The sequence below is a fragment of the Diadema antillarum genome, unplaced genomic scaffold (genome assembly GCF_040938485.1).
Source record: "Diadema antillarum isolate AM-2024a unplaced genomic scaffold, OU_Dant_1.0 seq00000382_RagTag, whole genome shotgun sequence".
Taxonomy (NCBI): domain Eukaryota; kingdom Metazoa; phylum Echinodermata; class Echinoidea; order Diadematoida; family Diadematidae; genus Diadema; species Diadema antillarum.
In genome coordinates, this window is record NW_027271380.1 from 989,850 (window position 1) to 1,050,797 (window position 60,948).

The 60,948-nt window shown below is 37.4% G+C and overlaps 3 protein-coding genes across 3 annotated transcripts; 1 reads left to right on the forward strand and 2 right to left on the reverse strand.

Annotated features, from left to right (window-relative positions):
* The first annotated feature begins 4,256 nt into the window (after nt 1-4,256).
* Nucleotides 4,257-5,372, forward strand: LOC139731648 (kappa-type opioid receptor-like). The gene has a single exon (XM_071642539.1). It carries the CDS (start codon nt 4,257-4,259, stop codon nt 5,370-5,372), a length of 1,116 nt encoding a protein of 371 aa, XP_071498640.1.
* A 16,725-nt stretch (nt 5,373-22,097) lies between these two features.
* Nucleotides 22,098-37,316, reverse strand: LOC139731650 (extracellular serine proteinase-like). The gene is made up of 11 exons (XM_071642540.1): nt 37,209-37,316; nt 32,265-32,381; nt 31,543-31,779; nt 30,304-30,445; nt 28,830-29,014; nt 28,001-28,172; nt 26,874-27,080; nt 25,591-25,772; nt 24,267-24,444; nt 23,507-23,688; nt 22,098-22,250 (listed from the first exon to the last, which is right to left on the reverse strand). Exons 1-11 carry the CDS (start codon nt 37,314-37,316, stop codon nt 22,098-22,100), a joined length of 1,863 nt encoding a protein of 620 aa, XP_071498641.1.
* Nucleotides 37,317-44,073: 6,757 nt separating this feature from the next.
* On the reverse strand, nt 44,074-60,627 carry LOC139731651 (extracellular serine proteinase-like). Its single transcript, XM_071642541.1, has 11 exons — nt 60,520-60,627; nt 58,660-58,776; nt 56,505-56,741; nt 54,927-55,068; nt 52,083-52,267; nt 51,167-51,338; nt 50,756-50,968; nt 49,542-49,723; nt 48,537-48,714; nt 46,124-46,305; nt 44,074-44,226 (listed from the first exon to the last, which is right to left on the reverse strand). Exons 1-11 carry the CDS (start codon nt 60,625-60,627, stop codon nt 44,074-44,076), a joined length of 1,869 nt encoding a protein of 622 aa, XP_071498642.1.
* Nucleotides 60,628-60,948: the final 321 nt, after the last annotated feature.

Below are 60,948 nucleotides of genomic sequence, written 5' to 3' on the forward strand. Positions count from 1 at the left end.
TGAAGCCACATTCCTCACGTTCATAGGGATAATCATCATTCTGTGTGTGATTAGCTTTGCATAAAAAGACGGAAAATGTTTGAGAAGGTCGAGCAGTACATAGCGATGGCGCTTGAGGGAATTCGCATGTTCACAATATCAGCAAACACGCCGGATACCCACATGCATACACATACAAGTTGAAAATACAGGATGTATTGTGTTAATATGATAAAACTGTCAGACACGCGTGCTCAGCTGATATACAAAAATAGTAATAATAATTGAAAATTTTCTAGAAATCACAAGGACGAGCAAATAGGTCCCGTCATACAACATTAAAACTATGAATCTGAGATGCAGCAAAGTTGAAAAAAAACCTCTAAAATATCAAAATTGTTAACCCCCCGCCCCTCCCCCCCCCCAAAAAAAAAAAAAAAGAAAAAAAACACCATATCAATGAGTAACGCTGAGAGCTATGAACACTTTGACCGTATGTAAGAAATTATAACACAATGAAGACAGTACAATTTTACGTTCACACACACATCCACGAGCAGTCACTCACAAACACGCTCTAAGATTTTTATAACATCATTATCTTAAGCTTACAGTATCTTTGTGTTCAGAGCAAAATAAGCTCTATATTACACATGATTATGGAAAGAAAGCGAATTTCACCTCCATTAAATGTTCTATCTCGCACCCTATGAAATGTGACCCTGCACCTCAAAACAAACAAAAAGTCGCCAGACATTAATTTTTAGTTAAGACCATATTCTGAAAGAGCAGACTTTAAGCTTTAAAATGATGTATAACTCAAGTCAAATGGACTCTCTTAACCTATCTAAATATTGGAAAGAAAGCACAAACTCAGGAAAAGTGTGAACTAAGAAAAGAGGCTCTGAAGTACAGTGTCTATTCAAGCGCTTAATCTTTACCAATGAATGGGACAAAAAACAGGAAGTAAACCACCAGAGTAACAACAATGAAGGGATTATCAGATTAAACTGAAATTAAGCATGCCTCATTAACATATTCTGTCCATAATTAATGCCAACTTTCACAGCAGTAGCACTATCCTTTCAAAAGTTATTAGAGTTGAAAGTGAAGAGTATGGACAAGGTTTTTCAGAAATGAAAAGGGGATTCTTAAGACACACCTAATCACACTATTCTGCCAAAAAAGTTCAAGATAAACTGCTAAAAAAACACACTTTCCTGCCCGTTTTATGATACCAAATTTTAGCATAATGTAAAAGAAGACCCGCTCTTTCAGAAAATATGAAAAAGTCAAGTTCGGCTAGGTTGACCCATTTCACTTATTTTCAGTCCTCACGCAACATCAGTGTGTGCGACTTTATGTTCGTTTTGAGTTGCACGGTCACAAATTGTATTTTCCTCATTATAATTATTCTTCCCCTTTTTTACTTCTTCTTATTTTGCTTAATATCATAATTGTGTTCCCCCACCCCCCCCCCCCTCTCTCTCTCATTCGGGAGGGGGGGGGGGGGGAGGATACATTGTGCATTATTCCCCAAACTTTGTTATCTCAACCCGTTCCATACTGAATTCTGAAATCCCCGTGAATTTAATACGCAGGCCATCAGGTTTCCGTAGAGAACGGGTTAATAAGCTCATTTCAGTGCTGACAGCCAAATAAGTTCAATATCTCACACCGTTCGAAAAACGAAAGTGAAAGATACACCATACGAACGTCTTATCTAATATCTTATCGAATTATATATTTTTTCTGCTTCATTATATCCCTTCCATCTTATTCATCATCATCTTCTCTTCTTCTTCTCCTTCTCCTCTTTCTTTTTCTTGTTACCGTAAATACTGTTTAGGATATGGGGAAAATAGAGTACAATGGTACTCCAAAAATAACGTAGGAAGACTTGCGAGTACCGCTGAGAGCAGAGAAAGAGACTATAGATTATCAAAAATATATCCATATACCCCTCCCCCCCAAAAAAAAAAAAAAAGAGAGAGAGAGAGAGAGAGGGAGAGAGAACGAGAGAAAGCGATAAGCAATCTTTTTTTTTTTGAGAATATGCGCACCGAGGAACTTTGTTACATTTTTTATCTTTTCATGACAACGAGCAAAATAGGGAAATAATCGATTTTTTTTTTTTTGTTTCGTTTTTCACGACCACATTTCTTCCGCACATCCGTAAGGGTAAACGGTTGGGCACTGCGATTCATTCACGAATGAAATGATATATGACAGTCATAGATTTCATTTTCTATGCAGTTAGCGAAGAACTGGACGGCTATAAGATGGAGCGCTAATGCGTTTCTTTGTACTCTTCTCTCTAAGGAAGATCGCTTAACAGTCAATGTATAATGGTGACACTTTCTTTGGAATGAAAGACGAATACAAAAGATTGGGTCCAGACTGCTTTCACAGAAAAGCTAAAGTTGGTTGAAGGTTGCATCACAGATTCCGTTCAATTTTTTTTTCATTACTTTCAGAGCGCACTCGCCAAAACAATCTGGCGATGTGCTTTCATATAAAAGTAGTATTGAAGTTTTTTGAAGTTTCACTTCGTCTTTCGTGACATTCACTGCGAGACAAACCTGATTTCAGCTATCTTCTTAATAAGGTAAGTGCAAATTAATCTTATACTAGTGCTATGATATGTAAAATAATTCACGTTAACATTTTTTTTTCTAGTAACGGTTAACATCATCAGCATGCGTTTTCCCCGGGAAATTCCAAATCAGGCCAAAAGTAAACTTTACAATTCTTGTCTTGCTCTTGTTTCTAGTTGATGCTTCCCTCAAAAATCGTAGCATCTGGCAGATTAAATTTCATGTATAGTGGTACAGAGCTTTGAAAATCAGAAAATCAACATAAATCTAAAACACATTCAAAACATTTTCCTTCTTTTTTTTAGCGGAAATTAACTCCACTTCTAACTACACTTGGAAGTGGTGACCTTTCATATAATCCATTATGATGGGAAGATTATAATTCGTTAGACACATACACACACACACACACACACACACACACACACACACACACACACACACACACCATATCATTTCTGCCAAAATATCGTCCTTTCAGTTCGGCAAAAGCCGAAACTTAAAGGAGACCTCCGAATGATTATCAGATTTTTACATTTGAACAACTATAAATTAGTTATACTGAGGAGAGAGTTTCATAATTTGTGATAATTGAGATGAAGAATAAGAATATTTTCAACATTTAGAACTACTTGCAATGAACAAGGAAGATGACATGGCAGAGTCACCATAAGAACGCATGAGTTGCGGCTTAAGGAAGCAGAACAAAAGAAGAAGGCATGCATAGATTATTCACAAGTGAACTCGCAAGCAAGCGGTATTGTAATGGAATTACACTGCTACATTTCTGAAATATGTGAACCTCCTATATCATCATCCTTGTTCAGTGTAATTTGTTTAAGGTTTTTCAAAGTATTGTTTCTCTGCTCAAAAACGACAATAAGTTCCACAAATCTATACATAGAGTTGTCGATTTATGTACTACATGATGTGAAATTATGAAAATCGTCTAGAAAATGTCCCTTTAATGTGATGTATGTATGTACATAGAGGTGTGACATGGGTTTCAAAATTTAATGCTCAGAAAGCTACGTTCTATCTAACAGGTTTTTGTCGTTCGGATGAAATGTTTAAAAAGGTTAACAATGGTTAATGGCATATAAAAAAAAAACATTTACAGTAACCTGCTGTTCCCATTTTTTCCACGATTTCATGTCAAACTTATTTTACTTTTTTTTTCATAAATCAACGCCAAAAAGAAGATCGAATGATTTCATATTTGTCATTGTCTTTATCTTTATCATCAGTCTGACGGTCTTGTCTCTTTTTCTTCGTGTGAAACATATCCGGGTATTTGTGTCTGCAACACAGAGTATTTTAACGAGACCAGAATGAGAGAATTATATCACTTGGACGTAGACGAACGTTATGATAGTAAAGATCCATAAGAGCGTATTCTTTGTTACTGGCGGTAAATAGGCCATGAAATAAATTATCTAAACAAACAAAAACGTCGACTTATAGAAGCAGAACGCAAACTTGTTTAAAGTCATGGTACTGTTAATGATAATAATGATAAAAAAGCGCCCCGGTCGGACAATGATTCTCTGTACGATATCATTAGAAATTTTTCAATGATGTAAAAGACTTGACATAACAATTCATATTTATGTTGTGTTTTGCTCTTCTTGTATCACTTGTACTATAGTGTCAGAGTACCATCAATCGATTATCAACGCAATGACTAGCACCCTTACAGCAATGTCGGCTAAACTGCATTCAGTTGTGGTGGTGACCGAAACGCTGACAGCCTCCTCCGAATCAGCCGCCGAGAAGCAATACGACAACTTTTCGTCCGTAGAAGAGCAAGTCCCGATCGCTTGGTCCTGGGAACTTATGACGTGGTCTTGGTATGTGATCTGCGAGTTTGTGATAGCAATTCTTGGGATCATCGGTAACGCTCTCGTCATCGCTGTCGTGTTCGGCCGTCGATCGAAGAGGCGCTCCACTGATATTCTTGTGGGAAATCTAGCGATTGCTGATTTCCTCACTTCCATACTTCTAGTTCCGTACGCAAAAGTCAAATCTATCCCCAATTCATGGGTGGGCGCATTGTTTTGTAAACTCATGGAAGGCGAATATTTGATGTGGACCGCGATTATGGCATCAATCTACAGCCTGGTGGCAGTGTCCTTCGATCGTTTCTTCGCTGTCGTTTATCCGATCCAATTTAAGCGCTTCGCCAGTCCCCGACTCGTGAATATCATCGTTTGTCTCATTTGGATGGGATCAAGTGTATTAATGGTTCGTATACTCTTGACCAACACCACGGACGTGACAAAGGGAAAGTGCCTGTATCAGAGACCGCCACGAGACGAGCAAATCATTTTTGGGATCTATGTTTTCGTTGTCAAACTCGTTCTCCCTACCTTCCTCATGTTTGTAACCCAGATAGCCATTGCACGCTCTCTCCGGCGGCAGGCCGCCCGCTTCGCGTCGAATGAGACCACAGCATCGTTCCATCAAATCGCCCGATCTCGAGTCCTCACACTAACACTGACGGTTGTCCTTATCTACGTCATCTGCTGGACCCCAGATCAGATAGCGTTCATCTCTTTCAACCTGGGGCTCCTCACTCCTTCCTTTTTGCGAAGTCCTTTTGCACGCGTAGTCACCGCACTAGCCATTTGTAATTCTTGTGTGAACCCAATACTGTACACCCTTCGTCACCCGCAATTCCGTGAAGCCGTGAAGGATTTCTTTAGAAACACAAGCAAAAGAAATGCACCAATATTTGAGGATGTGGAATTAACGTACCGATCTGATAAAACTCATGAAAACATCGTCAAGACTTAATACGCAAGCTTTGTTAACTTGCCGGCATGTCAAGATTGAAATCAACTATTTGAAACCACTTAAACAAAAAAGCAGACATCTATGGACACTAGATTATCATGAATATTGACAGTAGATACAATGCACCAGACTTATGTACACTCTATTTACTTTTCTTTCTGTTGTTACAGTAACTTTATGATACAAGTATAAGTTCAAACATGATATCTTAGTTCAGTTCAGTTCAATAGTGTATTTATTTCCATCATCAAAAAGAAAAGAAAAAGTTGACATAATCCAAAGTGATAACATTTTTTTATTTTTCTTACGCTCGTCTGATAAAGCATTTTTTTTAATACAATATAAAGTATATGCACGAATGATGTCATAAAATAGAAACACTGCACTTTGCCATGGCAACAAAAATAGTAAATAATCACAATGATGGAAAACAGTGTTCCACTAAGAAAGCCAGGCTTGTAAGACGTGGAACGCTGGAAGAAAACAACAACAGCACCAATTTGTTATACCAATAAAACATATTCATTTTAAATTCTTCTATGTACTATTGTACATTTACTCATTGATATATGATGCTGATACTATGGACAATACTTACTAGAATTTTAGAATGCAAACATATAAACTATGTAACATATCACATTTGTGGCACAGACACTATGGGGCCAGGTATGCCAGGAAAATTGAACGGAAAGGAAGATATGCAAGCGGCCACAAAAAAAAACACACATAACGACAACAACAACAACAACAATAGCAACACAAACACAGAAATAACAGAACTTGAGGAAATGCACTCAGACAGGTACTGACAACGACGAACGGGGAAAGAAGAGCAGGTAAGAATAGACAAGAAAAAGGAGAGGGAAAAGAGAGGGATGGAAAAGGTCTGTGGATACATTACAAAATCTCTGAGGAGAGTTTACAATTTATTTCAAACGCGAGTCGTATCCTTTGTAAACTAGTGGTAAGAAGAACGACTTACATGTATCATCACTGGCGTAGCCAGGGGGGGGGGGGGGGGGGGCGATGGGGGCGGTCGCCCCCCCCCCCCCCCCCCCCCCCCCCTAAGATTTGGACCGGGGATTTGGGAGGCGGAAAAAAAAATGCGTGTATATCTGTATGCATGCACATGAAGCGGGTCTCCTTTGCAACCTTTCATCAAATAAGATATCTTTTTTAATATTTCACTAAAAGTGTGCACCAGATCGTTGAATTTCAATTCAAAATATGCAAAATCTCTCGTGCTTGGGAGGGGGATACCCCCTCCCAAACCCTCCCCCTCTGTGCCTCTTTCCCTAGCTTAGTACACTTTTTAGATTTGCAAAAAAAAAATTATGAATAATTCTGAGTGCACAAGACTTATCACTTATATTCCGAAAACTCAAGGTTCCCTCATGTATAAGGGGAGTTTCCCCTTTTAATCGACCCTTTCCTCCCTCAGTCCCGCCCCCGCCCCCCATCAGTTGTTTTTTGTGTGTGTTTTTTTTTTTTTTTTGTGATTTCCCAAATGTTGATTCCATCAAATATGCGTATACGAGATATCTCAATTTCAACCTTAAAAAGGCAAAAGCTCCATCGGAAGGGAAGGGTGGAGATAACACTCGCCCTCGACCCTTTCCTCCCTCAGTCCCCCCCCCCCCCCCCATCAGTTGTTTTGTGTTGTTGTTTTTTGTGATTTCCCAAATGTTGATTCCATCAAATATGCGTATACGAGATATCTCAATTTCAACCTTAAAAAGGCAAAAGCTCCATCGGAAGGGAAGGGTGGAGATAACACTCGCCCACGCCTTCTCCCTGCTCGCCCGCCCCTCCCCCCCCCCCTTCCGCCATGCATAGAAGTAGACTGTGGCTACACCAAGATCGCTTTATTTCAATTCTAAAAACGCAAACGCTCCGCGAGCGGGAGGGGAAATCCCCCTTCCCCTAAGCTCTACCTCAGTAGACTTTATACATACACAGATGGTGCACATTCGGAATAAGAGCTAAATTCCGTGATTTTAACACTTCGATGAAAAAGTATTGCACCAAAAAATGTGCACCAGATTGCTGAATTACAGGTCTGAAAACGCAAAATCACGTTCGTGTGGGAGGGGATATGCCCCTATCTACACCCTCGTGTGCATGCTTTTTCTGTTTGATTGCTGAACAGACAGCGTTCATGATATTCAGTGTAAGAATTAATACAAGAAGATTATTTAAATGATACCATTTTATAGGCAAATTGTTCAATAATAATCTACACTAAAATATACTGCAACCTTAAACAAGTGGGACTGATTCACGTCGATAAAACGCGCAAAACATGAATCAAATTGCACCATTTGCAACATCAAAACGCAAAAAGTTCTTACCGTGGGAGGGGGGGACACCCCCTCCCACACCCTCCCTTCCCCCTTCGCTCGCTCCGCTTGTTCGGGTTCAGTCGCGTTCATGATATTCAGTGAAAAGAATTAATACAAGAAGATTATTTAAATGATACCATTTTATAGGCAAATTGTTCAATAATAATCTACATCAAAATACACCGCTACCAAACAAATGTTACTGTTTCACGTCGATAAAACGCGCAAAAACATGCATCAAATTGCACCATTTGCAACATCAAAATGCAAAAAGTTCTCCCACACCTTCCCCTCTCCCCTCGCTCGCTCCGCTCGTTCAGGTTCAGTCGCGTTCATGATATTCAGTGAAAAAAATTAATACAAGAAGTGTATTTAAATCATGCCATATTACAGGCAAATTGTTCAATGATAATCTACATCAAGATATACTGCAACCTTAAACAAGTGGGACTGTTTCAACTCGTTAAAACACGCAAAAACATGCATCAAATTGCACCATTTGCAACATCAAAATGCAAAAAGTTCCTAACGTGGGAGGGGGACACCCCCTCCCACACCCTCCCCTCCCCTTCGCTCGCTCCGTTCGCTCGGGTTCAGTCGCGTTCATGATATTCAGTGAAAAGAATTAGTACTAGAAGTGTATTTAAATGATACGATTTTATAGGCAAATTGTTCAATAATAATCTACACCGAAATATACTGCTACCTTAAACAAGTGGGACTGATTCACGTCGATAAAACGCGCAAAAACATGCATCAAATTGCACCATTTGCAACATCAAAATGCAAAAAGTTCTTACCGTGGGAGGGGGGACACCCCTCTCCCACACCCTCCCCTCCCCCGCGCTCGCTCCGTTCGCTCGGGTTCAGTCGCGTTCATGATATTCAGTGAAAAGAATTAATACAAGAAGTGTATTTAAATCATACCATATTATAGGCAAATTGTTCAATGATAATCTACAGTAAAGTATACTGCAACCTTAAACAAGTGGGACTGTTTCAACTCGTTGAAACACGCAAAAACATGCATCAAATTGCATCATTTGCAACATCAAAACGCAAAAAGTTCTTACCGTGGGAGGGGGACACCCCCTCCCACACCCTCCCCTCCCCCTTCGCTCGCTCCGGTCGCTCGGGTTCAGTCGCGTTCATGATATTCAGTGAAAAGAATTAATACAAGAAGTGTATTTAAATCATACCATATTATAGGCAAATTGTTCAATAATAATCTACAGTAAAGTATACTGCAACCTTAAAAAAGTGGGATTGTTTCAACTCGTTAAAACACGCAAAAACATGCATCAAATTGCATCATTTGCAACATCAAAACGCAAAAAGTTCTTACCGTGGGAGGGGGGACACCCCCTCCCACACCCTCCCCTCCCCCTTCGCTCGCTCCGGTCGCTCGGGTTCAGTCGCGTTCATGATATTCAGTGAAAAGAATTGATACTAGAGTGTATTTAAATGATACCATTTTATAGGCAAATTGTTCAATAATAATAATAATAATAATAATAATAATTGTTTTGGATATAAACTCCAAATTTTATTGTCCAAGAAAGGAAATTCTTTTTGCCCAATTGATCGTGAGCCCGGCAGCCACTGAGCAGCGCCAGATCGACGTTGCTCTAACCTTTTCAACTGTTGAACGGCAAACAAGGTAGCAGCAACTCCCATCTTTTAACGTCTTTTGGTATGACGCGGCCGGGGTTTGAACCCACGACCTCCCGATTGTGAGGGCAGCCGCTCTACTCACTGAGCCAACACATCGGTCCACACCGGTTAATCTACACTAAAATATACTGCTACCTTAAACAAGTGGGACTGTTTCACGTCGATAAAACGCGCAAAAACATGCATCAAATTGCACCATTTGCAACATCAAAATGCAAAAAGTTCTTACCGTGGGAGGGGGGACACCCTCCCCTCCCCCTCGCTCGCTCCGGTCGCTCGGGTTCAGTCGCGTTCATGATATTCAGTGAAAAGAATTGATACTAGAGTGTATTTAAATGATACCATTTTATAGGCAAATTGTTCAATAATAATCTACACTAGAATATACTGCTACCTTAAACAAGTGGGACTGTTTCACGTCGATAAAACGCGCAAAAACATGCATCAAATTGCACCATTTACAACATCAAAATGCAAAAAGTTCTTACCGTGGGAGGGGGGACACCCCCCTCCCACACCCTCCCCCCCCCCCCCCTCGCTCGCTCCGCTCGCTCGGGCTCGGTCGCTTCGCTCCCTCGCAGACTAACCGCCCCCCCCCCCTAAGATGAAATCCTGGCTACGCCGTTGTGTATCATCATGGGAAATATTTCATTGGTCAAACTGTTCCGAAGCCATTCTCTGAAAAAACAAAAAACAAAAACAAAAACAACGACCCATCAAGTTTTTTTTTTCCTTTTTGAAAAAAGACTTGTCAATGACGAAAAATGATGAAAACATGCAAGAATACAATATGTGGAGAATATTTCCGGAATAATAATTATTATAATGTTCATGATTAAACTCAAGGTACCAATGCTAAACAAAGTAGCAATTTCATCAACCAAATGCAGTCACCCGAGGTTGCCGAAAGAGGCATCATTGTGTATAATATATTTCAAGTGATAACAGCAATATAATTTAAGGTAGGATTTTAAAATATTGGCAAATTCATGTTATCTGGTTGGCTCATTCATTGTGTTTTGTGGATCTACATATAATTTTGCAAATATTAGTTTTTCACCATACTTGGGCACAGACGGAAATTATTCGCTATTAAAAGGAGGACACATGAAGCTTACCACTATAATCTGATAATTACAAGCAAGAACACGTCAGATCAAAAGAAAATGATGATTTTTTCGGTGTGTAATAAATAATTTACTAATCTACTTTCGCATACAATTATACCGGCTTATGCAGATATGTTGTATAATTTTCAAATAAAAGCATTGCATCAAAATCACAGGGAATGCTTCATAGTTCATTCACGAAAAGCAATATGAATATGAATTAAATCGGTTATTGGAAACTGTTGATGACTGTCATTGAGGGGATCGGTTCACGGTTCAAGGCAGTTTATTGTATAACCGGCAACATTACGGGCACACTCGTACCGATTAAACTGCCAGATATTAAGCTAACACATGCTAGAAAGTGGCCTTCCACTATTTCGAAGACTTTGTGGGTTTTCTTTTTTAGTATGTGTGTGTGCAATGATATAAATACGGGCTTTGAATAGGGGTCTAGGGCAATTACCCCCTGGACAATTACCCCGGACCTTCTCCTGGCCCTAATCCTAGTCCTGAACCTAATCCTAACCCTAACCCAAACTCCTAACCCTAAACCTAACCCTAACCCTAATCTTTACTCAAACCTTACCAGTAAACATTATTCAGCCGGGGTAATTACCCTCTGGGGGTAATTGCCCGGATGCGGTGCCGCAGCCAGCCCTGCTGTATCAGCATCATCCTGCTCAACGGCAACCCGGGGGGGGGGGGGGTGTTGGAAGATGATCGTCCCATCTTGGGATGGGACAGCTTGACAAAGTAAGTATACTTAATAGCTTCTTTCCAATTACTCACGTGAATTTGAACGAAATCGGTTGAGGGGAAGCGCCGCTCCATACAAACTCGATCTTCGCAACACATCCCGGCGTATGCTGCCTGCACAATCTAGAACTGAAGTTAGCTGTCTAATACATCAATGAGAACTTACCGCGAGAGCTAGAATTCATTGTGCAACGATTATAAAAAGCTAAATTTAAGTCGGTTATTGAGAAATGTCTGTGTGTGTGTGTGTGTGTGTGTTTGTGTGTTTGTGTGCGGGCGTGTGTGTGTGTGTGTGTGTGTGCCTGTCCGTCTGTCTTGTACTATCTGGGAACTGCATTTCTTATCCGACTTCATTCAACTGCCGACTTGTTTTCCTCTCAGCCCTCATTCTCGCATTTAGACAGCTAACTTCAATTTCATATTTTGCATGCAACGTACGTCGTAGGCTACGTCGCAATTGCTCGGGAAGGACGAGTTGTTTTGAGGGAAAATTGAGCGACGACATGAAAGTCAAATGGATATCGACGCTCCCCAAAGAAGGATATGCTACAAATTTACATGAATGATTTAGAATAAACAACACACGTTTGCATATCCTGTTATTATGGTGAAATTCGGGTTTCTGGAATTTTAAGATAGGCCCTATAAGCATATCTATCCACTTGGATAGTCCCTGTTGATTGTAATTTGTAAACTGTAACATAGACCTACACAGCGATTTTCAAGGACTATCTCTAACATTACACCTGTTTTACTGTGTGAGTGATACCGCGACTGGTATTTGAAATACAAAATTGTTTATTTTGTCATCTCAGTACATGGTAAATAGACGGATGATATCTGTATCTTCTCGTTGGGCTTCTTATTTTTTACGATGGTAGGCCTATCTGGAGTAAACATGGTTAGTCTCGAGTAGCTAACTATAGAGACAGAACTTTTCGTATTTATTGCCGTGTAGAACTAACTGGCCAAAACGCCCTAAAAAGAAAAAAAAAGGAAAAAAAAAGCTCTATTTGAACATATAAGCCTACCTAATTGATGTTTGGCTTACCAGTTGTATGATTATTCCGCAAAAAAAAAAAAAAAGTTTTTTCTTCTTCTTTCTTCTTGCACAGATCTTGCAGTTGCCTTCCAAAACACCGTTCAAATCAACTGCTTATTCAATCGACTCAAGAGTATGGGGGGGGGGGGGAAATTGAGCATAGGCTATGTGTAGGACCATGCACTGCGGCCACAGCAGCTGATTTGAACAGCCCTGTGTTTTGGAAGTCAGATGTGAGATCTGTGCAAGAAAAGAAAACAGGATTTTCTTTTCGGATTAATTCATAAAATCGGTAAGCTAAACACAGATTACGGATAAATTAGGCCTAGAAATTCCACTAGAGCTGATTCAGTGAAGATAAAATGGCCTTTTAAGGACGTCTTAGGTGACAATTTTACGAATCGGCGCTGATATGTACACGATAAAGCACGAGATACGAGAATTAAAGATCTCTCTACTATACTAACGTAGATCTAGGGCCTACTCGGCGCTGACCAAGGCTCTGTTACATCTACTAACGTTCGATGAGAATCCCAAAGAGTAGAAACAGATAGACCAAGACCATGTTTTATATAAGATAGAAACCACACGTAGGCCTCTGGTAAAGAGAAACAAACCTTGCATCTATGACATCAAACTTACGACGCGTTCTAATGAAGTTCACCCATGCCCTTGGCGTGAACCTCTCTGTCGAGACCGCGTGTGTTTTTTTTTTTTTAGACGGCACAGATTGGGGACCCTATCCCTAAACCTAACCCTAATCCTAATCCTAACCCTAACCATCAAACCCTAACCCTAACCCTAACCTTGACCCCAACCCTAACCCTAACCCTAACCCTCACCATAAACCCTAACCCAACGTTTTTCCCATAGGTTTAACACGCGCCATGCCCCAATCTGTGCCGTCTTTAAAAAAACGCGTCCCGACCAGCATCAGGTCGCCGCTTGGCTGTCAGTACTAACTGTACTTCGTTCAAATACTGACGTCATCCAAAGGCGAGCAGAAATCGTAACTGTCTTTTGCTCATGAAAGCAAAAAGAATACACCGTTTTGATTCCGTCGGATTATATTACAGTTAGCCTTCGGATATCTAAACTGACATATTGAGGTTGTTAATGCTCCTACATGTATGATTTGCCGTATTTCAGAAATTTTAACAGGTAGTCGCTTTAAGTATGCAATTTTGATGTCATGATTACGGCAAGCAACATAAGTTATGCGCGTATCTCTGAGCAGGGAGCTGTGAGTGATCGTCAGTACCGGTGGTACAGTACGCGGTCAACGGTAACGTATACCCCCTGGGCATGCTAGGCAAAAATTAAAGACTGGTCACGTGACTGCTCTCTGGTAATCATTTGATTATGATCCATATAATTAGATAACAAACGCGTACCCTCTACTGTCATAAAAAAATAGACTTAATACCTTCTGGCAGTCGCAAGGATAAACAGAATTATCACTTTGAGCAACATTACACAACTATATTATAGAACTAGGAACTGAATCTGAGACGTAATAAGGGGAATGAATTTTGAAATATTGAATAATAATGTCTCCATCAGCAACTGTCGTAGATCATTTTGATGAGAAGAAATCGTTGACTCACGTGGGGTGCCTTCGAGTTTCATTGAGAATTTGTGACATTCGGTGTTCACTCAAAAAGAACCTTGGCAACATTTTTTGGCACTTTGTTGTTATACATTGTTGAATGTGTTGCAAAGTGCCAAAAAATGTTGCCAAGTATGCCATGTAACTATTAACTCATGCTCAACTTATATTTAATATTGTGTTTATGACTTCAGATTTGTTATGCTCAAAAACATATATTTCGTTTCACGAACAGACATTAAAGCTGAGGAAGACCACGGTCGAAAGCTTCACAACTCTGCCGGTTTCATGCGACATCTTCTGTTATCTACATTGTCTCAACTATATATATATATATATATATATATATATATATATATATATATATATACATATATATATATATATATATATATATATATATATATATAAATGAAACAAGGAAGGGAAAACCGACCAGAAACAAATAATAATATAATGAGTGAAAACTTTGAGCAAAGGAAATGGGTTTTCATCGGGATTCGAACCCGAGACCTCGGGATTACTAGACCGGTGCTCCACCGACTGAGCTATTGAAAGCCCCAGATCGTTGTCCGTCCAAAACCCTTAATTCTCGGTAGACCACCGGTCTAGTAATCCGGATGTCTCGGGTTCGAATCCCGATGAAAACCCATTTCTTTGCTCAAAGTTCTCTCTCTCTCTCTCTCTCTCTCTACATATATATATATATATATATATATATATATATATATATAAGAAAATTGGTCTGCTCGGCATCTTGAAGATAATAAGTAAACGAATCAGTAGAAAAAGAACGCCGTAAAAAATAATAATAAATCCTAGATCTTGAAGATCTTAAAAACGGAGCATAGCTCTCAAATACTGAAAGGCAAGGTCACACTCTTCATCAGTGCCCATGGTGTGACAAAAGATCTTAATCAAATCCGTTTCTGAAACAGACATGAAAACACGTCTGATCATGGGCAGACGGATTTGAAACTCACCTTTCAAAGAAGTCACTGCGCTAAACAGATGGAGGTAGCGCGCACAGTGTCCATAGTGACGCATCCAATGACGCGTAGTCATGACTGCAAGATGACATGGCAAATCTCCGGCTCCAAAACAGTGAATCTGAAAAGGGCCTCATCGCCAACAGTCGGAAGAGTAGCAGAAAGTCCTCTCCTCTTCATTATTATGCTCTCCTTCTGGGCGTTTTTTCTGCTACTCTTCCGACTGTTGGCGATGAGGCCCTTTTCAGATTCACTGTTTTGGAGCCGGAGATTTGCCATGTCATCTTGCAGTCATGACTACGCGTCATTGGATGCGTCACTATGGACACTGTGCGCGCTACCTCCATCTGTTTAGCGCAGTGACTTCTTTGAAAGGTGAGTTTCAAAATCCGTCTGCCCATGATCAGACGTGTTTTCATGTCTGTTTCAGAAACGGATTTGATTAAGATCTTTTGTCACACCATGGGCACTGATGAAGAGTGTGACCTTGCCTTTCAGTATTTGAGAGCTATGCTCCGTTTTTAAGATCTTCAAGATCTAGGATTATTATTATTTTTTACGGCGTTCTTTTTCTACTGATTCGTTTACTTATATATATATATATATATATATATATATATATATATATGTCATAATAATACATCTGAGAAGTGTTCTCCGGCATTTCGCTCACATACCGGTAATTGCCCAAAAATTTCATACGGAAACAAAAGCAAAAACATGAACTTGAAAAAAAGAATAAGAAGGAACTACGGTGTTTGTTTGTGTGTGAGTTTGTTTATTTGTTTGTTTGTTTGTTTGTTTGTTTGTTTGTTTGTCTGTTTGTTTGTTTGTTTGTTTGTTTGTTTTTGTAACGGTGTCAATACCCTTATCACATAAACACGATGTAGTACCACTGCTCAAGACACACACACGCGTCTCGCGTCGTCTGAGTTTTCACTACGCTTTCTGGGCGTTCTTTTTCATAGATTGCGTCCTCGCGTAATCTAAAGGTATACTTTGTAACACAACGCCGGGAGAGAGGAAAACGGCCAACGCAATCACCGTCTTAAACGTCCTCGTCGAAAATCTAAAGCTCCCTACTGTTATAATATATCGAGTCCTCTCCTCTTCATTATTATGCTCTCCTTCTTTTTCCTTCTTCGATATACTCTCCATCTTTTTCCTGTTCTTTTTTTTTTCTATTTGGTAACATCATTGTTGTTCTAAATATGGAAAACAGGAACGGTACAGTTAGAGGGATGGTACAGTTTCGTGAGATGGGTTTCAGGTTTGTAACGGTTTGTTTGTTTTTGTTTGTTTGTTGTTTTTTTTTGATGATGATGATGATGACATTCGTTCTTTTGAGAAAATGAGAAAACTCTTACGGAACATGAAAGAGCATATAGATTTAAGAGGAAAACAAAATTTATTTGATAAAAATTGGTTTTGAAATGGCTGAGATAACCAAAAACAAAGCGATCCTAATAAAATGTGGATCCACCATTTATTAGGATCGCTGTGTTTTACTTTGTTTTTCGATATCTCAGCCATTTCAAACTGATTTTCACTAAATAAACTTTTAATCCCTCTTAGAATTGAATGATCTCTAACATTTCATAAAGTGGTTTCTAAGTATCTCATCAAAATGTTAAAAGCTGAATTCTCACTTTAACCAATACTATAAAATCCCTTTAAATTCCAGAGAGTACAATGGATATTTTTAACCGCCTAGGTGGAGTCACGGATCTGTCAGTAGAGGAAACGACTTCAAACCGCCTGAAATGTACCCCCCTCCAGAAAAAAAAAAAAAATATATATATATATACACACACATAATAATAACAAAAGTGTTGAGGTAACGAGACTCGCAAGCAACGATCAGTGGAGACAGCACGGATATAGAACAATAAGATCTGGCATTGACCTACCAGAAGGATTCATTTTTTTTTTTATCACGTATGACGGAGAAAGAGCCATCGGGAGAGAGAGAGAGAGAGAAAGGAAGAATGAGATGCATTCTTTACGTGAGTGAAAGCATCGAGGAACGCTTTCACACCATTGACCTTTTCGTGACAAAGAGAAAAAAAAACGAAATAATAGATTTCCGTATTCCTCGACAAAATTTTCATCGCACCACCATTAGCACAGGAAACTGCAATTCATGCGTTATTGATATGACTGTTGTATTTACAGCTTCTCTCTCCCTTATCTAACTCTAATATTGTTATTTGGAGGAGTTGAGTGTATTTCTATAGAAACTGCGTGATATAACTTTACCGTTACCGTTATCATTTTATAGGCAGATAGTCAAAAAAGTGCACACATTTGTTGTTGGTGTTGTTGTTGTTGTTGTTAGGGGGAGTTCTCGAGATAAAAATTGTCTATAGTAGTGACACTTTGTAAAGAATAATACTGAATTAAAAAAAAAAATCCCTAGACAACCTAAATATCTAACTTGTCTTAAATGTTATATCATAGGACTCCATTCAATTCTTTCTTACTTGTAAAATTCAATCACTTTTAGATCGAGTGCTCTCGCCTTTCGATCTCGCGATGTGCCTTCATATAAAAGTAATGTCGAAGTTGCCTTAAGTTTCACTGCGTCTTTTTTGACGTTCACTGGAAGACCAATCTGTTTTGAGCTGCCATCTGCATGAGGTAAGTGCGTGTTAAAAGTATGCTGTGACAAAATAATCCATTAAAAGAACAGCTTTCTTCTAGTTAACATCTTCAGAAAGCCTTTTTTACTAAAAATCCAAAATCCATTTTCGCGGAATGTGATATCTTTTCACTCTCGTTTCATATTACTGCGTGTACACACCATCTGAATTTTCTATCAAATGATTATTTTTGTCAAGCAAACCATATGCTAAAAGTTGATTATGTCGTTTAATTCTACATGTATCAATGAAATGTGGGTTGTTATTTTTTTTAATTACAAGTATATATATATATATATATATATATTCATGTAACTTTCGTCTATAAAGAACTGCAAAAATATATCGAAGACCAAAAAAAATATGTATCGAAGAGGAACGTGTTCAATGTACTCTTTGTTTGTTTTTAAGACATTTTTTAAATTGCCAATTGCAGAAAACAGCAAGTTCCATTTGTTTATTCCATTTGATGATTGTAGTGCAATTCATGAGATTGGTTTAATGGGTTGGTATCACCGATTATCATAGTTTTTCCTTTTTCGATCGAAAACATATCAGAGAGTACACATCTTTTGTCACATAGCACGTTTTGAAGCTATTAGAATTAGAAACCAATGCGATAATTATTATCATAATATTCTAGGCCTATTGCAATTTAATCTTGAAGATTTTTCCCACAAATGTTCTCATCATTGGCGATGAAATAATATAAAGTGCGTAGATAAAGGACGCAGATTGTCACCAAGTAACGAACTTAAGGTAATCATAATCATAGTTATTTATGCATGATAAAGACAACAAGTTTTTTTTTAATAAAACAATTGCCGGTAGCATTCATCAAGTAAGCGAATTTGCAGTGAACTGCATGGTCTTGATTTCAGATAATGCATAGTTAGGATTTAGTTTTGTACTTCTCATTCTACTTGCACTGTTGAACCACAGAATACAAGGAATCGATTGCCAACACAGTGACTACGACGATTACTGGAATGTCGGCAAATCTACCTTCGCATGTGGTAGTGACAGAAATGGAGACAACTGATTCCGAATTAGGAACAGAAAATCAATATTATGATGATTTTTCGTCCGAAGCTTGGCAAAGCCAGATCACGTGGTCTTGGGAAGGTATGACGTGGTCTTGGTATGTGATCTGCGAGCTCGTCATCGCAATTGTTGGGATCACCGGCAACGTTCTCGTCATTGCAGTAGTGTTCGGCCGTCGCTCGAAGAGCCACGTGAAAAGTCGCTCGATGGATATCTTGGTGGGAAATCTGGCAATAGCTGATTTCTTCACTTCGATCCTTCTGATTCCACACCCAAGAGTAAAATCTATCCCCAATTCTTGGACGGGCGCATTTTATTGTAAAGCTTTAGAAGGCGAATATTTGATGTGGATCACGATAACGACGTCGATCTACAGCCTGGTCGTAGTGTCCTTCGATCGCTTCTTCGCTGTTGTTTATCCCATTAAATTTAAGCGCTTTGCCAATCCACGACTGGTGAACATTATTGTTTGCCTTATTTGGGCGGGATCGTGTGTCTTAATGGTGCGAATCCTGTTGACAAACACTACGGACATGATAGTAGGAAAGTGCGTGTATCAGCGACCGCCGCAAAACGAGAAAAATCATCTACGGGACCTATATTTTCGTCGTCATACTCGTTCTCCCAACCGTCCTCATGCTGGTGACCCAGACAGCCATTGTGCGCTCGCTCCGACGGGAGGCCGCCCGCTTCGCGACGAATGAGTCGACGGCATCGTTCCACCAAATCGCACGATTTCGAGTCCTCACACTTACGCTAACGGTTGTCCTAATCTACGTCATCTGCTGGGCTCCAGACCAGATAGCATTTTTTGTTTTTAACCTGGGACTCGCTCCTTCGTTTTTGCGTAGCCCTTTGGCGCGCGTAGTCATTGCACTCGCCATTTGTAACTCCTGTGTTAACCCAATACTGTACACCCTTCGCCACCCAAAATTCCGTGAAGCCGTTAAAGATGTTTTCAGAAACACAAGCAAAGGAAATACAACAATATTTGAGGATGTGGAGTCACAATACAAACCTGAAAAGAAGTAATCCTAGGATGGAAATAGCTTAACGTACTCTATGTTTGCAATAGTCGGACGTGTTGTCACCTATTAGAAGAATGCCAAGATAAAGAGTTTCCTTTTTTACAAATCCAAGTGCACAATTGTAATTATCATAAGCATTATATAAAGCGCACATATGTTTGTTTGTTTGTTTGTTTGTTTCCTTTTAGGACACAATCACGAACGGTTAAACATTGATATTTTTTTTGGCAGTTTAGAATTTGTTTCATTGGTATGTTATTGTTACAGTCTGTAACTACGATAAAATATTTGCCCAGCTGGTTGCGGAACAAAATTGGTCAAACGTTTGAAAGCCATCCTATTTTATGACGAGGTCTACAGTTACCTGTAGCGAACACCTAGGTATAGAAAATGTGTGTGTTTTGCAATATGAAACAAACTTTCGGAGTAGTGAACCTTATTCCATTTTCGGATTAACAAATCTCCGGAATAATAAACGATCGAGCAAACTTTATTCTAAATGGTGCGAATTTTTGTTACGCTCTTAATTTGGCAAATCAGAAGAATCCTCTTGTGATTTGATACAGATCCAAATAATTCAACTAAATTTTAGTTTCATCTAATCTTTGTCCAATGTAAGGTATGCAGTAAAGTCCATCAGTGTCAGAAGTTTTATGGGCAAGACAATGAATTTCGGGGCAGAATTTTCTAAAGTCGTGAATGCTTGAAAGGAGATTATCAAGAACACAGAGATATGATTTTGCATCGTAATAACATGAACACATCACCAAATAGCCCTTCATATCTTTTATTCTTTGTTTGATTTTTTTAGTTCTAGTTTTTTTTTTCTTTAACCGAGGTACTAGTCTTTTGTAGTGCATTGATTATCCATTTAAAAAAATGTCAATTTGGAGAGTGACCACATGAATTAAGATGCCTCGACACCTATGCACTTCAACATCATATTTAAACCCGCTTCTTAGGCAGCATCTTTTAGAAATCGTGGAATGGAGAAAATCCGGATGCCGCTCTTGATCGACGGATAATTACAAAGCTACCCTATATTTTTGCATTTTTTTTTCATTTAAAAAGTGATTTACACAGATAGATAGTAGATGCCCTCTTTATCGTTTTATCTGAAGAATTCCAATATAGGAATCCAGTGAAAATGAAATGTTGCTAGAAAATACAATTCTTATTTAAGATCTTGTAGTATCGCACGCATGCAAAAAAATATATATATATATATCTTTCTCATGTTATTATGTGTGCCATTCCCGTCAACCTGATTTTATGAAATGTATGAATGTAAGTCATAAGGGTCCTTTACTTCGTCTTCGAATTAACAAACTCTTGGAATTACGTATCTTATTTTGATATTGGATTAAAGAACCTTTGGAATAATGAACCTTGTTGTAGTTTCCGATTAAAGAGCCGAAGCAATAATGAACTTATTTCATTTATGGATTAAAGAACATTCGGAATAACGTAGCTTTTTCGGATTTTTTTTTTTCGGATTAACGACCCTTTGAAATAACAAACTGCCAGCAATAAGATTGTACACCACATCAAAGACATCATGGTAAAATGCAGGTATCTGAAAACGTAAGTAGAATGGATTTATGATATTGATTTATAACATACTATTCATATTCCCTCCCAAGAATTAATACCATCTATTAAGAAGTCCCTGATTGTTGTATGATACCATTTCCGCTGATCACAAATTGTGGTAAATACACTATTTACCTTACCTAATAATGATAACTTAAAAAAAAAACACTCCCTCAAATATGACAGAAACAATTTCAATGCAATAATGCCTATGATTCCTCAACAAAATAACGATCCATGAGTTGGAATTATTGTGTCATTTTATGACGATAAAATATGTTATCTATGAAATCGTAAATAACTATGAAATAGTAAATCCTCTGCTGCTGAAAGTCGAGGAATAAAGCAGATACATGTTATAAGGGGAAAAAAGAGAAACGAATTAATATTTCACTAAAGTATGTGCCTGTATGTGTGTGTGCATGTGTGCCCATGGCTATGTGCATGCAAATTTGCATGTATTGTGTGCTTTTTTGTTTTATCATCATTGTGTTTTTATTGTTGCACGTTGATGTTGATGATGGTGGTTGTAGTGGTTGTTTGTGTGTGCAAATACAAAAATGAATGAAACGAAACACTGATTATGTATTCACTTTCTGTTTATTGTACTGATAAGGTAGCAAGACATCAAATGCAGACGCTTGTTGACTTTCCTACAGACAGCAATATTTCAGCTTCTGAAGAGAACACATGAGTTACAAAATTGAAGTTGTTGCAAAGTACGCAGGGAGATAGTTAATGTCCTTCTTGCCAGTGTAGTTGCTTTAGCTATTTATTGCTCAATCAAAAATCGTCAATCTGTGCCGTTGGTGTACAGAATATTTGTTTTTACTCGCCCGTGTCTGAACAACAGAAATACCAGCCGGAAAGAACAAATCCTTAAGCGTTCAACTATTGTTTGATATAGGAAGCCTCAAATCCACCACGGGTGACCGAACTGTCGCTCGTAAACTTGATGACCAATCCGTCATTGGTCGATGTGATTGGAGCCGGGACTGCTGAGCCACACACTCTTTGGAGGAGGTTACCATTGCCGTCCATGATCTGGAAGAGTTGCACAAAGAGACATTAATGGGTACGTGTGCCTATGCAACATTCATTTTTTTCCTTTCCCAATATTCATACTTATATACGATTTTTTCCTGTTTTCACACGTCGATGCACAATCATTTATGTATAAATGTTCAAAACAAGTATATAATAATATAAAAAACAATCATCCCATACTGTCAAAGAATACACTTATGGAATGTGAAAGGCATCTTTAAAATCACTAACATCGTATTATGAGAAACATACAACTGAAATATTTTCTATTCAGTCGATTTATATGTAGTTTTGGATTTCATTTTTTTTCCAAAAGGGGAATTTCCGGACCTTGGGATACCTAGTGAGGATGTAAAAGATGAGTAAAATTTTACGTCACAGCAACAGAAATTAGATGTTAGTCGATATGAATATACAAAATGATTGAACTGATTATGGCATCACCTCACAAATCCCCACCTGTATTTTTTGATAGAGCTAGTAAGTATGATAATATCATTCCTGTCAAGCTTCAAAGTGACGATCTGTCAAATAATATTCATCTTAGGATTTGATACTGGCTATTAAATTCGTAAAAAAAAAAACCTAAAATCGGTCAGAAAAATTTTCTGACTAATTTTAGTATCATTAATCACAAGTTTAAAGGCATAATTTACCATTTGCAGATGAAACAAAAATCCAGCATTAGTGTTTTAAGATAGTTCTAAAATGTGAGTTAGGGATAGAAACATCCAATGTAAAAAATTGCATCCATATAATCGATGTTAAGTATTTTGAAATACACAAAATGTGAACAATAGTTATAATAAAAATGTTAACAGACTAAACCGTCTACAGTTATGGTTTAATGTGAAAAATACTGATATCTCCTTATATTTTAGGTTCTATTGTGAAAATTTTATATGGTAGGGTAATTTGTGATACAACAGACCTACTTATATGCATCAAATGTGATATCTTGAACATTTTTAAAATACTGCTCCCAAAGGTTAAACCTAACTTTAAAGGCAATGACGTTATAAGCTCGCGATTCGCGTCATACTATTCATATTGAATTTCCAAGGACTGTTTCCTGATTTTTTTTTGTGTGCGTATGTGAAAAACTATTTCATAACTGCAAAGATTTTTGTCAGAGTTTATTTTTAAAAAAATTCACTGATGTGTATGTAATATATATTTTCCTCAGTGGAAAAAAAAAAATCTTTTAACTGGTCCGAAGTTCTTCCGCAAGAAAGGAGGAATGTGGACAGTACCTCGACAGCATCGTAGGCACACGAGGTGTGACTCTCCAGGTCAAAGGAGCCAAAGCTGAGTGTGACGGTCTCGCCAGCTTCAGCCTCGATGGTGAATGAGCACATCTCGTTGTTGCCATAGTTACTTGGAAAGTTTGGCGAGGTGAACTGTCCAGTCGCCTTAGTGAAAACATGACCGCATTCTGCAACCGGAACAGTCGCAAAAGGGATGTTTACAGTGATACCTTTCGCTAATTCTCGTGAGTAATTTCATACAAACCTACGGGATCTTCTATAATAAGACACTTAACTCGTACTGTTCGTCATTAGTGGTTACGATTATTGTTGCACTTAGATTGTTTTTTTTTTTATCTTTTATTAAGGGATATTGCCCATGCGTCACCTGTCTTGCAGAACAAATGTAGAATATGACATTCGGTAATGTTCGTATCTTCCTTCTTTTATCTGTCGATGGCAATAGCACCGGCCCGGTTTCTTAGCGTCAGAAAAAAAAAAGGAATAGAGTCAAGATATTTAAGGAAATATTATGCACCTATATATGAAACATTGCAACCTATGTGAGGTAGTCACATAACTTTTACACCCCGTCGATTCGGCAGACTTTCTCCCCAAACATTCCAGATATGGGACAAACTAATCACGAAAGGAGAATGGAATGAAAAGTGTTTTCGTAGATGTTGTAAGTTTGATTCATTTTTGTTGGGGGGGGGGGGGGGGGGGGAGTCGGGGTGGGAAATGGGATGGCTTTAAATTATCTCACCTCCAGTCTCGGGAGGTACTCCAGTAACGTAGGATGCGGAGAAGCCGGATGAGGTCACGGAAAAGTCGCTCTCGAATCGAATGAGCATCGACTGGCTGGCCCCGGCCACAACCCCGGGACTGTTGGTGCCGCACCACTGACCAAGGAGAGGGTCAGATACTGATGCTCCGTCGTAGATCTTAGAGGGATAAAGACAATGACTACAATCAAACAAATAACAATGATAACAGTAATCATACCTATTCCCATCATCACCATCGTTTTAAAAATGACATTAACATCAGTATCACTGTCTTTCCTAACACCTGGAGTCATTATCATAAACATTACTTACATAGTTCGTCAGGAAAGATGATTTTATATAATAATGAAACAATTAGGGCAGCAAATTCAATGCAATCGGGTATACGAGTTTATTTTTTCTCAAGATTTAGACTATCCGTGAACACTGGGGTTTTTTTATGCTTTCATATTTGTCAGTTTGTTGACGTTCTACTTTGGCCAAATTCATATCTCTCATCCTTATTGCACGAATAGGAAATGATGACATCAAATTAGATTTTTTTTTTTTTTTTGGGGGGGGGGGGTGAGAATTATTTAGAATGACAATTAGTGTAAGTAAATGGAAACGAAGGAAATTTAAATCATCAATAACGCCAACCCTAATAAATGCAAGAGTGATGGAAATAACATTGAATAGACAAAATCAAGAGTAGAGAAAGAGATAACGGCCTGTTTTTTTGGAAGTGGAACACTGGAAACTTGAACCAAATCAAATCATACCGAAAGGTGAATGCTTCGAAGCCTTGATTACTCTCTGGGTATATTTGATCTGCTGTCATCTTGTATTATCATCATAAGATGATATGATATTGTGAGTATGAAACACACATTGTTATGAATAAATTGCAGGATATCCTCTGTGCATGATAACGTGTGTGAGACGAGGTGAGGTAATACATTACACGAAGAGAAGGACACACACACACACACACACACACACACACAAGAAAAACTGAAATGCAGCAACTGATATATCCATTTATATTGGTTTCATTCATTCGGGATTGAAGCGAAGAAAATATCCGAAGTATAAATGATAATTTTAGTATCTTTACATCTTGTAATGTGACGAGTACAGTACTGCTGAGAAAAAAAAAAAACTCTCTTTGATGATGACTATGCTTCAGAAAATCTTTGAAAATCGCTGTTTTCCATCTATCTCTTCACATGTATGTACGTTTGTATGTACATTTTTTAAGTCTCTGTGTGTGTCATGTGTGTGTGTGTGAATGTGGTGTGTACTTGTGTGTTTAATACATACGGAAACTGAATCATAAGCACAGGTTGAAGAGCTTTCGAGGTTGAAATCGTCGAAAGTCACTGTAATGGCCTCTCCGTCACCGGCAACGACAAGGTAATCGCACGTCAGATCGTCGTCGTAGTCGCTTGGATAATTTGGGCTGGTGAAAGTACCCGATGACTCGTTGAAATATCCGCTGCATGCTACGAAACGAAAGTATATGGTCAAAACAATCACGGTTCTCATCTAAATTGACTCAATAATTGAGAGGTGAGATCGACGTGAATTATAATACTCTCTAAGCAGCATACTGACTATTAGTTATATCAAAATGATTTGATTTATATTTCACTCTGTGAAATGCACTTTAAGTAGTTACTTTAGTGTATCTTAAAATGATGAATATTAGGATGACTTTCTTTTTTTCTGCTTTCGTGTTGATTTTGATACCAAGCAATCTATCATGATAACATGCAGCAACCTACTCAAATTATTGTGAACACTAAACGCAAGATACTGTTGAGAAATATATGTTTCAATATCATTGAAAACAGAAGCGTAGAAGTAAAACTCGAACAGGATGAATTAAAGGAAAAGATAAGAAGAGGAAAGAAAGCAAAATGATAATCAACAAGGATGAAATTGTCGTTAGGCATACAAATTTGGTAATCTACACTAAGAAAAAAAAAACATTCCAATAGACCTAAAGTACGGTATATCCCAAGAAAATAAACAGTACATATCAGGTGTAGATTTCCAATATTATGAGCATGATATACAGTAAACTATAATAAAATCGAAAGGCACGGTTACATGCATTGATATAAAAGACAAATTATGGGAGGAAGTAGATTAAACCTTTTGATGTACACATAATCTTAAAATCAATACAAAAAAATGACAGTAGTATCATTTTGAGAGATAGTAGAAATGGGACCAGCCCATCACATAATAAACAAAACAGAATAAAAAAAAATAAGCTGGACTCTTTCCACAGGAGCTACCACGTGTCATAAGAATCTGGGAAATAACGATTCTCATTCTCAGACGTGGATGGAATATAGCTTCATCCTTGACTGCAAATGGACTTGTTATCCGCCCCATTCCCCGCCTACCCCCCCCCCCCCAACACACACACACAAACAAACACAGTTTCACACCGATATAAAGATAAACAAACTATGACAGACAAATCTACGCAGGACCAACGACAAAAAAAAAAAAAAACATATTACTATTAAAACAACCAACAAACGTACACTATTTGGCACTTATAAAAGTAACCTTGTTCAAACCATTCTTACTGGGATCGCTTGGGGGAATCACGGGGGCAGAGGGATCAGGGATGAACCCTCCCCCGGCGTTTCCCTCGCCAATATAGAGAAGGAGATCAGGAGAGCCGGCAGGCAGATCGGTGATTCCAGTATTGCCATTCGCCTTCAACTGCAGCTTCTCTCTCACCTCCTGTGGGGTCAACTCGGGTTCAGAGGCAAGAAGAACTGCAGCAGCACCTGTGGAGAAGAGGAATCGTTTTTTTTTTTCATTAAATGAATACATGAATGAGCAGGTGCGCCCTACTTTGGCAAAAGGAAGCAAGTGACATTTTTATGCTGATTAACTTTTTTGTTGATTTGGCATATTTGAGGCATGCTCTATTTAACTGAAAAATCCTAACGTTACAATTCTGACTCATGTTTTAGATATTCGGGCGGTAAAAGGAAGCAAGTGCACAAAATTGTATGAAAAGAAAATGGCAAAAGAAAGCAAGTAACAACCTCATGATATGATTGTCACTTGCTTCCCTTTGTCAAATCATTTATATTAAATACACAATATAAAATACTTTTGCAAAAGGGAGCAAGTAACATCCTTATGATAGGATTGTTACTTGCTTTCTTTTGCCATTTTTTAATGTTTGCTACAAATCAATAATATTTTGGCAAAAGGACGCAAGTAAAATTCTTATGATAATCGATTGCTATCCTGATACAATTGGATAGTTTTTTTTTTCTTTTATTCATACTTTATTTGCTGCATATCAAAATGAGGTGATGGGCATCATTATGACAGCATGATGGAACCGAGAACTGTAAAAATTAAGATTTGCCCTTACAAATCTATGACCAATGTTTCATGACTCAAGAAAAAAAAAAAACAGAATTGCATTCCTTGCCGCTAGTTTTCTCCCTGCTCTTTACTATTTGCCTTAACATAGCTTGCCAACGTTTTAACTTCAAGATTAACTTCCTAATTAAGGAAAGAAGAGTGAGTACCGAGCTTTTCCAATTGTTTGTTCGTTGGTGTGTTTTTGTTTTTGTTGTTTGTTTGTATGTTTGTTTGTTTTTTGAGGAAGAGGAAAAAAGAAGGTTTTGCATTTTTGTGTGTGTCATTTAAAAGCTAAGAGGTAACAAACAATTAAGGTTTGGCTAACCTGCCACGTGGGGGCATGCCATGGAGGTTCCACTGATGGTATTTGTAGCGGTATCCGACCGAATCCAGGCGGAAGTGATGGACACTCCGGGGGCGAAGATATCGACGCAAGTTCCGTAGTTTGAGAAGACGGCGCGCACGTCCTCTCGGTCTGTGGCGCCAACACTGATAGCCTATAGCAAAACAATACAGTTTGTATCATTGCATTATCTTACCTGAACAACACATATTATTTGTGAGCACTATAATCGTTCATTGAAAAAAAAAAGAATAATAGTCGAAAAGTTGTGTAATAAATCCATATAAAGTTTCTTAATGCATCCTGTCCTTTGTTTTGTTTTGTTTTTGCCTACATGCTTTAGTCAATTATGTGTAACACGTTCAATTAGTTGCATCCTCTTTAATACAGTGACCTAAACGTAACTAAAGTCACTCATGATATCCTTTGAATTCGAGAGGTATTGCAAAACGGGGATGGGCAAAGTTTAAATATTCAACTTTCTGAAGCTTGTACCAAAGAAGATTCAGGGGTTAACTGTAAACAATAAAGGTAGGGATAATATTACCAATGGCAACTAAATACATTTATTATCGTTGCCATTGTCACAAACATATATTATTCGATATTCATTTTATTAACTTCCTATTGCAGTATTTACATTTACATGTCTATGTCATAGCATTAGCGTGTTAATATCATCTTTACTTCTATCTACAATAATACCATTATCATTGCTATCATGGTCAAGAGTTTTATCATCAGTGTCATCTTAATTATCATTGTAATCTGTTTCACTAAAAAAAAAAAAAAAAAAAAAAAAAAAAATCACCGGTTCAGCTCTCGCCGGAGAGTATTCACAGGCATCGCTGTTGTCGTTGCCGGCTGCGACCACGACGCTGACTCCCGCGTCGACCATGTAGGCGATGGCGTCATCCATTGTCTGGCTAGCGCCACCACCGAGGGAGAGAGAGGCTACTGATGGTCCTACAAAGTTGTCCGCAACCCACTCACAGCCTATGAGAATATTGTGTGATATATCATTATTGTGTATATTGGAGGGATGTGAGAGAGAAATCATGAAAAATTTAATCATGTTTGATCATGGCGACAACAATGATGATGATAGTGTAGTAGTAATCACATTTACATTTAAAGATATTGAATTTGTAAGAGTACTCGTGGTACTACTAGTACTATAGTAGTTATTTCATTGATTTGCGTAATTACTGATTAACAACAATAATATTGTATTGATAATATTATCATTATGATGAAAAATATTATTGTTCATTTTATCATTGAAATTGTCATTAATTATCATAACAATAATTGATAATTGATCCTGTTTGCAAGCAGAAACATAAAGTAAATAGGTTTGCCAGGAGGCTATTGTTGAATTTGTACATCAGTGCATAAATACTTCATTGTAGTTTGCGACGATCAAATTTAGGTGTATTTGCCGGGATGACTTCAGATTCAAGGAGTGCACTTAGCTCATCAGTTGTGACTTGGCCTCAAAGGGGATAAGGAGGCATCCTAATAATCATTATGCTTTAATAAAGGCGATATTTGCAGAATTCATAACATCAACAATAAAAACACTCACTAATGACATCGACACAACCTTAATTAGATTACGTACATTTCTGGCCCCTTGGATGCCTAATCAGATTATCACGTTAGCAATTGAAGATTCCGTATATTTAAAATGGCCTATTGTTCCCCAGGGCCGGCGGAGCGTTTTCAAAAGTGTGGGGGCCCACTTTCGGGTTTCATGAGCTAACAAGTAAAAGAAAAAAAAAGTCCTCGACCAGCTCATCTCTCCCCTTCCACTTCCGACAAGCAAAAACAAAAACAAAAACAAAAACAAAAACAACAAAACCTTACGGCGCTCACACTTCAAGATCTCTATCTATAAATGTCACTTACGTACTTAGATAAAGTGTGGGGCCCAAAGTGATGACACCTCATGTACTCGTTCGTATGGTGCACAAAAATTGTGGAGGCCCGAGCCCCCACGGCCCCCACGGTTCCGCCGACCATGTTCCCTCGCAGGTACAGCAATAGGACTCTCATTTGGCATGTTTGGACAACTTTCGAAATATTCAAGACGGGTGGTTACTGACGGTTTAATTACTAATGAGATATACCCGCTAAAATTGCAGGATGGCCTACCCCCGAGTCTAGAATGGCAAGCAATGGCACAAAGCCTTCAACCGATAGACGAGAAACAAACAAAAACAATAAGCAAGCATAATGACTCTCATTTTTTTTAAAAGAAGAAGAATCAACTGTCAACTTACCCTCGACTACATCTGCAGTCGAGCCAGAGCCCAAGCAGCCCAGAACACGGACTCCAAAGATTCTGGTGCCAGCGGCAACACCGTAAGTAGTTCCACCCACAGTTCCGGCACAGTGGGTTCCATGTCCGTTGCAGTCGTCACCCTGCCCAAAGATTTTATATGATATATTTTATTGATTCTGTATTACCAGATGTGAGCGTTCTTTAGTAAGATCTAGAATGAGAGGGGAAAAAAAAAAAGCTTTTTCAAGAGATCAAAAATATATAAGAAATAAACACCAAAACAACACCATGCAGGTTCCCTGCAACATCTTCAATCAGTAGGGCCTCGAACATGAAAACATGCGAGTTACATTTATCATTGGGAATTATACCTTATGATGTAATGTCTGTTGTTAATCAAATTCAGTAGGCATACTTTACAAATGATTAACAGATGACACTCTTGACAGAATGGGGGGTGTGAGCGTGTCCAAGTAGTCTGAAGAAAAACAGTTGAACATTTTTGTAACATTTTTGGTATCAATATTGGTATTCATTTTGCCATGCCATGTAAATGATGTTGAGGGTGAGTCTTTAATCAACACAAGTCTACATGAATTTGCATGGCATAGGTACTCAAGTTAGAGATTAGCAGATAATGCTAAAACAGACATTTCTGATAAACACCTGCTAGATCTATTCATAGGACTAATCTTTTAATACTGTTTAATGATCCACCTTCTGGTTTGACACGGGCTTGACCATGCTTACTTCTAAAATACTCTTTATTTCTATGAATCATAGCGACATCCTCGCCTGTCTTAATCCCCTAATTATACAAATGGCTTGGATTGCTCTTTCATACGTGGACCCGAAACTTCCTCATATCTCTTCGACAAGGATCTTTAAAACGTTTTCTAATCTAATCTTAAACCCTGCCTCATCAAAACTTCTAATACTATTATACTTGTTATCGTGATCACTATCTTTACTGTTATCGTTATCATTCAATTCACTGCCAGTATCAGTATCGGTATCATTTTCATTATTAACTTTATAGAACAATAGCAGTCGAAGAGTCAAAGGAATGGATTTCTTTGGTACGTGATCATTTAATTAGATGTATGAATGGCTGCAATGTGCTTTTTCGCAGTGATAGAAGGATATTTGGAAGATATCTAATAAGATACTTATGGTCAATTGGGATGTGTCAGGCTAAATGCAGTTTTACTGTTGTTTTACTGTGCACAGTACTTACGTCTCCATCACGCGCGTCATATCCGATAAATCCTCGTCCACCGAAGTCCTGGTGGACAGCGTTGATTCCGGTGTCGATTACGTACACGTCGACGCCAGACCCATCGCCCATGGGATTGAACACGTCATCGAGAGGGAGCGAGACTTGGTCGACACGGTCGAGACCCCACGACGCGACCGCAGAGGCTCGCACGATGCCATCCTCTTCGATGTACTCCACGAGGCCGGAGCTTCGCAGCTGCTCAAAGATATTTTAACACGTTATCCGTCACACTTATGCTTTCAAGTATGATTTCATTCAGAAAACGTTGCGATTAAATTCACAAATCTAAACGCGGGAAACACAGTTAATTAGAACATGCTAGTACGCGCTATCATCATCTTTATGTTCGTTTTTTTAACTCCTCTCTTTTAATTCATAATAGCAATGTTTTCGGAATAATTACCACCTCCCCCCCCCCCCCCCCCCGTTGTTCATGGACAAACAATGCTATACGCTCTTCAAGCGTGCGCAAGATATTATGACAATCATCATCACTCAGCTGGTCTGAAAGAGATGAAAGAAAGTCTAAAAAAAAAAAAGGTTACCCAATGATTCCACTATAATGACATCAGAGATAAAGTCCTCATTATCGAAAAAAATACCTTATAGTGTTTACTGTGTTTTTGTAGACAAGGGCACTGTGCACGTTATTTTGCTTTCATTTGTTGTAATCTACTTACATGTGTAACCATGTCGTCAGTGAGTTCCGCTGCGAAGCCGTTAAACACAGTTCTGTACTTGTGTATTATTCTGACGTCACCGAGTGAAGCTATGGTAGACTCAAGGTTTCCCCCGGCCTGTCAGATACAATGTAAAGGAATCGACATTTAATACCACTGCGGTAGCACGAATGATCGAACTACCATCACCAAGAGGCACAATAATACCACGTTGATATGTTGTCAAATGTATACATTTTTTTCTTAAAATTCAAAAGTACAATCATACTCTATTAGAGTGCATTCAGTACGAAACTACATGATATGTTTTCTTACGTATGTATTTAACATAGTGCATGTTTATTTTGACCGAAAGATCGGTCTGTATCTGTCCGTCGGGGAATGTTCCGCGGAGACTGCGTCTGGCTTCACGGATCCCCTCCGTATACAGACCGAAGTCAATGATTGCGGCTCCTGTGTGGAGCAGTCGCGCACAGATCAAACGTTACGATAAACCAAATTTCAGACAGCTTTTTTACATTCAAACAAGTATGACATGACATGACACATTATGCAGCAATATTTGGGATAAATTTCTCACATTTTGCAATCGAAATACTCACATAACCTCGGTTATAATGCAGAAATTTTATCGATATCGCAACATCGCCGTTCGCGAGCAGTAAGTCGCCATTTTGAATCTGTAACAATTGCTAAGCCAATCACATGCGAGGTACGTGTTTTCGTAAAACAAACACGTAGAAACTACCTCGCATGTGATTGGCTAATAGATTCATAGTGTATGTTTCTGCAGTTTGAATGTGACGACGCGACAGGCTGTGTTTTACGTTGAAAATTCTCCTAAAATATTGGATTATTCATTAATCTGGTGAGTGTAACGTATTCTTCAAAAAATAATTTCACCATACAAGCTTAAATATGCCGACCTAGGGCCGTGAATTAGACGCAATCGAGAAGGGTGAGGTACCTCACCCAATTTTCCATAGAGACAGTGGTTAAGAACATCCACACAGCAATGGGTACTGCAACCTTCCGTCTGTCTACGGAGGACAACGTTAATGGCAACATATAAAAGAGTCCTCCGGACAGACGGATCTTTCTGTCTAATGTTTATTGTGCTTAATGTCATGCTAGCACTTTGTTACATTTTCTTACGATGTATTAATTTTGGAATACAGCCACAAAAAGAGAAGTTCTCGGAGCATAATAAGGTATTTTATATCTACGTTTATTAACACTGTCCACTGTCTACGGTAAAATCTGGGCATGGTAAACTCAGACGTTGTACCCTTAAAAGGCCGTCGTTTCTTCTTTCAGATATTTTTGGTTTGTTTGTTTATTCAATATAGTGACAGATACAATGCTGGCATGAATGATAGGACCATGATCATGCAGGGGAGATTACGACTTGAAACATCAATAACGTTTTATATCATTGGATAATACATTTAAGCACACAAGGGCTCGGGCTGACATGCGAGATAGGTGGAAGTATTAACATAGGGTCATCTCAAGACAATATTCTCAAGTAACTCAATGATCATTAGTTACAGGACTTAAGCCTTTCCAGTGATACTTCACCGGTCTCAAAGCACGGAGTTAAGGTGATAGAGCATATTCCATAATATTTTTTTTATGAGCAGGTGAAGTCACAATTATATGTGATTGTGCACCACAAGACGAACAAAAAGTCGCACACACTGATTTTGTGTGAGGACTGAAAATAGATGAAATGGGTCAACCTAACCGATCTTGACTTTTTCATATTTTCTGAAAGAGCAAGTCTTCTTCTACATTATGCTAAAATTTGGGATCATAAAACGGGTAGGAAAGTGTGTTTTCTTAGCGGTTTATCTGGAACTTTTTTTTTTTGGTAGAATAGTGTGATTAGATGTGTTTGTAGAGTCCCCTTCTAAACCGTGTACACACTCTTCACTTTCAACTCTAATATCTCTTGAATAGATAATGCTACTGCTTTGAAAGTTAGCATCAATTATGAACAGAATGTGTTAATAAGGCACACTTAATTTCAATTTAATCTGATAATTCCTTCATTGTTGTTACTCTGGTGGTTCATATCCTGTTTTTGTCCCATTCGTTGCACAGCCAGCGCGGCTTGGTTAAGATTTCTGAGTGTGTGTTTTCTTTCCAATATTTAGATAGGTTAGGAGAGCCCATTTAATTTGAGCCGTCATACATCATTTTAAAGCTTAAAATCTGCTCTTTTAGATTATGCTCTTAACTAAAATTTCATGTCTGGCGACTTTCTGTGCGTTTTGTGATGCAGGGTCACATATGTCAATTAAGTATGTCAAGTATGTCAATCAAAAAATAGGGTAAGCTCATTTTGCGATCATATTGTACAGTTCCTTTTCACTCTATTTGGATACGCTATTCTCGAGTTCATAACGGTGTAAGCTGTTATCTTTATTTAAACAAACGGAAAGCAAGCACAGTGTGCAACGGCGCACAATCCATAATGATATGAGACAATGTTTAACATTGCGGTAGGTTGATTTCATAAATATTGTCGAACTTCTTCATACCTAGTTTAATCATAGCTTCATATTAGGACTTTTTTAGGAAAATCTAGGTGTTGTTATGTATCATCGTCTCATGATACACTATTTCATCATCATTGTATTATCATGAAGATGTGTGATGCTGTTATCATGAACCCAGTGTCCTCGTAAAACAATCTTCATTTTAGTCCATAAGAGATATCAAATCGACTTAAAGTAATGAAAATGATATATTATGAAAATATGGGACATTTTCTCCTATCTTCCAGACTATTCCTTCTTATGCAGCAAGTAAGAATCATTGGAAAGGTGTTTTTTTTTTTTTTTTTTTGTTTTGTTTTTTGTTCGTTTTTTTGTTTGTTTGCTCTATGTAATGATGGACGTAAAGCAGAAATTTATAGAGAATCTAGAAATATGACAAGTTTGATATCTACGGAAAGCTAAGAAGCTAGTTAACAAAACTGGATATCTTTTAGACGATGTACCTTTACCCCCAAACTGTTTTTGAGATTGAAAAAACACCCAATTTCCATGACCACGTAGCTCCGTTCGCTACAAGAAACATCGGATTTGAGCGACGTCACCAAATGTGTATGAGCTGATTTGCCGTACGGCTATATGAGACCCGCTCTGGCAAAACCCGAAACTTCTCGGCAAATGTGATTTCGCGCTACACTCGAAAAAGGTCAAAAAATTACCTCAGGGACCAAATTGACATTTTGGTATCACGTTGTAGAGGAAATTTTCTAGTTTCTGATTGATATCAACAACATTTCGAAATACAACCTACAAAATGTGGAATTTTGAAGAGAAAAGTGGGATGTCAATCTCAAAAGTTGGCCAAAATCTTACGTCTAAAGACCAAATCGCCCTCGCTTACGGCGAAAATGACTGTTCTTTTGGCTATCGTGTCTTAGATATTCTGAGTTGAACCCTGACACATTTGGTACTTACAGAAAGCTGTACCTCTGCTTATTCCAAATATGGTCATGGCATGATGTCATGCTACTCACTTTCATTCATAAATTCGTCTGAAACATGCGTAATTTTATGCAAATCGTCTCCCAGACGCGTAAACAGCCTAGTTACCAAGACACTTGATCGAAATACATGCAACCTACATGTATAACATGTACTATGGGGATCGCTGCAGCAGCGGTGCATGTTTGCATGCAACACGTGTATCGTGACTGCTGCTCAGCACGGAAATGTTGCAGTTTCCCGCTTTGTTAGACTGGGTTTTTTTAGCAAGTTGAGGTAGAAATTAGAATTTAAACCAACACACAAGAGAAAAAGAAGGTCACATTTATCTAACAAACCTTCATCATGCCATTTCGAAGAAGAATCAACCTGAAATCACGGCATCAAGGAATACCTCTTCACTGCCGATTCTGCTGGTACTGTTGTGCGTACACCTGATCACAGCGATCGCGAATCTTGAGCTGATTACGGTAGGTTTTGTGAGTTTCAAACGTCGTATTTCCGTGAATTTAAGGGTGTAAAAATGATTTCCAATCAATTACAGTTCTTTGACTTAGTTATCATCCTTCATGAGTATGTAAGATTACCTCAGCTATACGCAATTCCCCCACAGTGATCGATTTGTTGTGTCAATAATAACAGCAAATTGTGGCTGTACGAAGGAACAGCTGATCACGGCGATCGTGAATCTTGAGCTGATTATGGCAGGTTTTGTGCTTTTCAAACATCGTATTTCCGTGAATTTATGGGTGTAAAAATGATTTCCAATCAATTACAGCTCTTTGACTTAGTTATCATCCTTCATGAGTATGTAAGATTACCTCAGCTATACGCAATTCCCCCACAGTGATCGATTTGTTGTGTCTATAATAACAGCAAATTGTGGCTGTACGAAGGAACAGCTGATCACGGCGATCGTGAATCTTGAGCTGATTACGGTAGGTTTTGTGCTTTTAAAATTTTGTTTTTCCGTAAATTTATGGGTGTAAAAAATGATTCAAATGAACACAAACAAACAAACAATTTCACGACGTAAATATATACTTTTAGCGGACGATTTATTCTAGATTGACAACAAATTACACGTCAATTTCCTGAAAAGTGCACACAGTTTGCCTATAGATACGTAAATCCCACTGGGTTGCATACATATTTGTTGACGTCGCAAATTTGGCATTTTCGTACTTTTGCGGACTTTTTCCAGTGCTCAAATCTGGTAAAAATAGAGATTCTTATATTAAAAGAAGAGACAACTTTATTGCATGATTTATGTAAGAAATTAATCCAAATAACATTAAATGATGGAAAACAGTCAATTTCTATGATATTATTTCCTTTAAATTTCTTCTTTAACTTTAAAATATCTGGATTTGGTGCTTTACCCATGTTGCTGCATCAAAGTGTTAAAAAAACAAAGATCCTACCGCCATAGTCCACTCACCTTGAGTTTGACCAAGTACCGTCCTGGAATGCGTTCCCTGTGGGTGTGTAGAGGAGCGAGTTCGGCCGTGGCCAAAGCGGCCAATAGGAGTATAATGAATCCTTTCATGTCTATATGAAGGAAAACATTATGAAAGGACTTATGAGCTTGGAAAAAAAAATGCAATGAAACTGTATGTTGGATGCATATTATGAACATTATTATATAAGCGTACATGCATGTTAAATGAGCAATTCTCGTATTGGTTGACATTTTTGTTGTTTTGTTTTGTGCTTTCTTGGCTGTGCTAATGTTCTATGTGAATTTTTACGTCAGGAAAATCCGCCTCATCGCAGGAAACCAATAATCTTACATAACTTTGTATTGCCAGCTACAGATCGCGCCAATCTTTGAGTTTTGTATATTAAGGGCAAATAAGGCAATTCTTATAAGAATCGTACCGGCTACCTATTTTGTTAAAAACAACAAACAAGCAAACAAGAAAAAAACAGACAACAACAAGAACAAACGTCCTCAATACCTGCGTAAAAGTATTGCTAGATCAACATGATCAATCGGTAGTAACACCCTGATTGGCAAGTTCCAACAACTACATAAAAGTGTTGATTTGATAGTGAATACATAATAGTGTTGGTTTAAGCACTTGTTATCCAAGTAAGATATGGGATAACAATAAGTAAACCAATTAAGTGAGTTGTAGAACAGATTTCACTGCAGTGTAATAAATTATTCAATAAGATTTTTTTTTTTCAAAGAACCGATTTGTTTGATACACACCGATTTCAACACAACGTAGAATACAAGTGACTATGACGAAAAAGAAAGATTGCAGTCAAAAGTTCAGTACATTATATAAAAATGATGATTAGAGCTAAAAGTAAGTCTCCAGATAATATCTGGGGATCAAAAACCTTATCATTTTGTCAATGTCGCAAATTGCCGCAATGTTGTATGTTGTCACTTTAACATTATCATATATGGCATTCTCAGGCTTGTTTCTTATCCGAACCCATCATATCGTTCAAACATGCTAAACCTGGGCTTTAGCACACTCTCTATCTCACAATGCCCCTTTCGACCTCTTTAATGCTCTTTCTCCGTAACCTTCTTCTTCAATTGTTATTCTCCGTTATCAAGTCTCCCTCACTCTATTTCTTTCCATTAGAATGTTGCAGTGAAAATAAACCATGCATTCACAACGAATCTCTTATTGAAATGGCAAACGTCGTACAGCAATAGCACGCTGATCATTGTGTCATCAAACGTATAGCTATAAAGAAAAAATGTGACGTTATAAATACAAGTCCTTCTTCAAAAGTCGTACGTAAGTGTCACTGGTCTTCTCTCTTGAAAGTTTTCTTTTATTATCTTTTTTAAAAATATTTTTTATTATTCGAATGTGACATGACTGACTACTTCACGAAATTACACTCTCAACAAAATATTTGGCTAAACCTAAGGACGATACCGTTGCAAATGGAAAGTTGAAAAGGTCTGAATTCGACAGGTGATAATTCTGAAAATAACATTTACTCCTTTTATATAACTCATTCCCGAAATCACACTATCTTGTTAGTTTGATTTTATATGCAGAGTAATACTCTCTTTATGCACTCTTTTGTTCATTTCATTGTTGTCAATGCTCAAGCAAAGACAATATTTCATCAACCGAGACCAGCGAAAGTCAAGTATTTTTTGAATTCATCCTAACTCTGTTTCCAGCATTTCGAGGAAAATATTCTTCAGGTTTCCGCCACTGTAAATTTACTGTGGCATTACAGAGAAAGTTTAGCCTGGGTTAAAGACTAATGCCTAAGAAGAACCAACGTGATCCCCTATATCTTTTCATACCGTAATCAACAAACAACTTCTTTGAACTCAGAAACGAACAGTTTTGCTGGTCTCTTGAAGTTTAAAAGTATACAGAACAGTTATTCCTCGGAAAACTGTTGATTTTGAAAATGAGCTACCAACCTTTTCTGGTGCCAATGAAACACTAATAACCCCAATTGAATATCATCCTTTCAAGCCTGAACTTCTTTTTAAGATGACAAAAAGGTAACATGAAAGGCTACAATAACTTACTTTGTATCAACAATGAAAAAGCAAATATTGTACACAAACATATGAAAACTTTGTACCGTACACACTGAAAAAAAAATATATATATACAATTAGAAACAAAAATCTAGGACTTATTTAGGTACCTTGGCATTTAAGCTTTATTCTTTTTACTTTGAAATTTACAGAACTGAAATATTTGTCGCCGGCTTACCTTGTCCTTTTGCTTGCCTGCCTACTGTGGTAGCTGCGTTATAGAATAAGCTAGACTCTGTTGAAAATGGACATCTTATACCAAATATTACATAACAGCTAACCAGTCCATTTCTCTAGTAATAAAAAAAGAAATACCATGTGGCTTGATTCTCACAGAGATTTCCTCTGCTTCTTAGTTCTTATCATCTTGGTCCCAGTTTTGTTAACGTATATCAATGCAAACAAGGAGACGTATTGTTTGAAGCAACAAGATAAGATTAACGCCTTGCAATGGTGCATGTATATAGGGATGGACTTGCCCAGCTCCGTGTTCTTCGAATTCTCAAGGAGCTTACGAAATGAATGACGTCAATCACATCACCATGCATATTGAAATATAATGTTGTTGCTAGACAAGTGCGCATGCGCTAACGTTCCGTCGACGACGGTGTCGAGGACTAATAGTGTCAAAACACTGGCAGACATAGCAAAGTCAGTGTACATCAGACCTCGTTCATAACCGGAAGGGGTCGGGCCACAAACTCTTCTCCAGTTTGAAATCTAATTTCAGACCATGCATGCTATGTACAGCTGCTTTGCTTTTATTAGATAACAGATGGTTGAGGTTTTGTCACAAACAAATTAATTGCATCATATATTCATATAATATGGAGAGAGAGAGAGAGAGAAAGAGAGAGAGAGAGAGAGAGAGAGATATGGCCTACATGTAGAGAGCCTATAATTTGAGTGCACATCATGCACGTTTTGAGTCACCTTCCCAAATTCGAAAAGGCGACGCTGTCATGTACAACACTTGCTCTGCAGGCCTATGAACGAATAACGTAATATACATCATTATGTATGTACGTATATGATTTTGAATGAAGTCATGCTATGATTCCGAAGATGTCACCAGTGATTTATCACACCGCACTGACACGTAGGACTGCATAGGTGGAAGTGTCCGTCTTGTTGTGTGTTGTCTGCAAGAGAGCTTTTTCTTAATTTACTGCTTCTGAATTCAACTCTCTCAATCAGTCTCGCAGTCAAATCCTTGTGATGATCTTACTACTACCCTCTTGAAGCATTGTAAGATTTGTTTGTTCTGTTTTGTTTGTATATTTTAACCACATTTCTTTTCTTTTTTTGTTTTTTGTTTTTGTTTTTGTTTTTGTTTTTGTTTTTTTGCTGTTTACACTCACTGAACCTTGTGGTGTCAATATTTCCCGATGATTTGTTTTTATTTCTTTGTTAACATTTCGTTGCATTGGCAGGAGCTGTGTGCCTGGAGCAGCATTTGGCAGTCCTTTGTTATCGCTCCATTGGCTGAACCATCCCTAATTTTGGACATTTGGCAGTCTCAGATGCAATATAGGAAGTCAGGAGGGTGATGACCGACCTGTGAAGGAATTTGAGAAAGAATTTGTTGACCTCCTCGAGTTTATAGTTCGTAATAATGCCATGGACAAGAAAAAAGATACTTCCATGTGGAATTTGATCGATTCTGTTGATCTGAAGAAAAATTTAGAGCAATAATGACAAAGGAGTAAAGAAATTAGGGCAAGATGTCATCAGACTTTAAACAAAGCAGCATCGGATTTGAAACCCCCATGAACTAATACCACGAACAGTGTTCCCACAGATCATGCATCCATATTCTCGGCTTCCAAGAGAAAAGATGAGAGAAGATCAGGGAATGTTAGCGGCAGACACCATCATCAGGGCAAAGCCGGGTGCGACCTTTGGACTCCGTCAAGGACATAGTGCTTGGAAAGCCACGTGAGACTGCCCTGCCTGTTACGTTCTCTCGTTCGGCCACTAAGACTCCATTACTTAAAACACATCCGCTTTTCATAATCGTTAATTAAACCAGCTATATGACGAAGAAAGAGATTATAGAAAACTGCATGGAGTTTAAAGGAACCGGAATGTTCATCGTGTTAGACTCACACGTTAAGAAAAAACGAAAAACAAAACAAAACAAAATAAAATTGTCACTGACCGGCATTACCCAAAACGTGAAATCAGCGTAGTTATCTGGTGACGGTTTTACCGCCCTTCTTGGCCCATCAGGTGGATTAGATAAACAAAAACAAAAAAATGATTCCCGTGAAGAAGATATTAGAGAATAAAGTAAACTCACCATGAACATCATTCATACACATGTAAGATTAGTTTGTGGCCAGTAAACAATTACCTCCTGCTATCTCATGAAAATTGTATGTCAATGTCTCAATCCAGCTCTTCATTAATATTTATTGTTCCCGTTCTACTGTTATACTTCATTTGCAATTTGCATTTGGATATTTAAAAGTCACAAGTAAATGTTTCAATGTCTACCATAATGTGCATAATATGTCTTTATCAGTTCCTTCTCTTACTCGTGAAGGAAAAAAAAAAAACTCTACCAAAGTTGTTGTTTTTTTAACCAATACAGAAAATCCGGTACAGAGAGTCGATGGCACAGGTCTGTTTTTCCACATATATTCATGTTATCCCGTCATTGGTAAGAGATTATTTAATTGTTATTAATGAACAACTTCAAAGTGTTCTTTTTATAATTTTTCAAAAAACTCGAACTCGTAAAAAGTAACAGGAGTTGTTTATCCCCCAACCATCTCTCTCTCTCTCTCTCTCTCTCTCTATATATATATATCTATATATATATATATATATATATACATACATACATACATACATTGCATATATTGCTATATTGAAGTTGTAAAATTCCGTTGAAAAAAATATTTATATCTAGTGGTATAAGTTATGTTGTTAAATCGCTTAATGCAACTGCTGGTCATTGAAAGTAATATTTCAAATATTGCCTCTTTGTAAGAATTTAACTAAGACTTGAAGTGAGTATTATTATAAAACTTTTGTTGAATTTTGATGATAAGTATAAATGACTATGGACTATGATGAACAACTTTTTGAATAAAGATATAAAGAAAGATAAGAAAATTGAAACATTGAAGATTGATAAGAATGTAACTAATGGGAAAGAAATTGAAAATACTAAAAGTTTTTGTTTGTATTGGCAATATTTTATTTATAGTACATCGATGTAATTAACCATCTTTTTCATGTTTGTTTCGGTTTTTGTTTTAGTTTTATGTTCATGTTAATCTTCTGTATAAAACTGATTTATGATCTCTGAAAATAACTTAGATTCCAATTTTACATAATTTTTTACAACGGTATACGCGCGCCTACAGGCCTTATTGGCTTTTTATGTGTACACGATTTTCCATGTTTTTACCTTTTGCCTGTTGTAATCTGTAACAACTTATGACTGTTATTTTGATGTCGTTGTTGTGATTTTTTTTTGTATGTAATTGTTTCATCTGTTACACTGGATGCTTAATGTTGTCTTTTGTGATTTGAAATGGAAACAAACGAATCGAATTGAAATGAATATATATATATATATATATATATATATATATATATGTATATATACATATAATCATATACATATATATAAATATATATTGCACCGCCGCGCCATGTTTTTGTTCAGTCCATTGCTGCTGCTATATATCTATATGTATATGTATATATATATATATATATATATATATATATATATACATAAGTGTGTGTATGTGTGTTCTCTAAACTCTCTCGCCAATGCAACCAATACACACATAATCCTATATTGTCAAAACCCACTCACTGTAATGATGTCTTTCACACAACTCAATGTAAATTCTTTATTAGATGTATTTTAGGGTGTGCTTTAGGGTGTGTTTTGGGGCGTGTTTTGGAGATTTGGAAAGTTAATTAATTCAAACGTCATTTTAGTAAAATCTGTGTATTGTGAAGAAGAAGAAACATAAGCGCTTGGTCTTTAATAAAGAACAAAAAACCAACAACATAGAAATTCGTATTAGTGAATCACGTCCACCGTTAATATAAAGGAAAGGGGTGCATGTGGGTTTCAAAATTTCGGTTGGATTTCACGCAGTGAAAGTTTGCGTGTGTGTGCGCGCACGCATGTATACATGTATGGGTGTTGTTATTGTTTCACTTCCTTGATCATGTTATCATTGTTGATGGTGGAGGTGATGGTACGTATCGTGGCTGATGCACGAATCTGTGCGTCTTTGTGTATTGGATTGAAAAGCGTATGTTTCTTCCCACTGAAAGAAGCACACAAACAACATTTTTCTAATTGTCCTAACATGGGGAAACGTTGTTTTTTAACCCGCAACTGTCTCCTATGAACACACTCGTTAAACACAAAAAATAAACAATAGAAAGACAAACAAAACTGTATAAAAAAACACAACAAGGAACTGATGATGCATTCACTTTCTGTTTATTGCACTGAAATGGATGTCAAGCACCAAAGGAAGAATTTCGCCAACTCTCCTAGAGACAACAGTATTTCAGGTTACTTCAATTTCAGTTAATGTATTTCAGTCGTTACCAAGTAAGCACAGAAAATTGCATGTCATGCCTTATGATTGCCTTTCTCTTGACTGCTCAATCAAAAATCATCATTATCAATTTAACGCCCTTGGTTGTCTGGAATATCTGTGTATGCTCACCCATGTTTGAGAAACAGAAACACGAGGGAAAAAAACAACAAGAAAGCATTCATCTACTGCTTGATATAGGAAGCTTCAAATCCGCCACGGGTGACCGAACTGTCGCTCGTAAACTCGACGAGCATTCCGTTATTGGTGGATATGATAGGATCCGGGACTTCTGAGCCACACACTTTTTGGAGGAGGTTACCGTTGCCGTCCTTGATCTGGAAGAGTTGCATGAAGAAAAATTGCCGGTAAGTGTGCATTTACAACAATGACAACCCTTCCCTCCCAATTATGACAATTTCACACGTGATAAACGTATGACTGAAATCTTTTTTTTTTTTCGAACACATGTCATGTAAGCAGAGTGAACAATATGTTACCGTGCATCACAAAACCAACAATAAGTCGTACGCCCTGATTTCATGCTGGGACCTAGACTAGTTGAACAGGTTTACCTAGTCTGAAAGACTAATTCTTCTTCTTCTTCTTCTTCTTCTTCTTCTTCTTCTTCTTCTTCTGCTTCTTCTCCTTCTGCTTCTTCTTCTCAAGTTTGGGATCATGAACCAAATAGAAAATTTTGTTTTAAGTATTTTTTTCTAGAAAACTTTTTTTTTTGCAGAATAGTGTGATTTAGGCAGGTATTACAGGCCCCTTTTCATCTACACATCACTCTTCACTTTCAACTCTAATAAATTTGAAAAGATCATGCTAATGCTTTGAAAATTGACAATAGCCATGGAAAGAAATGTTTTAATATATCAACCTCAGTTTCAGCTTATAATTTGATAACTACTTCATTGTTGTTTCTAAGGAGATTTACATCCTGATTTCTTGTCACCTTCATTGCACAAAGCACGGTTCTATAAGGTTACGCGCTTGAATATAGACCGTTCCCTTCAGAGGCTCTTTTCTCATTTTTTTTAATGCACTCTTTTTTACTAGCGTGAGTCTTTCCAATGTTTAGTTAGGTTTCTGAGAGTCTGCATGTCGTGAATTGAGTTATACAACATTTTCAAGCTTTAGGTCTGCTCTTTTAGAATCTCCACCTCACTAAAATCCATGTCTTGCAACTTTTTGTTGGTGTTGTGATGAAAGGTCATATATCAGAATATCACACACACACACACACACACACACACACACACACATACACATACTTGCAGATAAACATATGAACAAAGAAGGAACAAGAAAGTTGAAGGAAATGTTATTTACCCTGCCTTTAAAAAAAAGGTGTTAGGTCTCTTTCAATAAAACTAAAACATATACAATACCTTAATTTGTCCCTATATTTTTTGTATCGTTCTCCCACTGTGATATCATGAGTTGTTGTAATTTTCTTATCCAGCTGTTGAGGCACCAGAATTGTAAAGATTAATAACTCTTGACAGAGCTGTCCCATTTTCCTAAAACTTCACTAATGTGCTCTACTATACAATATCTTTGCCTTCATTCAATTGATGTGTGAATATTTGAAATCATTACTCTTAACCGGACATAGTAATACCTAGTCTGGATCAGGACGAGCAAAAGTTTATGTCAACAGCGGAAATTTGACTTAACTTTTTTCTTTTGAATAAAAGTTAGAGAACTGTAGATTCTGTAGAGTTGATACGGTACTTTTGGCAAAACAATTCTCAAGCAGTTAATACGATTATGCAGAATGACTATGCTAAGGATTCCATCACCCCACTCAAGATCTCCATCAGTCTTATATGATAAGAGAAAAAATAAACAAATGAAACTATTTCTCCATAAAATATAATGAAAATATTATTAACGGCATGCATAATCTTAAATTGACAATCTGTCAAAGTATATTCATCTCAGGATCTGATTCTGGGGCATTGAAAAAATAGAAAATTTCTCGAAGGATTTTAGCATAATCAATATGGCATGATTAAAAGCAATAATATCATCAATTTATTATTTGCATTTTCATTTTGAACTGTTTCATGAACGTTAGTCAAACTTTATAATTTCATGTCTGCAATGATTTCTATTATGGTTTGATAACAATTTTCCCTGCTATGCATGTAAGATTCATTTTTCTATTCCAAGACTTTTCACTGGTCCGGAAGTTCTTCCGAAAGAAAGGAGGAATGTGGACAGTACCTCGACAGCATCGTAGGCACACGAGGTGTGAACCTCCAGGTCAAAGGAGCCAAAGCTGAGTGTGACAGTCTCGCCAGCTCCAGCCTCAATTTCGAAAGAGCACATCTCGTTGTTGCCATAGTTATTTGGAAAGTTTGGCGAGGTAAACTGTCCAGTCTCCTTGGTGAAAACATGACCGCATTCTGCAACCGGAAAATCAGAAAAGTGATAAACGCACCATGTTTACAATGAGTCCTTTCGGTTATTTTGTTTGTTTTTAAGCGATGATGTAATACAAATGTTCGGCATCAAATATAGAATATGACACACCATTCATATCTAAGTCTTACCGTAAGCCTCGCCATTATTGCTCATTTTTAAATAAAAATATTGCCTATGCATCACCTCACTAGTAGGTCAAAATGTTAATGTAAGATATGTTATCTGGATTATCAGGATTGGTGGCGTATTCAACTATTACTCGGGTCCATTTTAACCGATTATGAAATCTAATCAACAGTAAGTTTACTTTTACGAAAAGACTTTGGCTTATGATTGGTTCACAGTTAGGACAGTTATCATTGATTTCCATGAGTTGTAATGAAAAAATAGTACATTTTGATAAAACTGGCCTTCATATTGTCCCTATCTTCCTTTGACTTGTTGATAACAATCGCATTGGTTTGTAAGCGTCAAAAAGAAATGTCAAAATGTTCATGACATCATAACGCAAGAACTGACATAAAATGAAACACGACGAAATCTCAACTCTTTAAGAACACATTGATCTGGCAGACTTTTTGACGAAAGCTTCACAGATGTGAAGCAAACTCAAAATGAAAGGAGGGAGAAGGGTACCTTTTTAAACAGTTTAAGTTAGGTTGAATCTGTAGACTGCATGTCACAGTAACGGTGTTTGTTTGTTTGTTTGTTTGTTTGTTTGTTTGTTTTTTATGGAGGGCAATATTGTTGTTCTAATTGTAGTAGTTGTAATACCGGAAGCAGTAGCAGTAGAATAGTAGCGATGAATATGTAATACCGAATAAAGAAACATGAACATACGCATATATATATATATATATATATATATATATATATATATAACATATATAATGCTATTTAAAGGCATAAGGGGAAATACAGAATAAATGATAATTTATGGAAAGTTTTGATGAAAGGCATAATAAATTTCGGAAAATGCAAAAACAGCCTGTCCTTTTTGATAAATATGCCATGACATAGGATTAATGCAGCATTGACTTGACAATAAGCTTATAATGCATTTTACACCACTATGTTCGTATGTTAAAGACATAGCACTCTTTTTTTCAAGTACATATACATCCAATATACACCCATTCTTGTTTGTTTTGTTTTGTTCGTTTTGTTTCGTTTTGTTTTGTTTTGCATAGCTGCCAATTTCCCCTAAATTGGATTGATGGTACAGTCCCAATTCTACACATACCATGCCATCTGTCTTCTACTGCGGAGTAGTCCTGAGATTACAGATAAGGCATTGAAAAACATTGTCAAAACCTTAAGGGGGTCGAAAATTTCCCCCTTTGGAAATAATTCCCCTTGAGATACCTCGTTTGCATACCTATATTCGCACTATGAACGCTTATACAGGGCGTATAAAAACGTTGCACTTTTGAAAATTTTCTAAATTATATTTCAAAATATTTCGAATATTTTTTTTTCATATTTATGGATACCCAATAGTCTCATTTTTCAAGTGAAATCAACAAAACAAATTTTTGTTCACGCTTGGCTGAACACTTACGCTCTTTGTCCAATCACAAATGATTGGTTGATTGATTGATTGATTGATTGATTGATTGATTGATTGATTGATTGATTGATTGATTGATTGATTGGATTTATTGTATTGATTGAATGATCTGAGGATGCATTAATTTTGTACTTTTCTTCTTGACTGAGTGACTGGCATGTGGGTTCGATATGTCTGTGCATGATTTGTGATACCTGTACTTAAAAGATCTTAAAGTTCTTAATCAACCTTCCATAACACAATGGAATCATTTAAAACGTTACAGAAAATCGTCAGAAAATTCCTAAATTATCATAACATAATCAAAACTATGAGCAAAAGAGCAATTTGTTTGAATGAGAACACTTATTTGGACTGCTGGCTGAATTTTCCATCTTCTTTCAATTTGGCGCAAGTAATTTTCACACTCTGGACAAAGGGCGTCAGTGTTCAGGCAAGCGTGAACAAAATTTTGTTTTGTGTATTGCACTTGATGGATGAGACTATTCGGCATCCATAAATATTTTTTAAAAAAAATCTTCCAAATATTTTGAAATGTGATTTAGAAAATTTTGTCCAAAGTGCAACTTTTTTATACGCCCTGTATATAAATATATGTATATCATTTACTTATTCATTCATTCATTTATTTGTTTATCTCACCTCCAGTCTCAGGAGGTTCTGTGATGACGTAGGATGCGGAGAAGCCGGATGAGGTCACGGAAACGTCGCTCTCGAATCGTATGAGCATCGACTGGCTGGCCCCGGCCACAACCCCGGGGCTATCCGTGCCGCACCACTGACCGAGGAGAGGGTAAGCTGATGAAGCTCCGTCGTAGATCTTTATATTGAGTACAATTTAACCGATAGCAATAATATCAGTAATTTTACCTATCACCAACATCATCACTGTGAAAATAGTTATCATTCTTTTAAAGTAACGGTTTCATCCGTATCAAAGTAAGAGAAGCTAGTGAGTTCGTCTTTTCTGACAGCTTTATAACAACATGCAAATCTTTTGTTCGAAGTATAAGTATTAACCACAGGAGGATAAATGTATGCAACTGTGCCGAGTACACAGAATACGTTAAGGTGAACGTTTGGTACAGTATTTGAATTATAAGGGCTAACAACCCTCAAATATCACAGAAATGTTATAGCTTTACAATAGTCTTGTCATTCTGGTGGCCAATATCATGTTCTCTGCTATTCGGGAAGTAATGCAAAAGGGAAGGCCCATCTTTAAGCTGCCGAAAAGGAAATGAAATATTCAAAGTATGATTTCATGTGATGGTTTTTATTATATTTCTTGTAATGTAACGAGTGCAGCATTGTCGAAAAAAAAATCTGTGTTTGGTGAAAACAATACTTCAGAAAATCTATGAAAATGGCGTTTACCACTTTTTGCAATAAATTTCTTCATAAAAACGAATATAAAAATTTACACACACACACATATATATATATATATATATATATATATGATATATATGATAAATATATATATGATATATATATATATATATATGATATATATATATATATGATATATATATATATATATGATATATATATATATATATATATATGATATATATATATATATATATATATATGATATATACTAAGAGAAAGAGAGAGTCGAATATGTATGTATTTGAGACATACGGAAACTGAATCAAATGAACAGGTTGAAGAGCTCTCGAGGCTGAAATCGTCGAAGGTGACTGTAATGGCCTCTCCGTCACCGGCAACGAAAAGGTAATCGCACGTCAGATCGTTGTCGTAGTTGCTTGGATAATTTGGGCTGGTAAAAGTGCCCGATGACTCGTTAAAATAACCTCCGCAACCTACGGAACAAAAGAACACGATCAAAACCACAACAGAGAAGATTGCATGTCAGGCCAAGTTAGTTAGTTAGTTAGTTAGTTAATTAGTTTGTTTGTTTGTTTGTTTGTTTGTTTGTTTGTTTGTTTGTTTGTTTGTTTGTTTGTTTTCGTGTTGTTATTATGCCAGCATGCAGAGAACCTGCTCTAATCAGTGTCAGCGCTACAGGCAAGATACTGTACAGAAATGTGTGTTTCAATATCATTCAAAGAAGAAGCGGGTAAGGAAACTCAAACAGGATGAATTAAAAGAAAATGATGAAATGAGTCGATAAATCAGGGATGAAGCCACGAGGAATGGGATGAAATGATTGCTCGGCATACCAATTTGACAGCCTACACTCTGATGGGAAAAAAATAACAAACCTTCCGAAAAAAAAAACTTTAACTCACTTTTAACGATAGGAAACAGCAATTAACAAGTGTAGATTTCTGATTCATGAATATGAACACGACAATAAATACTTATACACTATATCATTTGATCTACAGGCACACTTACATAACAAGGAACAAAATATGGGAGGTAGTAGACTAAACCCACGGTACCAGGTTAATATGATCTTACAAGAAAATGACATGAGTATGATTTTGAGTGGTAGTAGAAATAGTGCAATCCCATCAAATTAGCAAGAAAAATAAAGACAAAAAAAAAAATAAGCTGGACGCCTCTTTTAAAAGCAACCAACTAATATCATAAGAACATTGTTTTAATGTTCAATTTGAGTCTGCCAGATAAAGATTTTCATTCTCAGTTACGCGTTGATGGAATATCTCCCACCTTGAATGTTAGTGAAATTTGTCATGTGCGGCAACCCCCCCCCCCCCCCCATACACAAACAAAGACGGTTCCAAACTAATATACAGATAATAGAAGTGTGATAGACAAACCTACGCAAAACAAAACAACAACAACAACAACAACGTATATGCCCAACTAAAAGAAACAAACAAGTGTACACTATTTAGCACAGATTTTTTTTTTTTTGTTTCAACCATTCTTACTGGGATTGCTTGGGATCACGGGAGCATAGGGATCAGTGATAAACCCTCCCCCGGCGTTCCCCTCGCCGATGTACAGGAGGAGATCAGGAGAGCCGGCTTGCAAGTCACCGATTTCAGCGTTGCCATTCGCCTTTAACTGCAGCTTCTCTCTCACCTCCTGTGGGGTCAACTCGGGTTCAGAGGCAAGTAGAACTGCAGCAGCACCTGTGGAGAAAATTGATCAGTTTTTCATTGGATGAATACATAAATGAGCAGGTACCGTGATAAAATGGAATTTTAAAAATGGCATATTTTTGGCTGCTTATCAAAGTTACATGGGACATAATCGCTCTTTCACCGCTTTTGTGTAAGGTGCCAAATAGAGTATTGCTATGTTTATGCTAGGAGGTGACGAGCACTCACCTGCCACGTGGGGGCAAGCCATGGAGGTTCCACTGATGGTGTTGGTGGCGGTGTCGCCTCCGATCCAGGCGGAAGTGATGGAAACTCCGGGGGCGAAGATATCGACGCAAGTTCCGTAGTTTGAAAAATAGGCGCGCACGTCCGCATCGTCAGTGGCGCCAACACTGATGGCCTACAGCAAAAGGATACACTCTGTATCATTGCGTCATCTTACATAAATAACACCTGTTTGTAAGTACTCTTAAGCGTTCATTGGAAAATTATAGTAAGTCGAAAGGTTACGTAATAAATCGACATTTTTTCAGTATCTTAATCACTATCGTTTTCTAAGTGCATTTAAAGTTCTCAAAGCTTTGGCAAAAGCTTCCGGGGTGCATTGTACAAGAAAGCGTGTCCAAGGCGGAATCATCATTTAAATTATAGCGAAAAGTGTAATGGTATTGAATAGCATAATGATACCAGAGAATGTATTATTGTTGCCACTGTCACAAGTATATATACCATAGTATCTATCACTTTTCTACATCATTCGTATTTATATCATCATACCCCGTATCATACTGTCATAAGTGTGTTGATATAACCTTTACTTTTAATGTTGTTGTCAGTGATATCATATTTAACAATGCAATCGTCATACGCAATATCTTAATGAAACATATTTTTTTATTGTAGGTATATGCAGCTGTTATCTTTTGCTATAAAGTCATGGCCCGATAACATGAAGGCATAAAAAAATAGATAGACATAGAATTAGAGTCTGAAGGCAAATGGAATAACGTTGGAGTTAATTAAGCAAGCCGTAATGTGACCTTTTGGTACTGTCATTACACTGTTACCATTGTTATCATTGTTATCAGTGACATCATTATTATTGCCATTATTGCCAATGTAACTTCTGCTATCAAAAAGTCACCGATGCAGCTCTAGCCGGAGAGTATCCACAGGCATCGCTGTCGTCGTTGCCGGCTGCGACCACGACGCTGATTCCCGCGTCGACCATGTAGTCGATGGCATCGTCCGTAGTCTGGCTCGCCCCACCACCGAGGGAGAGAGAGGCTACCGATGTTCTTACATGGTTGTTTGCAACCCACTCACAGCCTGTGTGTGTGTGTGTGTGTGTGTGTGTGTGTGTGTGCGCGTGTGTGTGTGTTATGTTTGTGTATGTGGGAGCGAAAGAAATCATGAAAATGTTAGTCATAACGTTTGATTTATCTGTGATGACAGGAATGATAGTAGAAAATAGATAAAGTAATGGTTCGTAATGATACTGTACTGGTAAGAGTCCTACTGTTACTACTACTAGTACTTACTACGAATTGAATTGTCACTATAATGATCAACAAACATAATTGTAACAATAATGAAAAAATAATAATTTATACTCTAAGGATCATTGTTATTATTTTCATTATAACAAAGATAAAACATAGATAACAGATTTGAGTTTTGTGAGTAGTATCTGGAAAGAGGAGTGTTGACATAATTATGATGGGTTTATGATATGGGCTAATAGCTTTAATTTGTGGGTACTCAATTGTGGTCTGTGACGATCAAGTTTAGGTGTATCTGCTGGAATGAATCACTTCTTATAAGTGCCTCAGATTTTAGAATAGCACTATAAGCTCTTTAGTTGCGACGTGGACATAAAGGTTACCCTGCATCACAAAACCAACAAAAAGTCGTCTGTCATGAATATGCATTTATACAAAGGAGGTGTGGCCTGTTTGGCCCAGGAGAAAAGAAGATGGCTCAATTTCGAGTGACGCTGGAACCATGCCGTCCGAGGAATCCAGAGGGAGGAATAAAGTTGCTATAACTTTAAGTTTTCGTGTGATGGTGAATTATTCCGTGTCACGAATTTCCCTCATTCCGTAATACGTCAGACATGGAATTTTAGTTGAGGGCAGATTCTTAAAGAGCAGACTCTAAGCTTTAAAATGGTGTGTAACCCAATTCAAATTGACTCTCCTAACCTATCTTAATACTAGAAAGAAAGCACACACTCTGGAAAAGTGTGAACTGAGAAAAGAGGCTCTGAAGTACAAGGTCTATTCAAGCGCTTAATCTTTACCAAGCCTTGCTAGCTGTGCAGTGAACAATGGTGAAAGTGACAAAACACAGGATGTAAACTACCGAAGCAACATCAATGAAGGGATTATCAGATTAACCTGCAATTTGGCATGCCCAATTAACATATTCTGCCCATGATTAACGCCAACTTTCAAAGCAGTAGAATTATTCTTTCAAAAGTTATTAGAATTGAGAGTGAAGAGTGTGTAAAAGACCTCAAGAAAGGAAAAGGGGACTCTTATCTAAGACATACCTGATCATTCTATTCTCCTCAAAAATTGGTTGTAGAGAAACTGCTGAAAACACACTTTTTCATTAATGTTATGATCCCAAACTAAAGGATAATGTAGAAGAAGGATAGCTCTTTCACAAAATATGAAAAACTCAAGATTGACTCGGTTGACCCATTTCACCTTTTTTGAGACCTCATGTAAAATCAAGGGGTGCGACTTTTTGTTCGTTTTGTGATGCACGGTCACAAAGGGTACAAGGAAACATCCTACTCATGATAATGATAATAATGAAAGTTATAACAATATCTTTTGAGCGCCTTTTCCACGTGGCTACAAAGGGCTATGAGATGTCATCCATGGTCACCGTAGGAGAAAAGATAAATACACATTGCCAGGCAGTGACAGTACAAGGCCAGTGAATATTATGTGACCATAATTATATCACGAAACCAACAAAAAGTCGCCAGACACGGATTCTTAGGTACGAGCAGATTCTGAAAGAGCCAACTTTAAGCTTTAAAATGATTAATAATTCAACTCAAATGGACTCTCCTACCTGATCCTAACAATCAATATTGGCAAGAAAGCACATTCTCTGGAAAAGTGAACTGAGAAAAGAGGCTCTGGAGTATACAAACAAGGTCTATTGAAGTTTAATCTTTACCAAGCCGTGCTAGCTGTGCGATGAATGGAACAAAAAACAGGATGTTAACCTTCGGAGCAACAACAAAGACTGAGTGAAGGAATCCTCAGATTAAGCTGAAATTGAGCATGATTTATCAACACATTCTGGAAATGATTAATGCCAACTTTCAAAGTGGAAACAGTATTCTCTCTAAAGTCATTAGAGTTGAAAGTGAAGGGTATGGACAGGGTTTCTAAGAAATGAACAGAGGATTGTATGAGACACATCTAGTTACACTATTCTACCAAAAAGTGTTCTAAAAAAACTCACAAAAACACAATTTTCTGTTCGTGTTATGATCCCAAACTTTACGATTACGTAGAAGAAGACTTTTTATGAAAAAAAATGAATATGAAAAATTAAGATATGATGAGGATGATATTTCTGTGATATCAATGTGACGAACAAAATACATGGCGAGGAAACATGTAATTTATGCTGAGTCGAGGGGAAGGTGCATTCCAATGTCTTTTGTTAAACATTTCACTACTTTAGCAATGATTGACAGATGAGGTCATCTGAGGAATATTGGTTTGGAAGGATTTTTTTTTTTGTGGGCGTTCCAGAGTAATCTGAAGAAAAATAGAAGGAAAAGAAATCGTTAAAAATATATGGAATGTTTCTAGACATTCGTTTCACCGCAAAAGTGATGTTGAGGTTATCATAAATCAACACAAATCAACATGCATATGGATTTCAGGGACCCTTTAATGACTCAAAACAAATGATAATTATTTTGGACATATGATAAAGTCAACTGTCGACTAACCCGCGACTATATCTGCAGTTGAGCCAAAGCCCAAGCAGCCCAGAACGCGGACTCCGAAGATTCTGGTGCCAGCGGCAACACCGTACTCTGTTCCGCCGACAGTTCCGGAACAGTGGGTTCCATGTCCGTTGCAATCGACACCCTACACAAAGATTCAATTGATTTCTTTTATGGATTCTATACTATCCGCTGTGAGCATTCTTTAGTGAGATTTAGAAGAAGAAAAAAAAACTGTTACTAGAGAAAAAAAAAATATGACAACAACTTGCAGGTTTCCTGCAACGTCTTCCGTTAATGATTAGGGTCCAGTACATGAAATATGCAAGCTATGTTCATTATAGGAGAATGTGCGTAACAATGTCTGTTGTTAATCATTATACAGGGTGGCCCCAAAAGAACGGAACACCTAATATCTTTAATTTCAGTTACATTGTTGCAAATATGTCATTATTTTGCATGCTACTAAAAAGAACATTTTATTTTCAATGGAATGACACCAAGTTCTTTAATTTTGGTTAATGAGTTATGGTTTTAAGACCAGTTTTTGTCAACCCTTGCAATTTTAAAAATATGTTTGCGTTTGCACTCTCAGAGATACCGAAACCAGCGGGAATTTGGATTGCCATAGATCAATATCATTCACAATGTGTGGAATGTTGTCCGTTACCATAGTGAACACCGTGGTGAGTGAGACGACCTGTTGGGCTCACTGAGATGCTGAGTTTAGCCGGAAAATAGCGAAGTTTATTCAAAGGCATGACTGGCATTGACGTGAGTTCATGAGTGGTTTAGGAATAAAGGCCCGTGACCTTTCTATTACTACGCAAAATAATGACATATTTGCAACAATAATTATAGCTGAAATTCAAGATCTTAGGTGATAAGTTCTTTCTGGGCCGCCCTGTATCAAAAGTAGTTTACAAGTGATGGACAGATGAGACTATATTACCAAAATCTTTTTGTTTGTAAGGTTTTTGTTGACGCGTCCAAATGGTTGTCTGAAGAAAAATAGTTTATTATTAATATTTATTGTAAATTATCAAGTGCCTCGAACTTAAGTATTCGTTTTTCCTCATAAGCGATCACATAGGGGGGAATCATGAATCTACACATGTCAGTATGATTTTGCCTTGCATTACAAATACAGTAGCTGATAAATGCTGTAGCCTCTAATATACATTTCCGATAGACACTGTCAGGGTATCGTCGCGACTAGTCTTCAATAAGATCTTCTTCCTTGTCTACCGTGTTTGCCGCTGCTTATCAAGGCCTACTTTACGGATACCAGTAATTTCTATAATGAACCATCATGAAATCCTCACTTATATAGGCTCTATATATATTTATAATTTCCGAATAATACCGAGGACTCGGATTTCTCTTTCATACTTGGACCAAAGACTTTGGAGTGACCTCCTCATAATTATATACAAGACAACTACCTTTAATCCTACGTCTTTAACTTACAAATTTACTCTTTGCAAAACAAAAAAAAAGAAAAAAAAGAATGCATGATAACAATAATCGGTATTGTATTTTTTTCGTGCAATTTTTTGTCTTATGACACGTCCTACTTACGTCCCCACCAAGCGCGTCATATCCGATAAACCCTCGTTCACCGAAGTCAACGTGATCAGCGTTGATTCCGGTGTCGATTACGTACACGTCGACGCCAGACCCATCACCCATGGGATAGAACACGTCGTCGAGAGGGAGCGAGACTTGGTCGACACGGTCGAGACCCCACGACGCGACCGTAGAGGCTCGCACGATGCCATCCTCTTCGATGTACTCCACGAGGCCGGAGCTTCGCAGCTGCTCAAATATATTTTAACATGCCTTCAAGTTTGAATTTATAACATTCAGAACATGTGACTATTGAATTTACAAATATTTATTAGAACGTGGAAAATAAAAGCTTGATGTTCACATACACACACGCAAACGCACGTAAACTGTGTGAATATAGTCATCCAGTAACTATATTTCACAACGTTCACGCTACGTCGTTACTACGGTATTTTCAATAACTTAAAATTGCCTACAATTATGTTATGTAGGTCTGCATATATACCCGTAGATAACGAACAATAAACCAAATAACCTCTCTTATCAAGGAAGAAAATACATAAATTCGCTATATCTCAAAGTATACATTGTTGACTACCTTTCAGAACTGTGCATGAGAGATATACACACATAGCCAGAGAGAGACTGTGGGAGAGGGAGAGGAGAGCGCTGTATTGCGGGGTCTATTCTTTTTTTTTAATCAGACGAGTGATTATGTATGAGAAGATGCCTCCAAAAACAAAATTAAACTAAACAAACAGGAAAACTAAGAAACTGTTCGTATACACCATAACTGACGATTTGATCCAGGTCACAAGTTGTTAAAACTGCAATTTGTGTGTTCATAATAAGGCAAAAAAAAAATCGTTGTATTGGCGTAACCCGCCCGACCCTACAAAAAAAAAAAAAAAAAACCCGACCCTGAACTTTTCAACAACAACCCAAAAAAAAAAGGGGGAAATACATCGTTTTTACCGAGAGAGGGCGCGATATGGGTTTGCGAATTATCAAAAACAACAACAACAACAGCTGGTGTCAGGAAATGGCCGCGCAGTACAGCGTGTCGGCGACCGGCAAGTCCGGTTCGAAGATTTTATCTAATATTATTCGGAAAATCGATTTGTCAGTGGCGCTGGGTGAAATTAGCCCAGGAATTTGTTTGTTCGTATTCTGACCGGTATGTCGTGACGGCTTTTAAACCGGTGATATAACAAACTTTGGATGCAACAGACCCTCTCTATCGAATGGGGTTTTGTTAAATATGAGTTTTACACGTAAAATACAGGTAAAAAAAAAAAAAAAAAAAAAAAAAAAAAAATCCGCCCGCCCGACCCTATTTGAAAATCTCATGTTACGCCAATACAACATTGTTTTGGTTTTTTTTTTTTTTGGCCAAAGTCTCTCTCTTTTTTTTTTCGTTTCTTTTTTTTTTCCGTCTCGTAAGTATGGATAGACGATATCATACGTTCTTTTGCATTTTAAAACATTAAAGTTTATATGTAAATTTATTATGGAAATGAAAAGAATGATGATGCCCTCAAGACATGACGATATCCATTATCACTTAGTCTGGTTTCCAGATCATTTGCCAACGACGAATATGTTCGTATACACCATCACCGACGATTTGATCCAGGTCACAACTTATTAAAACATCTGCAATTGTGTGTTCATAGTAAATCTCTTTTTCTTTTCTTTTTTACATCTCGTAAGTATATGGATAAACGATATCATACGTTCTTCTACATTTCAAAACAGCCTCATGTTTATATATAAGTTTATTATGGAAATAAAATAAGAATGATGGTGCTCAAGATATGACGATATCCATTATCCGCAACGAAGTCAGAAGGCAGAAGGCAGAAGGCAAAAGCCACCTAAACCTACTCCGGTTTTCGACGTTGAGGGCGTCATCATCCTTTATAGCAAAATAAGAGGAGCATATTGATGGTCTGGAAGCCAAACTGATTATCACTTGGCTTGTTTGAAGAAAAAAAAAGAAGAAGAAAGAGATTCAAAAAGAGGGTTGTACATTAATGCCGCTGATACTGATATTCAGAGCTATTAATGTCCTCATTACTACGTTATTGCGTATAATTGTTTTTGTACACGAGGGCATTGTGCAAATTATATTTTTGCCATTCATTCATCGTATTCTACTTACATATGTAACCACGTCGTTGGTGAGCTCCGCTGCGAAGCCGTTAAACACTGTTCCGTACTTGTGTATTATTTTCACGTCACCGAGGGAAGCTATGGCAGACTCAAGGTGTTTCCCGGCCTGCGAGATGTAATGTATAGGAACTGACATTAAAGACTAATGGGATGGTAATACTGTAATGATGGTCGAACTGTCATGACCTAGTCGCATATTAATGACACTGTAATATGGTGTCATTAGGTGTATCACGAAATATGCATAAAGAAATATCACCAACATTTTGACTATTTTCTTCAGAACTTTCTTGTACAATGGTTATCCTCTGTTGGAAAAGATTTGATTAGAAATTACTTTCCATGTTGACTATGTATTCAAGATATGTATCATTAATCTTTGCATAAAAAGATGGCGCTTTGTTACATTTTCTTACGTTTAATTGATACAGAAATACAGGCATAAAAAGTGAACTTCACTTTTTTAAGCATAAAAAGATATCCCCATCAACCGTTTTATCAGCGCTATTCATCGTCTTCGGGGGATAAAAAACTACCCATGGCAAACTTACATTTTGTACTCTTTAAATTCATTGTGTTTTTATTATTATTATTATTATTCAATACAGCGACAGATACAATGCTGCAATGTTGTACCATGCAAGTAGAATTTGCTCTGACACATCAATAACTTTTTCAAGTGAGCACACAGCAAGTGGATTCGATATCCGAGATAGGGGAATGTTTCATAGTTCGACCGCAAAACCGGTTTAAGTGGTAAAGTCCATCATAAATTATAAAAAATTAAAAAATCCCAGTGATACCTCACCGGTCTTATAACAAGGAATTATGATTATTGTAAATATGTCATATTTGTTTTCCTTTTATCTTTTAGCACGTTAAGCTATAAAAAAAATGGAGCCAAAATATTTTGCGATCTGTTTTGATACGCTGCATCCAATTCCATAATGATATGATGTGCTATTTTTCCCTCAACAAGGGGAAACAAATGAAAATATCTATAGGGCACAATTGCGTTAGAGACACTTTTAACATGATTGTGGTTGGCTAGTTTCATATATATATATACGAACTTTTCGGCTTTAGTGTAATCACAGCTTCATTTCAGTACTGTTTAAAAGAATCTTGGTATTTTTTCAAGCTACACGATAACCTTTAGAATAGCTCCTTTTCCCCAATTAGAACCTAAGTATACACAAATTATAAAACGTTGTAAATCTATCTTAAACATGAATGGCTGAATGCCTGCATTGAGGAGAAAAGAATCCTAATGAACTCGGAAGAGATTTCTGGCCTTCATGAAGACATTTAAAAACCAGTAATATCACGTATAAGCAAGTCATTCAATTTGATTCAATTTAGTTCTTTTCAGTTTAAAAAAAGAATAGTACAACAAAATGTTACAAGCTGACATATGAGCACAGTCATTTGAAATGCAGAATACATATAAAAAAAAATCAAAATTGATATAACATATAATGGTAATTTGGTCAATGATGTCAATATTTTTGACACAGTCTCTTTGTCCCTTCAACCTTTCAAAATAGATATAGAGTTCTAAAAATACCATTTATAAACATTTTAAAACCATCAGCATATTTCACTTATAAACCGATCACTCAGTTTGATACAATTTAGTTCTTTTCAGTTTAAGAAAGTAGTAAAACAAAACATTATAATCTGATATATGAACGCAGTCAAAGAAGACTATTCTTTCTTTAAAAAGGATCGAAAAGTATCATTAGAAAGGTTTCTATCCGATGATAGACTTATTTTAAAACGTTTTGAAAATGCGCTTAACCAATTTTACCATCAAAGTTTTCAAATTATGCCGCTACTGTCAACTCACCTTGAGTTTGACCAAGTACTGTCCTGGAATGCGCTCCCTGTGGGTGTGTAGAGGAGCGAGTTCGGCCGTGGCCAACGCGGCCAAAAGGAGTATGAGGAATCCTTTCATATCTGTAAGGACAATATTATGGAAGGACTTATGAACTTTTAGAAAGGAAATGAATTAAAATGCAATTACACACTGATTGTTTAGCATTATATTAAATGTAATTAAATGCACACAGAGTATCTCCCCCCCCCCCATCTCTCTCTCTCTCTCTCCTAATAGGAAAGATACTGGTTGCCTGATATGAATGAGGGGAGATTATTTCAATGGCTCAGTAAAACAATCGGTAGAACCTTATTAAGGTCATAACTTGTATTGTTTCCAACAATTTGTCAATTGAAATAAAACAAAAATGTTGGTTTAACTACTGTGTCTTGCCCGCCA

What these genes read in the sequence shown, in the direction of transcription:
- LOC139731650 (XM_071642540.1), bottom strand. Translation starts at nt 37,316, where the DNA reads ATGAAAGGATTCATTATACTCCTATTGGCCGCTTTGGCCACGGCCGAA. An exon ending in GGCATGCCCCCACGTGGCAG is followed by an intron (nt 27,081 to 28,000) that starts GTTAGCCAAACC and finishes TCTTCTCCACAG; the next exon opens with GTGCTGCTGCAGTTCTTCTT. An exon ending in AGTACCTCCCGAGACTGGAG is followed by an intron (nt 23,689 to 24,266) that starts GTGAGATAATTT and finishes TTCCGGTTGCAG; the next exon opens with AATGCGGTCATGTTTTCACT.
- LOC139731651 (XM_071642541.1), bottom strand. Translation starts at nt 60,627, where the DNA reads ATGAAAGGATTCCTCATACTCCTTTTGGCCGCGTTGGCCACGGCCGAA. An exon ending in GGCTTGCCCCCACGTGGCAG is followed by an intron (nt 50,969 to 51,166) that starts GTGAGTGCTCGT and finishes TTTTCTCCACAG; the next exon opens with GTGCTGCTGCAGTTCTACTT. An exon ending in AGAACCTCCTGAGACTGGAG is followed by an intron (nt 46,306 to 48,536) that starts GTGAGATAAACA and finishes TTCCGGTTGCAG; the next exon opens with AATGCGGTCATGTTTTCACC.
- LOC139731648 (XM_071642539.1), top strand. Translation starts at nt 4,257, where the DNA reads ATGACTAGCACCCTTACAGCAATGTCGGCTAAACTGCATTCAGTTGTG.